The 64,911-nt window shown below is 43.1% G+C and overlaps 2 protein-coding genes and 1 pseudogene across 4 annotated transcripts; 2 read left to right on the forward strand and 1 right to left on the reverse strand.

The window, feature by feature from the left end:
• Positions 1–23,976: 23,976 nt before the first annotated feature.
• Positions 23,977–38,274, reverse strand: sdhaf3 (succinate dehydrogenase complex assembly factor 3). 3 transcript variants are annotated; one of them, XM_037535235.1, is made up of 3 exons: positions 35,824–36,000; positions 24,881–25,097; positions 23,977–24,746 (listed from the first exon to the last, which is right to left on the reverse strand). In XM_037535235.1, exons 1-2 carry the CDS (start codon positions 35,998–36,000, stop codon positions 24,903–24,905), a joined length of 372 nt encoding a protein of 123 aa, XP_037391132.1. In that variant the 3' UTR covers positions 23,977–24,746; positions 24,881–24,902. The 3 variants fall into 3 exon arrangements, with proteins under 3 accessions (XP_037391132.1, XP_017578816.1, XP_017578815.1); XM_017723327.2 differs by lacking the exon at positions 23,977–24,746 and adding an exon at positions 38,243–38,274 and having other exon boundaries at positions 24,903–25,097; positions 35,824–36,057; XM_017723326.2 differs by lacking the exon at positions 23,977–24,746 and adding an exon at positions 38,250–38,272 and having other exon boundaries at positions 24,903–25,097; positions 35,824–36,057.
• Positions 38,275–42,827: 4,553 nt separating this feature from the next.
• LOC119262559 lies at positions 42,828–45,667 on the forward strand (annotated as a pseudogene).
• Positions 45,668–49,173: 3,506 nt separating this feature from the next.
• Positions 49,174–57,211, forward strand: si:dkey-202e17.1 (uncharacterized protein LOC555344 homolog). Its single transcript, XM_017723334.2, has 4 exons — positions 49,174–49,269; positions 52,482–52,652; positions 55,178–55,836; positions 56,858–57,211. The coding sequence occupies exons 1-4, from the start codon at positions 49,263–49,265 to the stop codon at positions 57,008–57,010; spliced, it is 990 nt and encodes a 329-aa protein (XP_017578823.1). The 5' UTR covers positions 49,174–49,262; the 3' UTR covers positions 57,011–57,211.
• The last annotated feature ends 7,700 nt before the right edge of the window (positions 57,212–64,911 follow it).

The following is a 64,911-nucleotide window of genomic DNA, read 5'->3' on the forward strand; positions in this document are numbered from 1 at the left end:
CCAGCTTCTTTGTTTGATGTGTCCGTCTCCTTTTCTCAGTGAGGTTCTTCTTGAGCCGCTACACGTCCTTTCAGACCCACAGCGCTGAGTGGTCTTCTCACAGTGGAAGGATGGACAGAAACACCTGTGGATGTTTTCAGATCTGAAGCAGCTTGATCTTCTCCTCTCTCTCAGAGATCAAAGCTTTAAGTGCTGTTTATCTGATGGGGGCAGTTTTGGGGTCGACCAGGTCTTTCAGGTGGTTGTTAGCAGCCCCATTTTCTCTGGAGCTTAATCTGTTTTGAACTTTTCCTTTTTTTTACTTTCTAATTCTTTAAGCAAATGGATCATATAATTTGAGCTTTATCTGAAATATCTCCAGAGACATTAATGACATACTTAATGGGCTGTTTATCTGTTGGGAGCCGTCTTGGTCTACCGAGTGTTTCTAGTGGTTGTAAAGAGTCACATGTTCTCTGCAGATTTTAGTCTTTTTTGAATTCCAGTTTAGGATAAACTCCTTCCTTATGGAAGCAGATTATCTTACATCTTATCTGTTCAGAAACATCTGAAAAAAGTAGCACCTGCCCTTTCGGGCCGCCTTCACTGGAAATTAAATAAATAAATCGAGACTCTGACTTGCACAGCATTGCGTGTGCCTCTCTAATCTATTTACTGACACACCAGGGGCACCATGTTCTTGTGAAGATACTTTCAGGAAATGGACAGAATTCTCTTTCGGACCAAGATTATTCATCTCTCACTGGCAAAAAGCATACAAATAACCACAGTGCTGCAAACATCATAATTCAGGACCAAAATTCCTTCAGCATCAAAATTTATGCAGGTGATATTTCATAAAGCTGATAACAAAAGGAAGGACTGCCCAGAATCTATTGGACAGGCTTATACACTCACTGGCCACTTTATTAGGTACACCTTGCTAGTAAAAGGCTGGACCAGAGTAAGTGGACCTGATAAAGTGGACAGTGACCGCAGAAATGAGGAGGTGGTCAGAACGTTACGCCTGAGCACCAAAAAAGTACTGTGCAAAATGGTTGTGTAAAAATGAATTATGACTATTTTTGGTACAGAAAATCACAGGAACATCATAACTGGACCTTTAAACTAATCTGGCTGACTGAAAGTCCTGCTTTGAGAAATCTCTTACCCATGGCCACTGAATCTTCAAGTCCAGTGATCTCGATTGACGACTACTGAGCTGTGCAGTTGCATTCCTGTATGAAGGCCTGTATCCGTTTACTGCAGTCCCCTTCTCTGAATTCGGCCTGCAGCATGTTAGCCTGAATTGGTGCATCTGCTTACAGTATTGGCTGCTGACCGGCGAGCGTGTACGTGGGTGATGGGATTGGGATGTCACGGCCACTAAGTGGCGTGTCAGTCAAAGAAGCGACTCCATTCTCCACACTGCCTACTCGCATTAGGCTCCTGATTAGCGGAGCTCTGATTGATTCCCAGCTCCCCTCTCCAGGGGTGATCCTTCACTGACCCGAGGGGCTAAGCAGCCGCTGGTAGACCGGGAGAACAGCTCTCTAAGCAGAAGGTGTCATTAGCGTCACCGCAGACAACGCGGGCTAAAAACAGCCTGCATTTACAGCAGGATTTCCTTTCCACTCTGTGGCTTTCCAGTTAAAGGAACACCCAGCTACACTCGGCATTTTAAAGACGTTGTTTCAGGTTTATTACGTACACTGACGATCTAAGAATATATAGAATAATTCACAGGAAAGATAATCTGCTGTTCCTCTCATGAATAAAACATATTACACTGAGGCAGTTATGACCCAAGCAATAAAACGGAAAGACAGAATGTGTTAATGTGTTTCTTTATATGTTGATACATATTTTATGCATGTGGGATTAATGTACGCATTTCAATAAAGTAATTTCAAAGCACTTTTCTCAGTGTTTACATCAGTATATATATATTTATACACACACACACACACACACACGCACACGCATTAATATTCTATACACTTTGTTTATCCAAATAACACTTTTCTCAGCAAATAAACACAAACTGCACAAATAAACAGATTTTGAAAATGTGTCTTGGGTGGCTGAAACTTTCGCACAGTACTGTACACTCACTGGCCACTTTATTAGGTACCCCTTGCTAGTAAAAGGCTGGACCCCCTTTCGCCTTCAGAACTGCCTTAATTCTTCATGTCAGACTTTCAACAAGGTGTTGGAAACGTTCCTCAGAGATTCTGGTTGGTTATTTGAGTTCCTGCTGTCTTTCTATCATCTGGAACCAGTCTGCCCATTCTCCTCTGACCTCTCACATCAACAAGGCATTTTCGTCCACACAACTGACCGCTCACTGGATGTTTCCTCTTTTTTGGACCGTTCTCTGTGAACCCTAGAGATGGTTGTGTGTGAAAATCCCAGCAGATCAGCAGTTTCTGAAATACTCAGACCAGCCCGTCTGGCACCAACAACCATGCCACGTTCAAAGCCCCTTAAATCCCCTTTCTTCCCCGTTCTGATGCTCGGTCTGCACTTCAGCAGGTCGTCTTGACCACCTCTACAGGCCTAAATGCAGTGAGCTGCGGCCGTGTGATTGGCTGATCAGCTATTTGTGTTAACAAGCGACTGAACAGGTGTACCTTATTTTAGCCATGGAAGCAGGAAGAGCAGGAAGGGAGACTGCATCCCTGTCCCTCATGCCCACATGGTGGCCAGCGAACGCCAGTCGCTCCCGGAGCTTCCGTTTCATCTTCTTTAGATTGGTTGACCGTTGGGCTCATCACCCACAGTGCATTCAAGGTCACCATAAAAAGGGCCTGGTATTCTGGCACGGCCACTTCTTTGGTTCTTGTCCTCGATTCTTTACACCGTTCTCTGGAGCGGCAGCCTCGGCCTCCTCCGGCCACCTTCAGCCATTTCCTTCTAAACCTCTTCAGACACGGAGCAGCTGCGAGGTCTTTTCTAATTGTTGGTACAGAAACATCAGCCTAAATGTTTCTGAGTCTCAGCAGTGCAAAACTATGACGAAGGTCGAGTTGGACTGACTGCATGAATTCCAATCTGGCTGTTCAGACTGAGTCGCGTTGAAAAGCGTCTCACAGCGGAACGGAAAATGTCAGATTCAGTGTGTTTATCTGTTCACACTGACGCTCAGACACACATCTGTGTCTCACACAGAGAAAAAGATCAGACTTCGGCCTCGTTCACCTGCTGCGTAAACGTCGCCCAAGATCCTATTGTTCTGAAGTACGTGTGACCCAAAGTCTCTCTAAACGTTCTCTAAACGTTTTTGTGTTTCAATAAAAGTATTATGATTTCATGCGTGAACAGCTGTTCAAGGCTGTGTTTGCTGGTCATGTACTGGCTGCGTTTCTGAGTTCTGCTCAAAATGAGCTAAAATTCTCACAAAAAAATAGAACCTTGAATAAAATTAAAAATAATCATAATTAAGGCGTGAGGGTTTTAATCTCGATACGCAAAATCTTCAGATTCAAGTTCAGCAGTCGTGGGCTGGAGGTCAGGGAACTGGCCCTGTGACCAGAAGGTCGCCGGTTCGATCCCCAGAACTAACAGCACATGACTGAGGTGCCCTTGAGCAAGACACCCAACCCCCAACTGCTCCCTGGGCACTGCGGATTGGGCTGCCCACTGCTATGGTAAAGTCTGCTTACTGCCCCCTAGTGTGTATGTGGTGTATCACTGCATGGATGGGTTAAATGAGGAGGTGAAATTTCCCCATTGTGGGACTAATAAGGGTCATTTAATCTTAATACCGCTTTATTTCAGCCTCTGCATGTGCACAGCGTAGTCTCTCCTCTCTGCACTGACGGGATAAAATTTGTCTTACCTGAAAACTTAAATTTAGTTAACTTTTTGATTTATTTTCCTGGCTATAACCATAAGCCAATCATCAAAATGAATTTTAAGAGGCCTGGCTTTGTATTTAACAACAAGAGCAGCCTGGATGGAGACCACATTAGAGCAGTGCCTTTGAGAGCCACAGTTAAATAATTAAGTTTAAATTATTGATGCGTCAGACTTTATGAATGTCCTTTACTGTCAGGTGGATTCTTGGAGGGAGAGATGAGAGAAGTGAATGAACTTTGCCCAGAATATGCCGACTAATGTTGTGCGTCTAGGAAAAGAATGGAAGAGAATATGGAATATACTGTATGAATGCTGCAGTACAGAAGTAATAGAGCGGACAGGGTTTGGGCATTTGCTATGGCCTCAAAGCGCTTGTTGGTTATTGTATGTTGGAGAAAATAGAGGCGCCATAAGAGGCTCTGTTCAGTGATACTATAGAAGATATCTGCATGAACTTTTCGATGGATGTTTCTAAAGAAGCATCTTTGTAAATATGACATTCGAGAGAAGGATCTTTTTAAAGAGGCCTAAAATTAGCATTTCATTTTTTTTTTGTTATGCAGCGCCTGCATTGCATTTCTACGCCCCGTTAGTTTGATAGTTTGATGATTTTGTACCCTTTTCTTGTTTTCGTCCATCAAGGTTCTCTCACTACAATACCCAGCATGCATTGCGCAAATGTCACACAACTTCCAGCAAGAAAAAATAAATGTAAAAAATAACTGGACATGCAAAAATTCACCTCAGTAACACTGAGCTGCAGTGACACTGACGTGGTGTGTTAGTGTGTGTTGTGCTGGTCTGAGTGGATCAGACACAGCAGCGCAACCAAAAACATCCAGCTAACAGTGTCCTGTGACCACTGATGAAGGACTAGAGGATGACCAACACAAACTGTGCAGCAGCAGATGAGCCGTCATCTCTGACTTTACATCTACAAGGTGGACCGACAAGATAGGAGTGTCTAATAGAGTGGACAGTGAGTGGACACAGTGTTTAAAAACTCCAGCAGCACTGCTGTGTCTGATCCACTCGCACCAGCACAACACACACAAACACACCACCACCACGTTAGTGTTACTGCAGTGCTGAGAATGATCCACCACCCAAACAGTACCTGCTCTGTGAGGGTCCATGGGGGTCCTGACCACTGAAGAACAGGGTAACAGAGTATCAGAGAAACAGATGGACTACAGTCTGTAACTGTAGAACTACAGAGTGCAGCTATACGGTCAGTGGAGCTGATAGAGTGGACAGTGAGTGGAGAAACGAGGAGGTGGTCAGAACGTTACGCCTGATTGGTGTATCAAATCAGCTATAGCTCGCCTGGAGCTGGCTAATCACTAAACCAGTGGCCACCAAGTGAACTGGCAACTTAAAAGAAACACACGACTGGCAAAATGTTCAAACTCAGCTGTGGAACTACACAAGACTACTAATGTAACTTATAAGAAGCAGAGAGAAGAATGAACTTATCAAAGGCATAAACAGTTTTACTTTGATTGCTGAGAGCATCCGCAAACCAGTTTGTGTGAAGTTCTAGGTTTGGCAATAACGTAAAGGAGGAGCTCTGACTCGGCACACCCACACCTTCGGAACAGCCAATAGGAAAGCACTGCATTTTAGATGAACAATAACAACTACGAACACTCAAAAAAGACCTTTAACAATGATTTTCTTTTTTCATTGGATGGGCACGAGTCCTCTGGGTGGGCAAGGCTTATCTCAGCCCAGATGGAGACGTACAGGCTAAACAATTCCATCTTTAGTACCACAGGTTTGAACGAAAGTATTTAATATGATTCATGTAAAACAGCAATATGAAAGACTATAAGGTCATGTGAGCGGCTTATATGCTCCAAATGTCTGTGTTTCAGTCAGATCTGCATCAAAACCTCAATCGGCTCCTTATGAAATAGTGTGCAATGTAAGCTCTGAAATTGTAGCTTCTACAGCCAAGTAATGTGCTCTGCTGAGCTGCAGGATCCAGTATTAAACTCCTTCGTAGTGCATTATGTAGGGAGCAGGGAGCCGTTTGAGACTCAGCCCCAGGGTGAGAAGAGGGGTGTTGCTGTATTAGTGCTAAATAAGACTCGCGGTGGTAATTTGGCGACTAAAAACTGATAAAGGGAAGGTTTGATAAACAGATAAAGGGAAGGTTTGATAAACCGATAAAGGGAAGGTTTGATAAACCGATAAAGGGAAGGTTTGATAAACCGATAAAGGGAAGGTTTGATAACCTGATAAAGGGAAGGTTTGATAAACCGATAAAGGGAAGGTTTGATAAACCGATAAAGGGAAGGTTTGATAACCTGATAAAGGGAAGGTTTGATAAACCGATAAAGGGAAGGTTTGATAAACAGATAAAGGGAAGGTTTGATAACCTGATAAAGGGAAGGTTTGATAACCTGATAAAGGGAAGGTTTGATAAACCGATAAAGGGAAGGTTTGATAAACCGATAAAGGGAAGGTTTGATAACCTGATAAAGGGAAGGTTTGATAAACCGATAAAGGGAAGGTTTGATAACCTGATAAAGGGAAGGTTTGATAAACCGATAAAGGGAAGGTTTGATAAACCGATAAAGGGAAGGTTTGATAACCTGATAAAGGGAAGGTTTGATAAACCGATAAAGGGAAGGTTTGATAAACCGATAAAGGGAAGGTTTGATAAACTGATAAAGGGAAGGTTTGATAAACTGATAAAGCGCTGATCAGTGATAAAACTGATCAGTGCTGCATTATCAAATGTTCATTGCTGTATGACAGAAAGTTGAAAAGTTCATGAAATGTTGGCAATAGACTGATGGTTGATGGTTGTGTGGCAACAATACCACAAAGGGATTATTTGTAAGCGTAATAGATGATTGGATGGATGGATAGATGGAGGGATGGATGGATGGAGGGATGGATGGATAGATACTTTATTGATCCCAAAGGAAATTTAGTACATTTAGCTAAGAATACGTGTTTACGTTGATTATGTTTAATAATAGCAATTTATTTCCTTAATGTTTATTATATTTTGTGTCGTTTTATAGAAGCACTGAGTAACTCGGAGCCACGTGTCACTGCGATTTCATCCCAGGACAGGGGGTTTTGCTCCGGTTTGCGATGCGCTGAAGAACACCCTTCATCGTGATCAGATCACAGTAACGCACAGCCTCTCGTGGCTTACTGCAATATGTCTTCATGCTACTAATAACTATAACTATTATTAGTATAATTATTATTTTTATTAGTAGCTAGTTTATGGTGACAGAAGGCCCCCAGGTAATTTGAGGTCGAGACCCCTGCTCTAATGGCTATGTAAGAATGAAACTGGCAGCCATTTGGTTGTTTTATAAGTTGAAACTTAATTCTATTATTTAATTAATTAAATAATTATTGTAATATAAAATGTTGCTAGTAAAAGGCTGGACCCCCTTTTGCCTTCAGAACTACTTTAATTCTTCATGGCAGACTTTCAACAAGGTGTTGGAAACGTTCCTCAGAGATTCTGGTTGGTTATTTGAGTTCCTGCTGCCTTTCTATCATCTGGAACCAGTCTGCCCGTTCTCCTCTGACCTCTCACATCAACAAGGCGTTTTCGTCCACACAACTGACCGCTCACTGGATATTTCCTCTTTTTCTGACCGTTCTCTGTGAACCCTAGAGATGGTTGTGTGTGAAAATCCCAGCAGATCAGCAGTTTCTGAAATACTCAGTCCAGCCAGTGGCCAGTGAGTGCACGTTAAATATAAAGTTTTCAATTAGAAGCCGCCAAACTCTGTACTGGTGTGACGGTATGAGAGACGTTTCTCAGGGTCACATATAAATAGCTTCATGAGGGATGAGCTCATTAGCTATTTATAACTCTATAGTTACACATCTTTTTTCTTGTGGGTACATGTTCCAGTGTGTGATATATTTTATTCGTCATCTCCAGACGGTTCATCTAGACTGATATGGCTGGGTCACTGATTATTAACACACCAACTAAAGTAACCAGAGCAAACAAAGCACGCACATTTCACCTTCATAGCAGCTACTCGTGTTAATAAAGAATTTATGTGCACAGCGTGCTGGAAACGTGGGCTCGTCGTCGTGTTCGCTCAACAATGTGGAATGAGTCATCTCACCGTTTCGCCCTGGCTCATGCTCCAGAGAGTCCAACTCCACTGCAGTTCACCCTCCTTTTCAGGAAGCATGAGCTACTGCAGCTCTACTATTCAGAAAGTCTGAATAGAACTCAAGTACCTGGCAAATGGAAACGTGGCAGTTAGAAATGAAGATGCACTGATCATTTAGAAACATTTAAAAAATTACGAGTGAAACATTTTGTTGAAATGTCTTACTTGAACCTTTCTGAGGCCGTTTAGTTACATAAATACAGTAGTTAACTAAACTCTCTGCTTAAAGAGACACAAAATGAAAAGTGTAACCATCGCTACATGTGCTCGTATCTTAAAGCATCTGATGATGTGCACTATATTTCCAAAAGTCTTCAGTCACCCATCCAAATCACCGAATCCAGGTGTTCCAGTCACTTCCACGGCCACAGGTGTATAAAGCCGAGCCCCTCGGCCTGCAGACTGCTTCTACAGACATTAGTGAAAGAATGGGTCGCTCTCAGGAGCTCAGTGATTTCCAGCGTGGTGCCGTGATCGGACGCCAGCTGTGCAGCAAGTCCAGTCGTGAAATTTCCTCACTACTAAATATTCCACAGTCCACTGTCAGTGGGATTATAACAAAGTGGAAGCGATTGGGAACGACAGCAACTCAGCCACGAAGTGGTCGGACACGTAAAATGACAGAGCGGTCAGCGGATGCTGAGGGGCATAGTGCGCAGAGGTCACCGACTTTCTGCAGAGTCAATCACTACAGACCTCCAAACTTCATGTGGCCTTCAGATCAGCTCAAGAACAGCGTAGAGAGCTTCATGGAATGGGTTTCCATGGCCGAGCAGCTGCATCCAAGCCTTACATCACCAAGCGCAGTACAAAGCGTGGAATGCAGTGGAGTAAAGCGCCGCCACTGGACTCTAGAGCAGTGGAGACGTGTTCTCTGGAGTGACCAATCACGCTTCTCCATCTGGAAATCCGATGGACGAGTCTGGGTTTGACGGTTGCCAGGAGACGGTACTTGTCTGACTGCATTGGGCCGAGTGTAAAGTTTGGTGGAGGGGGGATCATGGTGTGGGGTTGTGTTTCAGGACTTGGGCTCGGCCCCTTAGTTCCAGTGAAAGGAACTCTTAAAGCTTCAACATAGCAAAAATCCCCAAAAAACTCACTCCTAAATCTTGTGGAAAGCCTTCACCGAAAGTTAGATGTTGTTATAGTTGTAAAGGGGGGGGCAACATCAAATGAAACCCTATGGATAAAGAATGGGATGTTACTAAAGTTAATATGCGTGTGAAGGCAGACGAGCGAATACTTTAGGTAATATCATGCTTCTTGAAGGTGGGAGTGAACTTTGAAAAAACTACAATTGCAAGTTAAAAAAAAAAGCGTCCTTTGCTCCATCAATGTATTATTGGAGTTCAATTAAATTACCATTTTAAGGCACCCTAACAGCTAACGTTCCCAAGGTAGAACAGTATATCTTACAGTGTGCGTTCTGTCTTCAAATCTGCATCACAAATGAAGAGAAAATATTACTCAACCAAAAGAAATGACTCATCATTTGAGCTGCACAAATAGCTAAAAGCTAAAAGTTGCTGACTATCTAAATGTCAGGGAACAGAACTGAACCATAATCCACTGAAATGATGTGTTCTAAGCTGGACTGACTCCACACACCCTGCCTCGCCTCGCCTCCAGGCTTTTACTCTACTGCTCTGTTTTAAAACATTCGGTTATGAAAAGGAACAAATACCAATTTTTCACCTGGAGGAACTGATTTAAGCTCCACAATCAGACCTTAGAACCACTGCTGGAGCTTTGAGGGAACATCTACATTGTTTGTACCTTGACGGATGAAAAACGTACCTGAATAGAACCTGTATTTATAACAGTGAAGGAGAAGCCTTACTTTGTTAGTGAACCCTTACATTATGCACATTAAAAAGGTTCCTCATATATCTTATTTACACACCACCTCTTTAAAGAACCATCTACTGTAAGGCTCTTTGGAGGACCAAAATAAGTTCTTAGCAGCGCTGGACGAAGTACACAAATTATATACTTGAGTTAAAGTCGAGACCCCCAAGGTAAAATATTCCTCCAGTAAAGTAGAAGTTCCTCCCTTTAGACCTCCACTTGAGTAAAAGTACTAAAGTATTTCCTTCAAATGTACTTAAGTATAAAGTAAAAGTACTAAAAGAGGAATTCTGGCTCTGATGTCCTGTTATCATTTTTATAACCAGACTGGCTTCATGAACTCATTTCAGGTGAAAGTCCTCCAGCGTCTCTCTTGGTAAACCAGTCTTTTAATAGAAGGTCATTAATTAGTGACGCTGACGTCTATTAAAATGATCAGAAGCACAAAACACTGAAGGTAAACAGTTTCCATCAGGGAGAACCGAGTGGCTCTGAAATCACTTTTTACACACAAGCAAAGTTTCAGTTTCAGATTTATTTACAACTTAGTTCCAAGTTTAAGTTGAATAAAAACTGGCTTTAAACTCAGGATCACAGATGAGCTCCTTTACTATGTTGATCTGTAGGCGTCTGTTCATAAACATAAACCAGCCCAAACTCATTTACTATAAAATGAAATGGTGTTTGTAGAAATTCAGAAAAAAGCCGCGTCAGTCTCGACTGCATATGTGGACATATTTCTATATTGAGCTCTATTTACACAAAGTTAGGTTAGTTCATCATTTATGTTGAACAGACTCTCCCAAAGTTTTACGCTGCTGCGCTGACGTTGAACCGCGTGCTGCACTGGGTCGGTATGACCAACAGGTCAAAACCAGCTCTAAACAAAGTGACCGCTGGGCCCTGATTGGTGCTCTGGCTTTGCGCTTCTTTCGTTTTGACATGTTACGTTTTTATACACACAGAAACCAAAAGGAACCACAGATTTCTCAAAATGTAGGAGGAAAAAGTCGGATATTAGACTCTGAAATGTAGTGGAGTGAAAGGAGAAAGTCGCCCAGAACGGAGAAACTTCAGTACAGATACACCAAAAATACTAAAGTACAGAAACCAATTACATTTACTCAGTTACTCAGTTACTCAGATACTCAGTTACTGTCCACCACTGGTTCTTAGCTAAGAGGAATCAATCTTGGCAGCTTGAAGTGTAGCTTCAAAACAATTCTTATTCATTAAAGAAAACCATACAAAATCTTTTTGAGTGCAACATATTCCCAAAAATAACCTCTGAGTTATTCAAAGAATCCAATCCACCTTTAATCACATTTGCATCGCTTTAAATGAGTTAAATCATCCTCTGTTGTGCCCAGGTGTTGGATGCAGGCTTGGTGTTCCTGAAGAAGACAATGAATACGCCTTATGAATAATGGAACAAGACGACAGAGGAAAATTGATTTGTCACTAGCGTACGCTCTTGTCCATCCTCAGCTCCGGGACGTTTTCTCTGATCCAGACAGCATTTCTCTGACATTCTTATAGTCGTTTGACTAAGGATATTTCGGGAAGACATAATTAATGCATCAAACTGATAGCTGTGTCAATCCACATCTATGTTAATTCAATAGACGTGTCTAAGTCAGTCATACAGCCTCACGTAGAGCAGCTGCTATTGTACTGCACAAAAAGGCATTTTGAAACGGCACATTTTTCATGCCAAAGGAAGAAAGTTACTTAATCTTGCTAGTAGAAAGCAGAAACCCTCATAAACTTTAAAGCACATACATATTTGTGTTGTCATAATAAATAAAATACACCACATGGCCAAAAGTATGTGGACACGTGACCATCACAACTATATAAGCTTGTTGGACATCCTAGTTCAAAACCATGGGCATTAAAATAGAGTGTCCTCCCTTTGTGGCTCTAACAGCCTCAACTCTTCTGAAATGGCTTTCCATAAGTATGTGTATACATTCAGTCAAAAGAGCCTTTGTGAGCTCAGGTACTGGTGTCGGATAAAGGTTTGTGCTCAGACCTACAGCCATGCAGCAACAACAAAGGGTCTTGCCCAAACTTCTGTCACAAAGTTGGAAGCACATAACTGTCTGCAATGTCTTTGGATGCTGGAGCATTATTATTATTCTTCACTGCAACAACTAAGGAGCCCAAACCCTGAAGAACAGCCCTGGATCATTATCCCTCCTCCACCAAACTGTACTGTTGGCACTATGCATTTAGTGTTACATCAATCGACAGCCATAGTGGCATAATGATCTTAAGCTGGTGTGCACCTGGCTCATTCCACAAAAATGTCCACTTTTCTATCAGTCCATAGGAGTCACTGGTGTTACCGATCCTCACTGGCTTTACACATAATAAAGGAAACACCAGAGACGATTTTAATGATCTATGCATTTTACAGAACATCAAACCACACGCTGTCCATCAGGGAACGTCCACTAAAATATGGAGTTTAATCCATTTGTGTTTCTGTTTTTTCACAGTGACCTCAGAATAAAGTCGGTCACACCAGTGACGTCAGCTAGAAGCTTCATATGAGATCATGAGCTGAATGAGAAGATCTCTGAGAACTGAGAGACGCAGTGGACTCACCATGAGCTTTTCTTCATAGATCCTCAGAAAACAGGTCAAAGGAGGTCGAGTGACGTCATCGGTGTGACGTATTTCAAAATAAGAGACTTTCTATTACTCAGTAACACCAGTGACACGACTCCTGGGGACGACAACTTTCAACATAAATTTGATCATATTTATTTGCCATTTGTTTTCTTTGTCATTTAATTTCTATATATATCATCATCATGTGTAGATTGTTTCTGTGTGGAGTTTGCATGTTCTCCCGGGCTCTGCCTGGGTTTCCTGCATGGGTTTAGACATGCAGTCAGGCCGTTTGGACGTGCTAAATTGCCCCTAGGTGTAAGTGAATGTCTGTGTCTGTCTGTCTGCCCTGTGATGGACTGACGACCTGTCCAGGGTGTATCCTGCCTTTTGCCCAATGACAGCTGGGATAGGCTCCAGCTCCCCTCGCGACCCAGAAGGAGGAGCGGCTTAGAAGATGTGCATGTGTGTGTAGATTGTTGTAGTTAAAATTGCAGAAAAACATGTTTTTTTCTCCAAAATATGGCCTCAGCCTTTACACATGACTGTGGGGACAAGCACATCTGTGGTGCTTGGAATTCTATATGATTGGCTTAAAAACCAGTATTGCAAAACGGAAGCTCAAGAAGGCGTTTGTAACTTGAAAGAATGAAGCAGACATCAAAAAACAAGGCAAAATGCATTCAGCTCCACTCTGAGTTTGTGTGGTCTATCACTTCGTGGTGGAGCTGTTGTTGCTCCTAGATGCTTCCATTTCACAATAATAGCATTAAATTATCTTAATAGTTGATGGGGCAGATCTAGCAGGGCAAAACTTTCACCAGCTGACTTTTGGCAGAGATGGCATCCTATGACAGTGCCACGTTTAAAGTGTCCAAGCTCTTCACTATGACCCATTCAACTGACAATGTTTGTTTATGGAGATTGTGTGGACATGTGCATGATTTTATACACCCATTAACAGTGAGTGAAACACCTGTATGCAATCGTTTAGAGGTGTGTCCACATACTTTTGGCCATGTTGTCTATGTTTTGTCCTTGGTTTTTTTTGTCTTTGTTCACTCTCCAGTGGTGGGTCTGTGCGTGGCGTATGTTGTGACGATGAGTGCTTTGCAGCCTCAAAATGTTTATTTACATTATGATAAAAAGCAACCTACAGAAAAACGTTACACTATCAAAGGGGAATTAAGCCGGTTTTTCAAAAGGTGCATAATCCCATTGCTAAGATGTAAACAAAGTCATTCAGATTGGTTTGCTGTGGTTTGGGACTGTTCTAGAGAAACTTACCAAGTCAGAGTTTTTTTTTTTTTTTTTTACAGTGGTGGTGATAGGAACCAGACATCTGAAGCGTTCAATTATTCTAAGTAAAGCTCCCTCACAGAAAGTTCTTACATGAAATGATTGAGTACACTGCCTGATCTCTGAGACAGTGTTTTATGATAGTTTGAGGAAGTGTTTTGGCCTATTTTTTTAAAATCCATTCCTGTTGAAAAGTTCGACAGCATTTTTTTAACAGGATTATTCTGCTGAGGACTTTTATTGTGAAGGTGGGGCTAGTTAAAAGTAAATGCTACAATGGGCCTTTTTAAACACACTTGGAGAGGTGGAGAGCTAAACGTAGGGCACCGTGAGGCAAAAATGTTACTATTACACCGCCATCAATATTACAGATAAAAACTCAGAGCAGGTTCAGTTTCTCTTTTTTTATAGTAATTAAAATGGTTATATTTGTTGTTTAGCAACCATGTGAAGAAATCGGAGTCCGTTTCTCTACAATGAGCCATTTCACACCAAACCAGTGGTGGAATTCCCTGCTAATATGTTGAGATTACTGCATAACATGTTTTTCAAATTAACACATATCCAGGCTCTACTCGCTCCTCAGCCTTCACCCCTGGTGAAGACCACCACTGGTTAATGGAACAAGAGAATATTTCTCTGTATTCTGCTCCACGAGCGAGGCACTGAACATCGTCTTCAACCATCGATTTTTGCCCTTTTCCCTCTTTGTTCCATTCTTCTTGGTTGTGAAGGCGGCAGCTGAAAGGTTACTACGCCTGGCCTGGTGTTTTATCTCTCCAGGGTCATGTCCTCAGACAGAAGAGTAGAGATTACTCCTGCTTCTCCTCTTATTCCCGGGGATAACAGCTCTTTTATCACCTCACAGAAAGAGACTTGCTGCTGCACACGCAGTCACTCTATCAGTTCTGTGTGTCTTTTTGAGTGAATCTTTTTTGAGGGAACCTACTGTACACTGTAAAAGTACATAGTAAAAATTAAAAAGTACATACACAGTAAATAATAGAGGTTCTGTGCAGGTACATTTTTCATTCACCAAGGTACAAACGATGTAAATATACCCTCAACGGTACAGCAGTGGCTTTAAGGTCCAATTGTGTACCGTAAATTTTTGTTTCCCCCGTGGAAAAGTACATATTTGTACCTTTTCATAACCGAATGTTTTAAAATAGAACAACAAAACAAAAAGCCTGGAGACGAGACGGGGTGTGTGGAGTCAATATGACATAGAAAATATCATTTCAGTGGATTATGGTTCAGTTATGTTTCCTAACTAAAGGTACTGAGATGGACCCTTGAGGGTTCCACCCCAATGACAAGAGGGGAACTGCCCCAGTGACAGTTTCCTACCTTTATCTCTAAGAATGTAGTAATGTCACGATCGGCCCCTCCCAGTCCTGTCCATGTGTTCGTGTTGTGTTTTGATCTTCCATGTGAATTTGTTTGTGTTTATCCTCACAGTTCGGCCCCCTTGTTTTCAGACCCCACCCCTGATTGTTCCCACCTGTGTTTCAACCTGTATCCTGTTTGCCCCTTGTGGTTGTTGGTCTTTGTGCTAGATGTATTATGTTCTACTCGAAGTTACGTGTTGGCTCTATGACCCTGGACTGTCTCAACCCTGATTCTGGGTTTGCCCTCAATAAATAGCGCCTCCTCATCGCTCCACGTTACAAGTAAAAATAGAAGCCAGTGATGATGAAACAGTCTATTGGCTTCTATTATAAATTTTAAATCAACATGTTTTCTGTTCTTTTTTAAAATACAGGGAATTTTCACATTCAAACAAAGGTGTTTCAGCTGACCTGCCAACTGTTTAGCATACGGTCAGTTAATGTGACCAATAATATCATCATATTTTCCTGTACTTAGGAAAGAAAAGACAAAGCTTCTATTATAACTTTTTAAAAATTCTTTCTGGGATACATCATTAGCCAACAAGGAGTCATAATGGATGGCCACAAAATAGATGCAGTGGTTCAGTGGCCCACACCAAAGTCAGTCAAAGAACTACAGAGATTTCTGGGCTTCGCTTTATCGTAGATTTATTCGAAATTTTAGCAGTATTAGCAGGGACGTTAGAGGGGCTGCAAAAGGAAAACCCAAAAGAATCACACAGACTGCACACAGGCTTTCCAAAGTCTCAGAGGCGCTCACAACTGTTCCCATTTTGAAACACCCCGATCCTGCACAGCTATTTTTTGTAGAGGTGGACACCTCAGAAACCGGAGTCAGAGAGGTACTTTCCCAGAAATGATACTCCATAGTATTTTAGTCACATAAATTACAATTTAAAATTATAGAAACTACAGTTTAGGGGATCGTGAATTACTGGCCGTCAAGTTAGCTATGGAGGAATGGCGACATTGGCTGCATGGAGCCAATCACCCTCTCTCAGTCCTCATAGATCATAAGAACCTGGAATATGTCCATACTGCTAAACGCCTAAATGCTCACCAAGCCAGATGGTCCCTATTCTTTTCATGCTTTTATTTCAACATCACATATACGCCTGGCTCTTGTATAGGCCTGACCGCTCTCTGACTGACGTTTCTGCAGTGGACAAGTGGATGACACGGAGTGAGCAAGTCTGGGAAGATACGCACCAGCGCATTGAAACTGCTCTTCAACGCCATAAGGAACAAGCAGACTGACATCGAGGTCAGACTCCAGGATATCAGCCTGGAGATAGTGTGGCTGGCCACAAGGGACTTCTGAAGTTCACGAGGGAAGTTGCAGAAAACTTCAGCCCAAATATATTGGGTCATTCCAGATAGTGAAACACAATGATGTAACCTATAGATTGATTTTACCCCCAAGTTTTCAAGTCTCATAATCCTTCCATGTATCTCTTCTTAAACCTGTTGTTGCAGGGCCCTTGGATGAGGCCACGCCGGACATCATGCCACCACCACCGGAGATGATAGATGGGGCCCCAGTCTACACTGTCCATAGGTTGCTGGACTCCAGGAGACATGGTGGGCTCCTTCAGTACCTGGTGGATTGGGATTGGTTTGGCCCAGAGGAACAATGCTGGGTGTCAGCTAAAGACGTGTTGGATCTTGCTCTTGTTGCGGATTTCCACAGCCGACACCCAGAGAAGCCAGCTCCTCGCCGCAGGGGTCGCCTACATAAGAGGCTACCAAGCTCTCTTCCTACCCGTCTGCGGAACTCTCAAGAGATGGATCCATTGGTCCAGCACCTCGGCAGCTCTGGTTCCACCCCTGTTCGGAGATTCAGTGATAAGTGTCGTGGTAGTCCCAAGGCCCTCCTAGATGCTTTGGGGGGTGGTGGGGGAATGTCACGCATTGGGATGTCTCCCTGCCACGATTGGCTCCTCCCAGTCCTGTCCATGTGCGTTTGTTTTGGTTTTGTAACTCCGCCCCTGATTGTTTGCACCTGTCCCTCGTTATCCCTGTGTTAAGCCCTGTGTTTGCCCTTTGTCTTCACTGGTCGTTGTTTGCTCGTCATGTTTGTGCTCTTTGTATCTTGGACCTTGGACTGTTTCGAGCATGACCCTGGATTTGCCAATAATAAAAGTTGTTTACTTCCGCACATGCGTCCGCTACCTCACTCCTTGTCACACCCTGAAAAAGACGCTGCTTGGATGGCAGCAGATGTTGCTCCAAAACCTGTATGTACCTTTCAGCATTAATGGGGCCTTCACAGATGTGCCAGTTACCCCTGCCATGGGCACTAACACCCCCCCACACCATCAGAGATGCTGGCATTTGAACTTTTTCGCTGATAACAATCCAGACAGTCCTTTTCCTCTTTGGCCCGGAGGACACGACGTCCATGGTTTCCAAAAACAATCTGAAGTGTGGACGCGTCAGACCACAGGACACTTTTCCACTCTGCGTCAGTCCATCTCAGATGAGCTCGGCCCAGAGAAGCCGGCAGCGTTTCTGGGTGGTGTTGATATGTGGCTTCGCTTTGCATGGCAGAGTTTTAACCTGCACTTGTAGATGGAGCGACGAACTGAGTTCACTGACAGTGGTTTTCCGAAGTGTTCCTGAGCCCATGTGGGAATATCCGTTACAGAATGATGTGGGTTTTTAATGCAGTGCCGCCTGAGGGGTCGAAGGTCACGAGCATTCAGTGCTGGTTTTCTGCCTTGCTGCTTACCTGCAGAGATTTCTCCAGATTCTCTGAATCTTCTGATGATATTATGGACTGTAGATGATGAAATCCCTAAATTCCTGCAGTTGCACGTTGAGAAACGTTGTTCTTAAACTGTTGGACTATTTGCTCACGCAGTTGTTCACTAAGTGGTGAACCTCGCCCGTCCTTGCTTGTGAACGACTGAGCCTTTCAGGGACGCTCCCTTTATACCCAATCATGACACTCACCTGTTTCCAATTAACCTGTTCACCTGTGGAACGTTCCAAACTGGTGTTTTTTGAGCATTCCTCAACTTTCCCAGTCGTTTGTTGCCCCTGTCCCAACTTCTCTGGAACGTGTTGCAGGCATCAAATTCAAAATGAGTGAATATTTGCAAAAAACAATAAAGTTTATCCGTTTGAACATTAAATATCTCGTCTTTGTAGTGGATTCAACTGAATGTAGGTTGAAAAGGATTTGCAAATCATCTTATTCTGATTTTATTTATGTTTTACACAACGTCCCAACTTCATCGGAATTGGGGTTGTATAAAGAGGGAAAACGTCCACCTGCATCTTAGAATAAGAACTGCTAAGCTATCTTGATATATTGCTACCAGCAGTGTTGTAATGCTATCATGATGTGAGTGAACATTCCTGCAGTGCTGGACAGTAACTGAGTATCTGAGTAACTGAGTAACTGAGTAACTGTAATTAGTTTCTGTACTTTAGTATTTTTGGTGTATCTGTACTGAAGTTTCTCCGTTCTGGGCGACTTTTTCCTTTCACTCCACTACATTTCAGAGTCTAATATCCGACTTTTTCCTCCTACATTTTGAGAAATCTGTGGTTCCTTTTGGTTTCTGTGTGTATAAAAACGTAACATGTCAAAACGAAAGAAGCGCAAAGCCAGAGCACCAATCAGGGCCCAGCGGTCACTTTGTTTAGAGCTGGTTTTGACCTGTCGGTCATACCGACCCAGTGCAGCACGCGGTTCAACGTCAGCGCAGCAGCGTAAAACTTTGGGAGAGTCTGTTCAACATAAATGATGAACTAACCTAACTTTGTGTAAATAGAGCTCAATATAGAAATATGTCCACATATGCAGTCGAGACTGACGCGGCTTTTTTCTGAATTTCTACAAACACCATTTCATTTTATAGTAAATGAGTTTGGGCTGGTTTGTGTTTATGAACAGACGCCTACAGATCAACATAGTAAAGGAGCTCATCTGTGATCCTGAGTTTAAAGCCAGTTTTTATTCAACTTAAACTTGGAACTAAGTTGTAAATAAATCTGAAACTGAAACTTTGCTTGTGTGTAAAAAGTGATTTCAGAGCCACTCGGTTCTCCCTGATGGAAACTGTTTACCTTCAGTGTTTTGTGCTTCTGATCATTTTAATAGACGTCAGCGTCACTAATTAATGACGTTCTATTAAAAGACTGGTTTACCAAGAGAGACGCTGGAGGACTTTCACCTGAAATGAGTTCATGAAGCCAGTCTGGTTATAAAAATGATAACAGGACATCAGAGCCAGAATTACTCTTTTAGTACTTTTACTTTATACTTAAGTACATTTGAAGGGAAATACTTTTGTCTGTTAGAAATAATAAAATCCTTATTGAGAGGCACCAATAAATTACCAAGTAATCTATATATCGAGCAGCACTGAGTAGCTGGAGTGTTCCTTTATAGTGCGTTCCGTGAGGTGAAACGGTGAACAGGTGTTTGGTTGCTTATATGGCAGTGAATGCTCTCTCACCTACACATATTATTAGTTTAGAGGAGATGCTAAGAGGCGAACAGAACTGTGAACACTGAAGTGCTATCAACAAAATCAACCAACTCCTCGCTCAAGGGCATCTATTCAACATAATGACATAATTCTGCTGCAGCAGATTGGGTGTGCTGTTTAAAGTGGAGCTATTATATGCGTGGTGCCTCGGTCACATCGCTTATAACAGTGTCTGAATCACATTGAGCAATGGAGTGCATGCTGAATCTTCTGTACGTGGCCCCCCAATACAGACCCCAACCCGTTCATTTTGGCATTAAAAGAGCTAAATTGTTTTGCTTGCTTGAGTAAAGCTCACATTTACCAGCTCAGTGGAAGGGAAACGCTTCCCCTCCTGAGGCCTGATCCTGGCTGACAGGACTAACAGTGTGAAGCTCTGATAGCTGCGCATGAGTATGTATATAAGCAAAAACGCTCCACGTCTAACAAGGTTTTCCCTTTCAGGCACTCTAATAATTTGGTTAAAGTGAAAGAGGCATTATTGATTCGAGCTTTTATTTTTTCGCCTCCTTGGATAGTGCTGAGTGCCTCTGGAGATTAGGGCCGACTATGAGCCAGTCTGCAAACTTTTCCATGAAGGTAATAAGGCTGAATGTAAAGCCTTTCCATTTCTTTAAATGCCTGAAATGCAGAAAAGGGCTGAATCAGAGTAACAGCAACATTCTCCTCCTCCTCCTCCTCCTCCTCCTCATGATCATCATCATCATGATCATAACAAATGAATGTGAATGAGTTATTCCAGATTATACAACATCTAGTTCCGGTCACGCAAGGTTGAGAAGCGCTCTAACTGTGCTGTTATTTCGCCATAACATTGCAGATTTATCCCTCCGCTGAGACGCTGTTGCTAAGCAACGACTCCGACAGCTGTAGGAGACGCTCGAGCCATTTGAACGTTTTTACTTTGCCACAAACAGAAAACGGACGCTGTTAAGACCGTTTGGTCCGACTCTGAAGACGAGACGACACTAAATTCCCAAACTGTCGTCACCACTGAGCAGCTTTTCAGTCGGCAGCTGTGACAGAAGAACAGCTGAACAACCTGGAATCAGCCAGAAATGAACCCAACACCATTCGCCAGACGTGTCTGATCTTCAGAGTCGGACCGAATCAGACTGAGCCGTAAAACTGACCCAATAAAAACAAAAGCTGCTCAGTGGTGACGACAGTTTGAGAATTTAGTGTTAGGAGCTGGAGAACGAACTGCCGGCTGAGCAGCGAGTGGGCGGAGCTCGTTACTCTGACGTAGCAACGAGCTGCTCGTTAAGGAGCATATTAAACTGGTATAAACATAAACATCATCGCCTATTTGTTCATATAAAGCAATTAAAGCAGCACAGTTGTGGCTTTTGGATTAACAGTAGATCCTATTTACGATCTATCCCATTCCCGTTCCTGCAGTCCTGAATGTTTTAAACAGAAGTGTTGTAAGAACACAAGCGAATTTGAATAGCAGGATGATGTGGTTTAATGTGTGAGGCCAGACGCGGTCATTTACACTTGTGTCGAGAACGTTTCGGGCCTTAACGTTGCCTTCTGCGTTTTGTCTTATTTGTGAACTGATGTCTTTGTATTTTGTAAATATAGTATGTGTAATTAAGTGTTTATGTTCCGTGTGTAAAGCGTTTGCTTGTCCATGTGAGTCGCCGCCTCTTACTGAGTCACAGACTGACTGACTGGCCCCATTTCAATACTTTTTTTAGCATGCCCTTGCCAACTTCAGTCAGATGTACATGGGTCATCCTATTAAAATGTCCACTTTTCTATTTCTCCATAGGTACCAATCCTCATTGCAAGCAAGCAAAGTTTATTTCTGTAGCGTTTTACAACGAGTGTTGTCACAAAGCAGCTTTACAGAAAAATCCAGGTCCGAGGCCCCATGAGTGCCGCCAGTGGAACCAAGACTCAAAAAGCGGGAGAGCAGCGGGACGACGGCACCAACACTCCCAGTTTACCATAATACTCTACACCAATCCTCACTGGCGTTCCACATAATAAAGAAAACAGAGACGTTTTTAATGATCAATGCACTTTACAGAACATCAAACCACACGCTGTCCATCAGGGAACGTCCACTAAAATATGTCATTTAATCCATTTGTGTTTCTATTTTTTTCACAGTGACCTCAGAATAAAGTCGGTCACACCAGTGACGTCAGCTAGAAGCTTCATATGAGATCATGAGCTGAATGAGAAGATCTCTGAGAACTGAGAGACACAGTGGACTCACCATGAGCTTTTCTCCATAGATCCTCAGACAACAGGTCAAAGGAGGTCGAGTGACGTCATCGGCGTGACTTTTATTTCAAAATAAGAGACGCAGTAACACCAGAGACACGACTCCTGAGGACCACAGCTTTCATTATAAATGTTATATTTATCTGCCGTTTGTTTTCTTTGTGATTTAAATCATATTTCATAGTCGTGTATAGATTATTTTAGTTAAAATTGCTGAAAAACGTTTTTTCCCCCCAAAACATGGCCTCAGCCTTCACACATGACCGAGGACAAGCTCTTCCGTGGTGATTGGAATTCTATATTCATTGATTTAAAAACCAGTGTTGCTGAATTGAGGCTCAAGAAGGTGTAATTACTAAAATAACATTGCTTTTTGCTAAAATATGAACTAATTGTAACTCTAACATGTTTTTCTAGTGTGATATCTATCTCTAAAAGCACTAGGGACACAAAAATGGACATTTCTGTAGAATGACCCACATCACATTTATATAGTGCCTATTTGAAGCACGAAGGGGAATGGGCACAGAGATCAGTGGATTTTGAGTAGATTGCACTTGCCAGACTGACAAACAGTTTAGTCTTGGCCTTGCGATGGACTGGCGACCTGTCCAGGGCACATCCTGCCTTCCGCCCAATGACCGCCGGGATAGGCTTCAGCACCCTCCGTGACCCTGAGGGAGAAGCGGCTTAGAAAGTATATATGTGTGTGTGTGTGTGTGTGTGTGTGTGTGTGTGTGTGTGTGTGTGTGTGTGTGTGTGTGTGTGTGTGTCTTGCTATAAACACTGATGTAGAACAGCCGTGTATTGCCTTTCTTTTCGTTGTTACCCCAGTAACCTAGTATGAAATTGTGGCATCAGTCATGAGTGGAGGAGTCGGCCACCCGCCAACAGTTTTGAAATATTAAGTATTTTAAAGAATTTTATTGCTCTGGCTTATGAGCAGCTCTGTCTCTAGTGAAGTCATGATTTCTGGACAAGTTCTACTGCTGCAGTCGACACTTTCGTTCATGCGATCCCTCACCTCTGAGGGCTCCTACCTAAACTTCACCTGAGCTACTACAGTCATGAATGTGTGTCGATCGCTATGTTTAGAAATGTGACGAGTTTGCATGTGTAAGGTTATCTAGCTCAGCAAGTATAATGCTGGTGCTCTTCTTCTTCTTCTTCTTCTTCTGGCTGCTCCCTTTAGGGGTCACCACAGCGGATCATCTGCCTCCATCTTGCCCTATCCACTGCCTCCTCTACTTTCACACCAACCATCTCCATGTCCACATTCACTACATCCATAAACCTTCTCTAAGGTCTACCTCTTCTCCTTCTACCTGGCAGCTCCATCTCCAACATTCTTTGCTCTTAGCCTGATAATGAGTGCTTTTCTCAAGAGACACTGTGTGAGGAGAAATCATCATCATCATCATCATCATCATCATCATCATCATCAGATAGTGTTATTCGTGTTATTATACTTATAACAGTCCTAAAATCTGGTCTTGAGCCAATTTAGATATCACAGAGCTATCTACATCTGCTTCATGGACATTGTTGATAAGAGCAGTAAGTACAGCAGGTCACAATTGAATTACCAAATACATTCACCAAGAAATTCCATGTTTTTGCCAACAGCATATAAGCTGATATCATCGTGAATAATTTCAGGTAATACTGAGGAGCCAATTCCAAAAGAGTCGAATCTTTGACTCCAACACATCAGGGTTGGCCGATGATTCATCGATATGAAATGCTTGGAGTCGACTCGAGTCACAAACACGCTTTCAATACACTTTACCGCACCACTCTGCACCCAAAGTCCGCTCACGGAAAATCACTAGTCTTTCTGATTAAGGTCGCAACGGACAAGGATCAGAAACGGTGGAGGGAATGAAAACTAAAAATTAACAATCCTTTTCATGGAAAATTGTGGAAAAGAGAATGAAATCGGCTTCTTATCCATCAGCTTGGTACGGTTACGTCCTGCCACCTGCCCGCAGCTGCAATCTTAAAGGTGATACACAAAATTAAAAAAAAAAGGAGAACATCTAAAAGCTCTGGAGCGAAAACTTTAAGTCATGTTAACTGTTTAATAATGACTTCTAGAATTATGACCTCAGACATAACCTTCTCACAGCTCTTAAACACCTTCTCAGGGAATTTGGTAAACTAGGTTTAGGTTGGTTTGATCTCCGCTGTAGCCCTTTGTCGTTGACTCTGGCGTTGCCTCGGTTACAGTGGATTCATGCATCACTACTTTCAGGCCTTATAGTTTATAGTTTACTGTTTACTTACAATTTTTAAATTTAAATTAGTTAAAATTCTTAAATTTTATACTTCTTTTGCAGGCAAGTGCAGCCTAAGAATATTGCAATTTTTTGGTTTAATATTCTGTACCAGACACTCGCAGGTCAAATGCCACGCAGCCGACAGCGGTCCAGCAAAGTTAAGCTTTCCTGGTCTTGTTCAGCTGCTGTTGCATTCAAGATTTCTCCTGGGGGATCAATAAAGAACATCTATTGATAATCGATAATATCAGTGATAATAGTAATAATCATTCATTTTATGGCACTTTCAATAACTCAGACATGATCGTTAAGGACACAAACGAAACAAAACAAGGACAGCAACTGATCAGCAGGAAAAAAGACAAGAAAATCCACAGAGGCTTGAACTTGACCTCAGCGCATGTCAGAACACTAATATAACTACACCTCCTTAACAGCAGCTGGTGTAGGGAAGAGCACAGGATTCAAGTCCCGATGTGTCCCAGTGGGCCAACTTCACTTAAAGACACGAAGCCCAGTCTCTGCACTCCTTTCCTCCTGCTTTCCTGCCTCTGCGCACTGAAAAACAGTGCGGCATTGAACATACTCAATTCAGACATGCTCATTTCCACATGAACAAAATATTTTACATCAACACAATTATTGCCAAAGGGAAATGAGCTGAAAGACGAAACCGTGTTGATGTAATATACTTTTTTTCAGGGTAGCAGTGTCTCATTTTGGCGGGTGGTCTTCCTGGAGGTGGAACTGCCGGCTGGGTTTGGTAGACTCCAGCATCAACTCGTACAGCTGCCCGATCTGGTCATCCTGAAAGTCTTGGAGCTTCTGTTCGGACAGGTCAGATCCAAACAAAAGCTTCTTATTTCCTGCTGCCTCCAGCATCTGAGCCTGGAGAGTGTCCTTGTAGTCCTGCAGGAACAGAAGGACAGCAGATCAGATCAGAGTAAGGATGGACATGGTCTTTTTAGAGGGTTTGTGAATTGAACAAACAAAATGCACCTGCCAAACCGCAGTATGACTCCCTACACTCCCAGATTTAATACAGCCCAAGGCTTATTTTACAGTAATTACATGGAAATCAATGCAACCGGACTGGATTACTCTACAGAAGTGAGGAATGGGAATCACAAAAAAAAAAAATAAAAATCTGCAAATCAGACAACATAGTGTCAGAACAATGTACTGACCACCTCAGAGTCCAGGCCTCAACATCCATCTGTTTCTCTGATACTCTGTTACCCTGTTCTTCAGTGGTCAGGACCCTCATGGACCCTCACAGAGCAGGTACTGTTTGGGTGGTGGGTGATTCTCAGCACTGCAGTGACACGTGATTGTGGTGTGTTAGTGTGTTGCGCTGGTACGAGTGGATCAGACAGCAGTGCTGCTGGGGTTTTTATACACTGCGTCCACTCACTGTCCACTCTATTAGACACTCCTACCTTGTCGGTCCACCTTGTAGATGTAGAGTCAGAGACGACAGCTCATCTGCTGCTGCACAGTTTGTGTTGGTCATCCTCTAGTCCTTCATCAGTGGTCACAGGACCCTGCCCACAGGACACTGCCCACAGGACGCTGCTGGCTGGATATTTTTGGTTGGTGGACTATTCTCAGTCCAGCAGAGACACTCAGGTGTTTAAAAACTCCAGCAGCACTGCTGTGCCTGATCCACTCAGACCAGCACAACACACACTAATACACACTAAAGTATCAGAGAAACAGATGGACTACAGTCTGTAACTGTAGAACTAGAGTGTGTGTGTGTGTATATATATATATATATATAAAAATGTATATATGTGTGTGTGTGCGCGTAACATTTTACTGCCAAAATGTATAACCAAGGATGAGCCTAGTATCAGCTGTAAAATCTAGTGAAATGGAGGAAAGTCAGTATCGCTCCGTGCTCCTCTGAGAGTCTCGCTCTCCTCAGCCACCAGATATTCCTGCTGCAGAGAAGCAGCTGTGGTGAAGCTGAGGGGAAACTTCTCTATAAAAATAGTTCAATTTGAATGATTTTGTGTAAACACTTCATTTCAACCGTAACCCTCTGTCCAGCCGCCCTGTGTGCCCACTGAGAACTACCTCCTTGAACTGTGAGGGGTGGCAAACGTTCACGGAGAACAGAAGCCTGTTTGGAAACGATCTCCTGTGTTCGCTGAAATGAAACGCACCGGTGGCCTCGGCGTTAATGATGCGTCTTAAAACTGTAAACGTTATTTAGAAAGTAAACAGGGTCTCCTCTGTTCCAGCTCCATTAACAATTCCAGAGAACGTGCACTTCGAAATGAAGTAGGACGGCTTTTAACTTTAACACTAGCCCACTAGTTCGCTACCACAACTATCGCCGCGTCCCAAACCACAGACCACCTTCATCCGGTAAGTTGGCAAGGTTCCCTTTCAGATGCGCCATCATGTAGAACGTGCTCCAGCGCCAGTTAAGGTCGGCTTTACAAGCAGCACAACTCAGCCTTATTTCTGAGTTTAGCTCCCGCACTTTTAGGGATTTTACGGAATACGGAGGCTGTTACTAAGTGAGCGCAAGAAAGACGTGTAATGACGTCACCAACTAATCGAGGACTAAATTAGTTGCCAACTAATTTGGTGGTCGATTTTAGTCGACCAAGTCGATTAACCGTTGTACCCCACATACAGAAAAGCAGCATCACAATAACAGTGAGATATCGCCAAACTGGCCTCTCCGAGATCAGAGCCCACCTCAAAATAGGAGGCAGTTTATCCAGCGCTCCGGTTTAATGGTGCAGTAGAGCTGCTTTCAGGATGAATTAGAAGAAAGTGTGCTGGACGGTCATCAATTACGGCTGCTCCTCGAGTACCACTGCTGGACACGCACTTGTGCGAACATGTCACGGACGAATTGATTTACCATAAAAGACTCCTGCGGCATTCATTTATTTATTTATTTATTTAATGCTAAAAGATTTCACCGCCTGCCACGAACTGCCGTGGCACGGTGCGGGTCCTGAAGGTCGTGTAGAGATGGTGTAGGGCCGTGGGGTTCACTAAAAGGTATAATGGAGGTCAGAACCCAAGTGACCCACTCCTCTCATGTCTCATGCTGAGCCTGTTCCTTCAATACAGCAATTACTGCCTGCCAGCCCCCACATCTGCGCAGTCCTTTACAGAGCAAAGACATCTGCAGCATGTATTAGAGACCGCAGAACACAGGCAAGGTTGAACTGGGAGAAAACCAAGGTTTGCTTTTTTTCTCCAAACACAGCCTAAAATTGCCAAGGAGTTTTTTTTGTTTGTTTTTAATAATGTAGACTTCGAGAAAAAAAGTCAGAATATTTCAAGAATGTAGTTGTGATATTTTGAGAAAACAAGCCGCAATATTTCGAGGAAAAAAACAGAATTACGACATTAAAGTGGCGTTAATACCAGGAAAGGTCACAATATTGTAGCCAAAGGCTTTGTGAAGTGAAGCAGCGCCTCCTGGTGTTAAATGAGGGGCGCTGAGTTGGTGGAGCTGCACTTTCATATCGATTCCCCCATAAAGAAACACTCAGCCTCCCCGTCTCTCCCGCTCATCAGCACCAGCCTGGTACTGGTATAAGAACCAGCTGAGCAAGAAACAGTGTTTATCTAGAATAAAGAGCCGGGCGGACTCGGAGGAAACCTCGTCTGTGGTGTTGAAGGAGAACCTCAGGCAGGGTGGTCTACACGGCTTCATCTCCCCCGATTCAAAGAGGGCATGAAGTTTCACAGATGGTGAGGATGAAGATCAAAATGATCCACAGAGAGACGGGAGTGAGTGGAGCTCCGGCGCCAGGACAGCAACCGAGACCCCAACACGTTATAGCAGCCCCTCTACAGTTAGACCCTCTACAGTTAGACCCCTTTAACCTCCAAATATTATGACTTTATTCCACTATTAAGAGACTAAGTGATCCGTATTAACCCCACATACACGGAAATTCCTCCTCCTTGTGATTTTCTCACAAGTTTAACCTTCTATCAGGGCTCTCCGACCTTAAATGAAATAATCTTTGATCTATTTAACATTATTTTCTTTAAATATAGATGACAACATTTCTGCACTGCAAAAAATATCCTGTCGAGCGAAATCAAGTCAATAAACCGAATATTTCCCCTGTTGAGATTGTTGGAAGCTTATTTTAAGATGAACTTATTTCTAAACATTTTTACTTGTTTTAAGGAGGTTTTATTAATTACTTATGTCAAAGTACTTGACATAATAAATCGTACTCAATAAATTGACTTAAAACAGGTAATAAATGTCTAAAAATAAGAAACAAGTGCACAACCATCATTTAAGAAATATTACATATATTCATGAATTAAGACAATTTCACTTGATAAGATACTATTTTTTGAAGTGTGTGGAGAGCAGGAATGTTTGTTGGGATCCGTCTGGAAAAAGAAGCAAAATCTGCCTCTTTGAACTAGAGCTGGCCAATATGGCAAAATCTAATACTGGGATACTTCAAAGAATTCTCAATAGGCCACAGTATTTACTGTTACTACATCTGATCAGTTGGAAAAGAGACACAGTAGCACTACATTTTAAAAAATACTGTCAAGAACAGTGAAAACTGCCATTTTTATTCAATATTTGGCACTAAATCCAGTTAAACTGGGCTAATTTTACTGTCTATAATGAAACGGGCAGCTGGTCAGCGCCTACAAGTACTAACGATACTAACGATTTTCTTTATAAAGAACATCTAAGATGTTTGGCTTTTAGCTGTAAACTGTAAGCATATAGTGATGTGTGATCATAAAACACATTTACTGTTAATTTGAGGGAAATTTAAGGGAAAAACCCCAAATATTCACATGTATTTCGTGCAGTTACTGAATGATTTGCCTTAAGACTTGAGTATGCAAATTCAGATGGAAAAACCGAGAACATAAGACGTTTAACACGTCGCTGAATTGGTTCATTAGAGGAATATTAAATATATATTATATATATTTTGTAAATATGAAACTAAAAACCTAGATTAGACTTGCACACCGTCACCCAAATCACATGGCTGTATTATCTATGAAAACAAACACTGAGATACTAGGATCAAATCAGGACATCCTTAAGTTTAAGATTTCCTAAGCAGGTGCAATGATTTCTCCAACACTCTACACTGTAAATGAAGAAATGAAGGTTCTGCTCAGGTACATATTTTGTTCATGAAGGTACAAACAGTGTAGATGTTCCCTCAGAGGTTCTACAGTGGTTCTAAGGTCTGATTGTGGAGCTTAAATCAGGTCCTCCAGGTGAAAAGTTGGTATTTGCTTATTTTCATAACCGAATGTTTTAAAACAGAGCAGTAGAGTAAAAGCCTGGAGGCAAGGCGAGGCGGGGTGTGTGGAGTCAGTCCAGCTTAGAACAGATCATTTCAGTGGATTATGGTTCAGTTATGTTCCCTGACTGAAGGCGCTGAGATGGAGCCTTGAGGGAACCACCCCAGAGGCGAGAGGGGTCGCGCCAGCACCAGTGACAGTCTAGCAGCTTCATTTCTGAGAGTGTAGTGAAATGCCCGAGTCATACTGCCTCCTCATCCCACGCTCAACATGCCAGCCTGGGCTTCTTCCTCAAAACTTTACCAGACAGTCCATCATTCCTACCGATAAATCAAAACCACGCAGGATTTATAGGTAACGTACGATGAGCTCATTCATAAAAATGCATAGAGAATGGAAACCTTGAAAGCGTCCGTCCAGTCATTCATTGAGCATTTTCGAATTTGGATGCAATTCAATTTCAGAAGCAACAAGCCATTTGTCTGAGAGGCTTCCTCCCCTACATAATGTAATTACGCTGAACATTCGCCAAGCAGCTATATTTTAAGAATCGAAGGGATTGTTCAAAGACGGGCTCTTTGGTGGAGTTCATGAACTGAATATAAAGGATCTGCATCCGTAGTGATGTAATCAAACAGCCCATTTTGTTCTTGTCTGGAGTACACTGGCTTTCCCAAGGGCAAAGTACTTAAACAGCTCTTTCAAGTCCACACCCTCCACTGAGCACAAACAACTACACCGAAGGACCATCTACTGAAGAGACTGCGCTGTTTTGGTAACGTTCAACATGGCGTTGGAGATCATTGTTCTCAGGACAGTTCGTCGTTTTCAGTTCTCAGAAAGTCCATCCATCCATCCATCCATCCATTTTCTAAGCTGCTTCTCCGTCAGGGTCGCGGGGGGTGCTGGAGCCTATCCCAGCAGTCTTCGGGCGGAAGGCAGGATACACCCTGGATGGGCCGCCAGTCCATCGCAGGGCAGACAGACAGACACAGACAGTCACTCACACCCAGGGGCAATTTAGCACGTCCAATCGGCCTGACTGCATGTCTTTGGACTGTGGGAGTAAACCGGAGAACCCGGAGGAAACCCACACAGACACGGAGAGAACATGCAAACTCCACACAGAGAGGACCCCGGTCGCCCGGCCGGGGAATCGAACCCAGGCCCTCTTGCTGTGAGGCGACAGCGCCACCCACCACGTCACCGTGCCGCCCGTTCTCAGAAAGTCGTGACACCAAAATGTTACGTTTCTCTGTTTACTAGTTTTTCTCAGAGAACTTCAGAAGCAGCTTCTTCGCTCAGGTAATGAAAGACCACAGCGAAAGGGTACGAGAGGTTTTCCCTCTACACCCACACAGTTTCCTGAGAAGCAGGTTTAGACCAATCCTTAACCAGCTGTGCACGCTGGACAGTCTGAATACTCAGTACTTTGCAAGAGTCCAAGGCCCTTCAGCACATGGTTTAAAACCATTTACCTTGGCAGTAAATTTGTTTTTGCCTGTACAGTCACAATATCTCATTAGAACAGATGCAAATAAGAATAAGTTGGTAAATAATTATGGTAAAGTTATGCTTCATCAGACCCACTGCATTTAACCCATGTGTGCAGTGAAACACCACATACACACTAGGGGGCAGTGGGCACACTTGCCCAGAGCAATGGGCAGCCCTATCCACAGCGCCCGGGAAGTGGTTGGGGGTTAGGTGTCTTGCTCAAGAGCACTTCAGTCACATACCGACAGCTCAGGGGATCTAACCAGTGAGCTTCCGGTCACAAGGCTGGTTCCCTGACCTCCAGCCAAACATAGAATAGAAAATGTGCCATTAACATTGGCACTGGCCACTTATATATATATATATAAATAAATAAAATGAGCCATTTAATTCCAAACTGCTGCATATGTACATCCAATTGTAACAAGACGACATTTGAAGAGAACAGCTGACATTCAGTTCAATGTTCTGACAAAATGTGCATTTTTATTTCTCTAATAAAAGGTGGTGTTAATCAATCATAATACAGGATTTGTGTTTCTTGTATGGGTAAAGGCCACTCCCCAAAACATAGATCATGAAAAAAGGCATGACCGTGCCATTTTATGCGCTTTGGAATGAAATACTTTGATTACAATTAGAAAAGCAAATATTTGGCACTTTCAAACTGAAGCTCACTCCTTGCCACACACCTCTCACTAAACCTGCTCATAAACACCGGTGTCACTTTAAAACCTATACATCCTTCACAGATTAATATATTCATATTAAACAAGGGATAAAGTGTTTTTCTTATAGTCCCTCCTGTCTCTTTATTTTGCGTATGTTTAATATATTTATAAAATAAGGCGAAACATACTTAATATATTTCACCTTATTAACGCATGGGAACAAGATCATAATGCGTGGCCATGACTTAGTAAGCCGTGGAAACGAGATCACGGCTTACTAAGTCATGGCCACGCATCAGGATCTCGTTCCCACACTTTCCTAAGTCGCCGCCACGTGATTTTATTTGTGAACAGCTGTTCAAGTACTTTACTGGTCAATGACTGGTCAACTAGTTTACTGGTCAACTACTGGCTGGTGTGTTTGAGTTCCTCTCTAAATGAGCTAAAATTGTCACAACTGGAAGTCACTCCCAGAAGTCTCTAGTGTTTGTTGGTTGTTTTGTCCATAACAAAAAACTGTTCAGTGATTTGTCTTAATAAAATAAACAGAATTATGGTTTAGGGTCACAGCTCTGACTGAATCAGGGCAACAGAATGATCGATAAATATATGACTGCTTAGTGTGGAATACGGTTGGTCCTCCACCAGGATTTTCTGAAGAACCGTCGGAGCTCCAGGTCTTCGCTGCAGTCGCTCAGAGTCCATTTAGAGCGCCCAATCAGCTAATGCTCCTTTCGACTGTCTGAAGCCGTAATGTAGTCAGTCACCCTGCTCCATTTCACATGACCCCACCCAAACGTCTGCATTAGTGGCCAACCAGCCGATCCTGCCTTTCTCCTTACCTCTCTTCCTCCTCGCTTCTCTATTCTGACCATCTCTCTCTCTCTCTCGTTCCTTTTCCCTCCCAAGGGAAAGCTTGTCCGTTGCAATGTGGCCGATTTATTAGGCGAGGAGAAGTCCCGTGGGCCCTCTGCAGTAACTGGATTAGAGCGAACACTCAGTGCTCCTAATCACATTTCAAGACTCGCTCTGCGTCTGTTGCTGGCTCCACCGCCCTTCCGTACTCTTTTCTCTTTTCCTTTTTTTTTTTGTTTGGAGTGCTTTGGAAGCTGAGATGGAGTGGTGATTCACCCACTTCTTAATGAACGAATAGGAGGGGTCCTGAGTGGCCACTGCGCCAGGCCCTCACTAGAATTATTCTCAGCAGTGATTCTCTTCCAGTGACCACCTACAGAGGTTCGCAGCTCTGGGCTGCATGCCAGTGCCGAGGTACTTTCAGACCCATTATTAAATTAAAAAAACAAATGAATAAATAAATAATGTGGGTAGGGGTCTTTTAGAAGTATGTTGCCTTGAGGCAACATTATGTGAAAAAAAGAAATGATAGAGGGCCGTACTCCCTGACGGGGTGGGATCTGGCTTGTGACGGGCTAAATCCATCCCACTGTCACAAATGTTGCTTCTAGGCAACAAACATATTTCAGCAAATTCTCATATTGAAATTGATACTGAGTTTTAAAAAAAAAGTGTCCACTGAGAGATGGTATGACCAAGCATGTACCTTTAACTGACTTAGACTTTCCTTTATTGTTAACCCTTTCATTGTTAAATCTGCACAATGTTATTGTAAAATGAGGAAAATGAGTTTGTTGCCCTGAGGCAACATTGTGCAATAGAAGGTTAAGATATTATTTAAAAAAAGCTAAATTCTTATGTACTGTGCCTACAGTATCTCTGAAAATCCAACTAGAGTGAGAATGAAACTGCTGTGCCATCCTTGAACAATGCCTGTGCTGTCTAGCCCTGAACAATGACTGTCTCGCAGATTGTCACAAGTGGCTATTTATGCGCCCAACTGTGAAACTAATGGATGAAATTGAGTGGAAAACTGAAAAGTTCCTCCCCTGCTGTCTCTTCCCCATTTCTAGCGACAGAAACCATAATGGCCAAAAGGTCCATGGCTTTTCTTTTAATCAAACACCCTAATTAAAGTAATTAAGAACAGGTGGGCAATTTCTATCTTCTGCCCCTTACACTGCAATGCCAAGGTCGTTGGGTATTACTGGACCATTCAGAAAGCCAGCCCACAACAGCTGATTCGGTCACTGACTGGCCGATTTCCTTGGCTGAAAGATGCACGCACAAGTGCCGCCTGAGAATAAAAGGCTGACACTATGATATTAAACGTCACCCTTATACCCTGTCAAGACTACCAATGGCTGTGTTTACATGCAAAGATTACTGCCAATCAGATTACAGATTAAGACGGAGGTGTTTATTCTCACTCTGCTCAACAATCTGATGGAAAAATCTCCGTTTACATGCTCACAACAAGTGATCAGATCCCAGACTACACACATGTATAGAGAACCACTTAGTGCAGACGTTACCATGACAACCAGCATCACGTGAGTCCAGTCAGAGTGAGATGAGCAGCAGTGAGCAGTGATTGTGTTTTTAACTGCTTTAAAATGACGTCAGACTCAGGAAAACGTCCTTCACACGTCCTTATTAAAGAAGGCCGAGAGGAAGACGTCGTGCTCTGAGACGCATAAGCTGGACGTCCGTCCCACCGCCGTCTTTTAAAGATCAGAGCATGAACTTCGTCTCCTCTGCAGACCAGTTTCTGCTCCGCCGTGTTGAACGGTATAAACTCTCACTGTGACGCGACGCACAGGCAGAACGGACTGAAACTTTCCGATAGGGAATGTAATCGGATACAGGAGTTTACACGGATATTATTCTTCTATTTAACTGGTTATTTACAGGATTATCCACCTCGATCAATCGGATAGAAACTGTATTCCGAATGGCCCATAGTGCGGGTACTAGACTGGCCTGCCTGCAGTCCAGACCGTCTCCCATTGAAAATGTGTGGCACATTATGAAGCTCAAAATACGACAGCGGAGACCCCCGGACTGCTGAGCAGCTGAAGCTGGACATCAAGCAGGAATGGGAAAGAATTCCACCTACAAAGCTTCAACAATCAGTGTCCTCAGTTCCCAAACGCTTACTGAGTGTTAAAGGAAAGGTGATGTAACTCAGTGGGAAACACGCCCCTGTCCCAACTTCTCTGGAACGTGCTGCAGGCATCAAATTCAAAATGAGTGAATATTTGAAAAAAACAATAAAGTTTATCCGTTTGAACATTAAATATCTCGTCTTTGTAGTGGATTCAGTTGAATATCGGTTAAAAAGGATTTGCAAATCATCGTATTGTGTTTTTATTTATGTTTTACACAACGTCCCAACTTCATTGGAATTGGGGTTGTATATAGAACCATTACCTTGACTAAAGAACCCTCGAAGCACCGTCTTTTTCAGGAGTTTAAGGCTTATTCTTCAGTAACTACAGTACTAACTGGCCAAGTTCGGGCTCACCGACGGGCCCTGGCCATTTAAGGTGGTTAACACCCAGTACAGGTGTACAGTCATGTCCCATAAACACTAGCATGACGAATGTCGTAGCAGTCCAGCAAAACTAGGCTTGCCTAATCTCACATACATGCACGGTGATGGATTCAATGCAGTCCATAACTAGTTCTCGCATGGCTGGGTTGCATTTTCTGCCTGATTTTTTCTTCAGAAAGTCCAACATAAGATTGCTTTTATCCAGCGTCAGATTTTGCAAACACAGTGGTGCTGAGATGAGATAAAACCTGTTCCGGTTGGATTTGGTCGTCAACATGAACATCATGAATGTAAATCTTTATGTACTTTGAATTTAAATCGCTGCTCATGTCACATATTGTGATGTCCAGACTTTCTCCAAGTTTCTGTGGTACCTTTGAGGCTGAAGACCGGCTTCCTCAAATTGCGCAGCAGTTAAACTGCGGTGCCTGTCGGCCCCAGAACATAACGTCTGCACCTTTTAAGGCGAAATGAGAATTAATATAAGCAAACCGGCAAATAAAGAACTGCAGCCTCATACCTCCTTGTTCATGCAAGTAATAACCAAAGAACGCAGCAAGTGCATCAGTGCTTCTGTTGAAAGGGTCATCATCTTGTGGTGCATGGCGCCACCGTGTGGCTGGACGCTGCTTGAAAGCTAGAATATTGAATGTTCGTCACTTAAATGATCCCTTCTGCATGGGAAAGGGTCAACGAGTGTGCATTTCATCTGAAATTAGACCGGTTGTGTGTTCGGTGTTTGGGTGGAGACGCATCGTCGTCTCAGCCTTACCTCCCATTCCTTCATGAAGAGCTTGACCTCTTCTGGGGACGCAGATTTGTGCCTGCGAAACTCATCCTTCACGTACTGATCACCAAGGGCTCTCAGGTCAATGGGCATAAAGCGATGCAGCATCAGAATTCTCTTATAGAGCGACCGGACCCGCGATATATGGGCTGAACTGGCCATCGCACTGGAAGAAATATCCTCCCACGTTACCTGCGGCTGTAGAAGTCTAGCAATGACCTGTTAAGACATGAACAAATTAAAAAGGTTAAAACGAGCAAAAGTTGAGAAGTTCTGACAGCTTCAAGCACTCTTATGGTTTTTTACAATACATGATGGGTCATAATGTTTATTTTTTCTGACATCTGTTATGTACAGTGGTGTGAAAAAGTGTTTGCCCCCTTCCTCATTTCCTGTTTTTTTGCATGTTTGTCACACTGAAGTGTTTCGGAACATCAAACCAATTTAAACAATAGTCAAGGACAACACAAGTAAACACAAAATGCAATTTGTAAATGAAGGTGTTTATTATTAAAGGAGAAAAAAATCCAAACCATCATGGCCCTGTGTGAAAAAGTGATTGCCCCCCTCGTTAAAACATACTATAACTGTGGTTTTTAACACCTGAGTTCAATTTCTCCAGCCACACCCAGGCCTGATTATTGCCACACCTGTTCTCAATCAAGACATCACTTAAATAGGAGCTGCCTGACACAGTAAAGTCCACCAAAAGATCCTTAAAAGCTACACATCATGCCGAGATCCAAAGAAATTCAGGAACAATTGAGAAAGAAAGTAATTGAGATCTATCAGTCTGGAAAAGGTTATAAAGCCATTTCCAAAGCTTTGGGAATCCAGCGAACCACAGTGAGAGCCATTATCCACAAATGGCGAAGACATGGAACAGTGGTGAACCTTCCCAGGAGTGGCCGGCCACCCAAAATTACCCCAAGAGCGCAGCGACGACTCATCCAAGAGGTCGCAAAAGACCCCACAACAACGTCCAAAGAACTGCAGGCCTCACTTGCCTCAGTTAAGGTCAGCGTTCATGCCTCCACCATCAGAAAAAGACTGGGCAAAAATGGCCTGCATGGCAGAGTTCCAAGAAGAAAACCACTGCTGAGCAAAAAGAACATTAAAGCTCGTCTCAATTTTTCCAAAACACATCTTGATGATCCCCAACACTTTTGGGAAAACATTCTGTGGACCGATGAGACAAAAGTGGAACTCTTTGGAAGGTGTGTGTCCCATTACATCTGGCGTAAAAGGAACACTGCATTTCAGAAAAAGAACATTATACCAACAGTAAAATATGGTGGTGGTAGTGTGATGGTCTGGGGCTGTTTTGCTGCATCAGGACCTGGAAGACTTGCTGTGATAAATGGATCTATGAATTCTGCTGTCTACCAAAAGATCCTGAAGGAGAATGTCCGACCATCTGTTCGTGAACTCAAGCTGAAACGAACTTGGGTTCTGCAGCAGGACAATGATCCTAAACACACCAGCCAGTCCACCACTGAATGGCTGAAGAAAAACAAAATGAAGACTTTGGAGTGGCCTAGCCAAAGTCCTGACCTGAATCCTATTGAGATGTTGTGGTATGACCTTAAAAAGGCCGTTCATGCTCGAAAACCCTCTATTGTAACTGAATTAGAACAATTCTGCAAAGATGAGTGGCCAAAATTCCTCCAGAACGCTGTAAAAGACTCATTGCAAGTTATCGCAAACGCTTGGTTGCAGTTGTTGCTGCTAAAGGTGGCCCAACCAGTTATTAGGTTTAGGGGGCAATCACTTTTTCACACAGGGCCATGATGGTTTGGATTTTTTTTCTCCTTTAATAATAAACACCTTCATTTACAAATTGCATTTTGTGTTTACTTGTGTTGTCCTTGACTATTGTTTAAATTGGTTTGATGTTCCGAAACACTTCAGTGTGACAAACATGCAAAAAAAACAGGAAATGAGGAAGGGGGCAAACACTTTTTCACACCACTGTATAACACAAAATAAGGGCATATTTCCACAATACTACCAAAAGCTTTGAGCTCAATTAGTTGTATTCAACGTTTAACACACTTTTCTGGCCTAAATCCAGTTTAAAAAGGACTAATTATGCCCCGTTTTTAATATATTGCCCAGCTCTACTTGATGTACAACGTAAACAAGCCGAAGTGTATTATAACCGAGTTATAACCGAGTTATAACTGTTATATAGCTAGCTAGCTGGTAGCAACAGAACAAGTTAGCTTAGCAACAGCTTACAGAGCCCTTTATGAGCACTCAGCTTTTTAAAAAACACCGTCATAGTCAAGCACAGCTCCTTAAAACCCGCGTTATCGATAAAAATATAATCTGGCTCCTTGTAAAACGCGACATATTGCAGACTAGGGCTTTGATTATAACGTTAATTCGTGTCCTTGCTCACCGCTTACCAGCCATTTCCCTCCCCACCCGTATTCCGTAAACTCCCGCCCCCCTTGCGCTAGGATAGGCCAGTAACGTCCAACCTCCTGCACGGTGATTGGCTAGTTCGTACACACTCAGGCAGGCAGCCAATTGGAAAGTGAGGACTTAAAACGAGTGACGCGTCATCGTGTTCCGCGGTTGCTGTGGCAACGCGGGCACCTTCGCAACCGTCTGATTCGATGGAGCGGGTTAAAGATTGAGAAACTAACCAATCACGACGCAGAAGGAGGCACAGAACTAGCCAATCAGTGAGACGGGGCGGGAGCTGCAGGAATACGGGTGGAATAAGAAACGCTCGCTTCCACGCTGGTCTTCGGTGCTCGGGACTCGTTTGGGCGTGAGTGCCCTCCTGTGTCCAGCGCCTCCGTGGATGGAGCTCCACAATAACAGACCGTTTCGGACTATTGAACATCTTAACGCTGCGAGGTGTTGAGCCACTTCAGATAAAGGACCTTAATGTATTTTAAAACGCTTTAACTAACCAGGTGCTCAGTTTCTTAAACCTGCTCTCAAGCCTGCACTGACTTTTCTACATGCAGTCAAGAAGCGCAGCAGTCATCCATGCATTAGCGCTTTAATGACCACTGAACCTGCTCTTATTAAAGGGAAACTCGACCCAGGTTTCAAAACTTCTATAGAAGTCAACTATTGAGACATAAACAAGGTCATTCAGAGTGGTTTGGTGTGAAGCGGTTCATTGTAGAGATGCTTGCAGAGTCAGATGTCTTTACAGTGGCGGTGATAGGAACCGAGCGTCACCATGTCTACATCACAAATATAGCCATTTTATTTACTATCCAAAACCTCCATCATTGCACACCCCAAGCTTCAGCGGCCGTGTTTGTGAAGGACTTTATTAGAATCCGTTCTCTCTTTACACACACACACACACACACACACACACACACACGAGGAAAGGTGGCAAAGCCAGTCGTGCACCTTAGACGACATTTGTGACTTAACTTAAAAACCGTAGCTAAACAACGCACCGATTAAAGGGGCCCCTGGTGTCAGGATACCTGGGTGAGCCATCGATCTAGTGCCATCTAGTGGTTACTATGTGATGTGCACTAACTGTAGTAAGTACTATGAGGCCATGCCTACATTAATTTCTTTATTTAATAAGAACATTTATAAGTCTAGATTTGTTACACTTAAAATATGTTAACTACTAAAGACTAAATGAGATTAGTTTTACCATAATCAAATAAAATTGGTCTAATTATGAGGACAAACTGATACTGTCATCTCTGTTGATGACCACAGTTGATGAGCAGAGTTATTTTAAGAAGAGATTTACAATGAACTCTTGGATATTGCCGTCCACAAATACTGCAGTTTGTAGGTTAGAGAAATTTGTTTATGGTATTGATGGTATTGCAACATGAGGCGACCAGAATAAACATTGTTCAATGCAATGTGGTCACTCTAGATATGAGGCTGGCTGTTTTTATCCATTGAACAGGTCACACTAGCCATCATTGAAACCATTGTAAGCGTAGTAAACATATTTAAGATTTAAAAGATGAAGTGGAGCAGGAGCTTTAGAGACCTGCAGCGATTGAGTGTGAAGCGTTACGTGATCAGAAAAGATGTGGTTTTGATGGCAGCATATGGCTCTCGAAAATCACAACACATGCTATCGATCAGTGTTACCTTCACAAATATTACACTGCCAAAAGTATTCGGTCGTCTGGCTTCACACGCATATGAACTTGAGTGACATCCCATTCTTAATCCATAGGGTTTAATATGATGTCGGCTCACCCTTTGCAGCTATAACAGCTTCAGCTCTTCTGGGAAGGCTTTCTACAAGGGTTAGGAGTGTTTATGGGAATTTCTGACGGTTCTTCCAGAAGCACATTTGTGAGCTCAGACGCTGATGTTGGACAAGAAGGCCTGGCTCACAGTCTCCACTCTAATTCATCCCAAAGGTGTTCTATGGGGTTGAGGTCAGGACTCTGTACAGGCCAGTCAAGTTCTTCCACACCAAACTGGCTCATCCACGTCTTTATGGACCTGCTTTGTGCACTGGTGTGCAGTCATGTTGGAGCTGGAAGGGGCCGTCCCCAAACTGTTCCCACAAAGTTGGGAGCATGAAATTGTCCAGAATCTCTTGGTGCTGAAGCTTTAAGAGTTCCTTTCACTGGAACTAAGGGGCCGAGCCCAACTCCTGAAAAACAACCCCACACACCATGATCCCCCCTCCACCAAACTTTACACTCGGCACAATGCAGTCAGACAAGTACCGTCTCCTGGCAACCGCCAAACCCAGACTCGTCCATCGGATTCCCAGATGGAGAAGCATGATTGGTCACTCCAGAGAACACGTCTCCACTGCTCTAGAGTCCAGTGGTGGCTTTTTACACCACTGCATTCCACGCTTTGCACTTGGTGATGTAAGGCTTGGATGCAGCTGCTCGGCCATGGAAACCCATTCCATGAAGATCTCTACGCTGTTCTTGAGCTGATCTGAAGGCCACATGAAGTTTGGAGGTCTGTAGTGATTGACTCTGCAGAAAGTCGGTGACCTCTGCGCACTATGCCCCTCAGCATCCGCTGACCGCGCTGTCATTTTACGTGGCCGACCACTTCGTGGCTGAGCTGCTGTCGTTCCCAATCGCTTCCCCTTTGTTATAATCCCACTGACAGTTGACTGGAATATTTAGTAGTGAGGAAATTTCCCGACTGGACTTGCTGCACAGGTGGCGTCCGATCACGGTACCACGCTGGAATTCACTGAGCTCCTGAGAGCGACCCATTCTTTCACTAATGTCTGTAGAAGCAGTCTGCAGGCCTAGGGGCTCGGCTTTATACACCTGTGGCCATGGAAGTGACTGGAACACCTGAATTCAGTAATTTGGATGGGGGAGTGAATACTTTTGGAAATGTAGTGCAGGGGTGGCCAACCCGCGGCTCGCGAGCCGCATGCGGATCTTTGCCTGCACATGTTTGGCTCATTAAGATATATATTTGTTTTTGTTGCACACTTGTAGCATACGTTGTGTATTTGAGTCATTGCTTGAATATTTTACACGCTGCAAGAAGCCAAAAGTCTGTTGCCATGGTGATTCTACACCATGGAGAACATTGCAGTAGAATCATACGCTGCACCAGGCTACTAGCTATCCAACCGCTGAAACACGGCAGTGAGAGGGAAACGTAAAGCTAAACAAAAATAAGATGAACACAGAACCTTCTTACCAGAGTGGGAGGATGTGTTCTTTTTAGTGAGCGGAAAGGGAAGCCATATCTAACACACACACACACACACACACACACACACACACACACACACACACACACACACACACACACACACACCTCTTTTAAGCCACTTCTCCCTCAGGGTCACGGGGGGTGCTGGAGCCAATCCCAGCGGTCATCGGAAGGCAGGATACACCCTGGACAGTTTGCCAGTCCATCACAGGGCAGGCAGGCAGGCAGGCAGGCAGGCAGACAGACACACAGGCAATTTAGCATGACCAGTCGGCCTGACTGTGGGAGGAAACCAGAGAACCCAGAGGAACCCCACGCAGACACAGGGAGAACTCCACATAGAGTGGATGCCGGTCACCTGGCTGGGTAATCAAACCCAGGCCCTCAATGCTGTGAGGCGACAGCGCTACCCACCGTGCCAGTGCTGCCGGTATGCCAGACGTCATTATCCAATTTTAAAGCTTCCAGTCTTCAGCGCCACTTTACCCCACTGCATGGCAACGTGGACCAGGAGATTCCCCAAAAGGTAACGAACTGCACAAGCTGAACACAATGTGAGGGGGAATTTGTGAAGTTGTCTCAGCGACACCATTTCAATCTTATCTCCAGAAACCACTCATTTCAAATGCTTGTCATCAGAGCTCCAGTTGTCCCGACACAAACACAGAATATCAGACAATAACAGTGCAACTGAGACAGTTACACTCTGATCGAGAAATGCCAGTATTAGTGTTGCTCTGGATGAGTTGTGACATACAAGAGAAGACCCAGCTGGCAATTTTCATACGGTCAGTAACAGGACTGCCCAATAAAAGAGCTGCTTGATATTGTGCCACTAAAGAGAGGACTCGTGGAATCGAGCTGAAAAGGCCACAAATTACAGTCCTTGTTAACTCTTCTGCTGCTGATTCAGACTGTTTGAAAGCCCCATTGGTGACAGATGAAGCTACATCTCCAATGGAGATGATTGAACTTTTTGAAGACGACCGACTCGGGTCTGCTTGTCTTCTGATTGAATACTGTCTTTCTGCTGGTAAAGGGAGGCTCTGAGTTAAGATTTTCTCTAGCTTAGACTTAGTTACAAGGCTGTCTTGTTGTACCTAGTGCTTAATTGTAATTACTAGTTTCAGGTGGTTTCGGGTTAGTGAAAGGTGTGAACTGTAGGGGCCGGACCGTCAGTCACAAGGCTGATAAATTGAGGTGTTCTGCTACAGACAAGTCTGTAGCAGCTCTAAGTCATCAACTGAGATGAGTCTCCTTAACTTGGCTAAGTATTGCTTTACTATCTTTCATTACCTTTTAATGTCCCAATTACTGCTTCCATCATGTGCTTCACAATACCTGTTTACTCATCCCACAGATCATGTAGAACTACTCATTACAGGACCCGTAATTCCAGTAACCTCATCTATCCCTCACGTTCGTCAGACTCTCAGACCAGGGTTGCAGGTGCGCTCTGGCATTGCCAATCCTCTGTGCAGAAGACAGACTTCATTTCAGCCCTCGCATCCTTCCATTCGCTGCACATCCTGGCACTAAGAGACCTAGATCACCCCCATGAACTCAGCAACTCCAACAGCCCTGTCCTCTGCCTTTCACTGCTCCCATTCCCCACAGCAGTCTGGCAGGGGTGGTGGCACAGGTTTGCTCTGGTCTCCAAAATGGCGTTTCACTCCACTGGCTTTTTCTCATCTTTCAATACCATGCAGTCACTATCTTTCCCCACTAAACTTCACATCATTGTTCTTTAACATCCTCCCTCTCCTCTAGGCTACTTCATTGATGAGTTAGACACTCTTCTGAGTCTCTTCTCCATCGATGAAACCCTGCTCATACTCTTGGGCAACTTCAACCTGCCATTAGACAAGCTGCAGTCATCCTGCCTGTTACCACTGCTATCATCCTTCAACCTCATTCTCAATGAGACTCCTCCGACGCACAGAGCAGGCAATGCTTTGGACCTGATATTCACCAGACCCATCTCCACACTGGATGTGACAGTAACTCCCATGCATCGCTCTGATCACCACTTCCCATCTCCCTCACTCTCCCTCCCGGTTACTCCTGTCCATTCCACCCCTTTGTGCTCCTCTTCTCAGCACAACTTGCACTCCACTGATTCCTCATCTTTCACCTCAACTATCCTGACCACCCTTCCCCATCCTGACTCATCTTCCTCTCTCTCACTCACTGAACAAGGCTACGGATGCTTTCCTTTCTTCACTCTCATCTGCAATTAACTCTCTCTATGTCTGCTGTCCTCCAGGCCAGCAAGATCTTCCTCACCTGCCTCCTGGCTGTTGGGTGTTCTGCACAGCAACCGACAAGATCTAAGGAAGGCTGAGAGAAGGTGGAGGAAATCCCAGCTCGATTCGGATCTTCACTCGTACCAACCTCTCCTTTCCAAGTTCTCACTCGAAGTTACTGCTGCAAAGTCATCTGTCTACAGAGGGAAACTGGAAGCATCAGCATCTGATCCCCGCAAGCTCTTCAACATTTTCTCCTCTCTTCTCAACCCTCCTCCCCCTGCACCCTCTTCTCTCACCCCTGAGGATTTTGTCACCTTCTTTGAGGAGAAGGTTGGTAGAATCCAGTCTTTTCTCTCTGTCCCCCCTCCTTCCACTAGACCGCCTCCTCTCATTCTCAATCCCTTAAACTGTTTTTTTTTCCCCTCTTTCCACGGATGCTGTCCTTCAACTGATCAAATCCAGTAACCCAGCCACCTGCCCACTGGATCCCATCCATCGGCATTGTTTCAGTCAATCTCTGAGGACCTGGTGCCCTTCATCACTTTTCTCATCAAGTCCTTGGCATCAGGTGAAGTTCCATCAACTTAAGACTGCAAGAATACTTCCCATCTTGAAGAAACCCATGCTTGACAGCTCTGATGACCGGTATCGCTCTCTTTCCTTTCAAAAGTTCTTAAAGTTGATTATAGACTGCACGTTCCTTTCTTTCTCACACAGAACCAGCTCCAAGACCCCAACCAGTCTGGCTTCAAACCAGCACACTCTACAGAAACTGCCCTCATCGCAGTGACAGAGAACCTCCAATCTGCAAGATCAGCCAAATTGTCATCTGTCCTGATCCTTCTTGATCTCTCAGCAGCTTTTGACACAGTCAATCATACAATCCTTCTGGACATCCTCACCAACCTCGGAATCACTGGTTATGCGTGGATGTGGTTCAAGTCCTGTCTGGAGGATCGCTCTTATCAGGTAACATGGAGAGGGTTCACATCCTCTCCATGCAGGCTCTCCACTGGTGTTCCCCAAGGCTCGGGCCTGGGTCCCCTTCTCTTTACACTAGGTCTCTTGGTGATGTAATATCTTCTCATGGCTTCTCTTGTCACTGTTATGCTGATGACACTCAACTAACGTTTTCTTGGTTAACGTTCTCTCCCTCTGACACACAGGTTTCCAGTCGCATCTCGGCATGCCTGTCTGACATCTCTACATGGATGGCAGCCCACCACCTGAAGCTCAATCCCAGCAAGACTGAGCTGATATTCATATCTTCAACTACAGGTCCTCATCATGATCTCACTGTCTCATTCGAGAACTCCTGATTGTTCCAGCTGTAGAGGCGCGAAGTCTTGGTGTGACTCTGGATGACCAGTTATCGTTCTCGGCTCACATCGCGAACCTGACTCTGTCATGCAGGCATCTCCTGTACGACATCCGAAGGATCCGACCCTTCCTCACCCGAGAGGCCACCCAGGTGCTCGTGCAGTCTCTTGTCATCTCAAGGCTTGACTACTGCAACTCACTCTTGGCTGGTCTTCCCATGCAGACCATCAAGCCTCTGCAGCTCATCCTGAATGCGGCAGCATGGCTCGTCTTCAATCTACCCAAGTTCAGCCACGTCACCCCACTGCTGCGCTCCCTTCACTGGCTTCCTGTAGCTGCATCAGATTTAAACCCTAATGCTGGCCTACAAAGCCAGAAATGGACCAGCCCCTACCGACTTGATGGCAGTGGTGAAATCTCGAACTGTACCATGAGCCCTTCGAGCTTCAAGTACAGCTCGGCTTGACCCGCCATCCTTCAAGGTGCGTGGAAGACAAGCGTGGAGAATGTTCTCTGTACTGGAGCCCAGGTGGGGGAATGAACTCCCACTGGCTGTCCGAACAGCAGAGTCTCTCACGGTCTTCAAACACAGACTGAAGACCGTCTCTTTACACAGCACTTAAATCAGCCCTGAGTTATAAGCTGCACTTATTGTATTGTAGTGTATTGTATTTCATTGAATGGCACAGAGTTCTGCATTCAACTCTTTCTCGGTGTCTGCAGTGACATTTTGTTTCTAGCAGTATCTGAGCTCAGGACGGTTTTTCTCCAAGCTGTTGGTAACTAGCAAAGATACTTTCTCTAGATTGACAAAGCACTTCTTGTAAGTCGCTCTGGCTATGAGCGTCTGCTAAATGCTGTAAATGTAAAAAAATGTTCTGAGTGAGGGAACCCTGGAATTTTGGAAAATCGTGTCTGTGGAGAAATATCCCAAAGCGTCGCTCTGTTCTTACTGATCCACATGTGAAAGAACCGCTTCGAGTAGAAACAACTGAACACAAGCCAGATTTGAAACAGATTGTGGAGAACAAAGAATGCCAGAAGTCCCACTAAACTCATCTACATGACATGCAGGAAAATGGGTTTAAAAGCTATAAATGTTTGTGTAAATATATCCTGTGGCTCCTAGTAGTAATGAGCATTTTGTTCTGGCTCTTGGTGTCTGAAAGGTTGGCCACCCCTGATAGTGTGCTTCCACATAACATCCTTCATAATGGCTTTTGTACCTTTGACTGAAAAGTCTGGATGGCCTCAACACCCATTTGTTCCTAAAAACAAGCAGAGAGGTAGACTGATCTGAAAGCAGCACACATTTCCACTAAGAATTGAGACCGGTCCGGCCCACAGAACTCTGCGGTGTTTCTGGGAGTTGATGTACTGCTTTCTACTTGTGTAACAGAGTTTCAGGTTGCATTTCTTGATGTGTTCTAAGTGACAAATGGTTTTCCAAAGTACTCCAGAAGCACAGTAGCATGATGGTTTCTCATGCAGTGCCATGTAAGGGCAGTGGTATCTGCTCTTGCCCTACACGGACTGAGATTTCTCTGCATTCCCTGAATCTTTACACAACATTATGTATGATAGAAGGTGAAAGCGTTACGGGACAGCAGGGAGACGGACCCAAGTGCAGAAAGGAAATCCATGAGAAAGGGTCTTAAATGAATGTATTGAGGTGATGGAGTAGAAGTTGAGTGCTTGTGCACGTTGGGGTTGAGGTGGCTCAGAGCCAGGCTCGAGCTGCCAAATGTACTTCTTGGGAAATGGGAATTACCCCTCTATGAATGGGAATAAGAAAAAGGTATGAAAAGGCAAACAAAGGGGATGCTGAAAGCAGAGTGCTCAAAACAAAAGGCTGATGTAGAAAAAGTGAAATAAAAGATCAGAAAACACTTCCTCTCTGATTATGAGAGGAAGGCCGGCTTTCTGTTTCACCTGTTTGTTCTTTGTGGAGCAAACACTTGTATGGCTTGGAGTCGTTCTTTGTTTTGGCCCTCTTTTTGGGCTTTTAAGTAGTTTTGGTGCAATTTCTCCCTTTTGTTTCCTTCCAGCCCTCTACTTTTTTTTTTTTAAAGACCCACCTGGGAGTAAATCAATCTCCCCGTTACAAAGGGCTTTTGCCCTGGACACACCCCCCACCCCCCTAGGGCCTGGCCTTCATGTCTTTGGACTGTGAGAGGAAACCAGAGTACCCAGAGGAAACCAACACAGACATGGGGAGAACCTGCGAACTCCACACAGAGGAGAGGACCGTGGTCGCCCGGCAGAGGAATTGAACAAGGCCCTTCTTGCTGAGAGACGACAGCGCTACCCACTGTGCCACCGTGCCGCCCTTGGGCTCTTACAGAAAGGTACAAATTCTTTGCAGTCTTGTGTTGGGAAACATTATTGGATCATTTGACAGTTGTCTTAAAAGGTTTAGCACAAAGTGGCGAGTCATGACCCATACCCACTTTCAAAGACTGAGCCGTTGACCGCTGCTCCTTTTATACCCATTCACGATCCCCTCACCACTTTACCCGTTTGTTGTGGAATGGCTCAAAATGGTACAACTTGAATATTTTAAAAGCTTTGCACTCTTAATTCAACAGTGTCCCAACTCTTTTTGCATATGATGCAGGCATAAAACTAAATTTGTTTAGATTTACAAAAAAGTCAAGTTGGTCAGTCAAAACTTTGAGTGCATTTACATGCACTTAATGATCTGATAGCTGCAGAAAGTCAGATTTAGCCGGTAGTCTGATCATGTTAACATGCAATTTGGTGATCAGATAAGGTAAAAATTCTGGGTCTATATGAAATCAGACAGTAATCAGATTTCTGCTTTGCAGCCAGCCAATAAACTCACAGAAGATGTAACAAATGTAATGTAAAACTCAAACTTTGTGCCTCTGCTTCTTTTTTTTTTTTTTTTAAACCAAAAACTCCCTGTACGTCAGTTAAAAATAAATAAAATTTTAAAATTCAAAGAGAATGAACAAAGTCAGATTTCTATTGTGTTTCCAAAAGGTCCCAGTTTTTGTGGAAATAGAGTTTGTATATCGTTTCCGTTTTGCTTTTTGGCTCATTATGAAATGAAAAATGACATGAGACTCTGAAACTGTTCAGCAGCTGAAATCCTGAAACAAACACCACCAGAAAACATCTCACTGTCAGAGCTACAGCAGCGGCTCCTCAGTTCCCAAACTCTGACAGAGCTGTTAAAGAAGAGGTGATGAAACTCAGCGGTAAACAGACCCCGTCCCAACTTTACTGGAACACACCTGATAGCATCAAATTTAAAACTGGCAAATATTTTTCAAAGAAAAAAAAAAAAAAAAAAAAAAAAAAAAAAGTCTGTTTGAAATGTCTGTAGTATTTCTCTAAAAACATGGTTTACATGATTTGAACATCATTGCATTCTATTATTGTTTATATTCTGGACAGTGTCCCAGCTTTTTTGGAAATGGGGTTGTATATATATAAATTACACAAACATATACAGAGACAGGTCCCCTATGTAAGAGAACTCTCCTATGTACAAGTATATTGAACAGGGGATAATCAGAGCAACATACATTTTGAAGTGACGATGTTGAAGCAGTGATATGAAATAATAATACTGGCAAAGTGACAGAGTGAAATAGTAACTGAGGAAGGACCCACAGCATGACGGCTGGATCAGAAGCCTGACAGCCTGAGGGTTGAAACCGTCCACGATCCTGGATGCTGCGGTATCTCCTGCGCGATGGCAGTGTGGTGAACAGGCTACGTGCTTTAGGCTTTCCTCAGGCAGCAGGACTGATGTCCTGTAAGGCTGGTAGTGTGTTGCCTGTTCTGCCGTCCCCACTGCTCCCTACATACATGGGGGTAGACACAGGTGAGGAGAATCAGGAGATAGTCCAAGCTGATCTATGATAGGCTGGTGCCTGAGTGACGTGATCCTCCTTTGAAATTCTGGCAGTTGGAGTTCAGGAGCATTGGTCTCTTGAAGACGTGACGCTAGTTTTAGGCTGTTTATTCAGTAAATATGTCAGCCATTATAGTCCTTAGGGGTGTCAAATATTTACACAATGCCTTCAGGACTGAAAACCCTTCAGACTTCCTCCTGTGTGCCATACAAGGTTTGGCTGTGTCAGCACTGTAAATCAAAATAACCCGTTAAACCTTTAGGATCCTGCTTACTGGATACACACCCATCTTCCACACCCGTGAATGCCTGGTAGGTTTACTTCTAACTTGCTTTAAAATTTACTTTAACTTTTCATTTAAACAGCTCAGACTGTATGAGAGTCTAGTTGACCGAGTCTTTGTAAGTGTTATAGCCTTCTATGCTTTGTATGCATTTCACCAGGTGAGTCAGCTCATCTCAGCAAAAGTAACCATGTATGACCAAGTTGTACAAATGCACCAGTTTTTTTTTTTGTTGGTTTTTTTTAAAAAAAGAGGAAAAAAGGCTGATTTCTCATTTAAACTGTCAAATATGACATCAGGACCCATCAGTTCAGGAAGGAATGAAACCAGATGTATATCACTGCTGTCAGAAACAAAAGCTCCCATCTCCAGAATGGTGACTTTACAGGAGAAGGAAAAAAAAAGTTCACTTTTAATGCAAGGCAGTGGAGCCAAGTGTCTTTCCAAGTCATTTTGGTCCATTCATCATTAAATTCACACAATATAAAAGGCCAAAACAGGGATTTCAAAGTATGTAAAAACTGGGGGGAAAAAGGTAAAAGGTTTTGTTCTGAAAGCAGCGATATGTGAAGTACATACATGCTAGAAATGATGCAATCCAGTAGAATATCTGGCTCCTTCATCCAAAAATAGTAATGTAAACCCCTAAAATGCCCCAAAAGTGTTTAGTAATGAAAATGAATGCCCTGTTTTAAGAGGCAGAGATGCAAACAGTAAAATAAGTCAAATAAGTTAATGAAAAATAACTGGACATCTAATTGATACGTAAGATCAGATGAAGTTGTAAAGCAACATCTGTTTAAGAACTGTTGAGCCAGTTTAGCCATACAGGGTGAGAATTGACCTGGGAACATCAAAGATGTAACTGATCTGTGAACATAATAGAAGAATTTAAAGCTTTGATCTCTGAGAGAGGAGAAGATCAAGCTGCTTCAGATCTGAAAACATCCACAGGTGTTTCTGTCCATCCTTCCACTGTGAGAAGACCACTCAGCACCGTGGGTCTGAAAGGATGTGTAGCTGATCAAGAAGAACCTCACTGAGAAAAGGAGACGGACACATCAAACAAAGAAGCTGGACGATGGACTGACCGCCCCAGCACCACTGAATGCATCATTTAGATGCTGAGACCAGCTTCGCAGACTGAACTTGTCTTCAGCTTTTCAAAGAAATCTGCACTTTCTTTGAAAGTTAGTCTCCTGAAAAGAAGGGAAGCTGTAATACATGGTCAAACCAGTCAATACATGGACAACCAAATCAAAACATAAGTGGGGAAAAAAAAAATTAACCTATTAAAAATCAATGTAAATATTATTAGAGGCGAATAAATTCAGAAGTCCTCAGTCTGATGCAACACAGCCGCAGGCTCGCGGTGCAGACAGCGAACCAGAGATGGAGAGGGTTCTCAGGGTGCTCTGTTTGATGAGGACTTCTCACACCTTTCTTTAGTTTGCAACTCCACTGGAGTCTGCAACAAACAGCTGAACCGGTCCAGCAGAAACCTGCAGGTCTTTAATCCAAACCCTGTTCAGTTCACTGCTGATGGAAACGTTCTCTGATCAAACGAGAGTTAATAAAAAAATCCTCAAAACTGAAGAGAAGTTGTTACAGGACAGCGAGGAGGCAGACCCAAGGGCAGAACTGAAAGCCAGTGGGAAAGAGGGAAGTAAAGAGATTTATTGGGGCAATAGACCATGTTTCTCTGGGGTAACCCATAGCCAGGTTCAAACCGCTGCTGTGGCGATCAGCGGTCCGTGGCGTTGCCGCTGCACCGCCGGGATGCCCAGGAGACCCCAGACGAGGCCCTTCAAAGAAGGAAAAGATAAAAGGCGGGAACGTTAAACAAAGGAAAGCTATAACCAGCACTCAAACAAAGGCTGAGCTAGAAAGCTGAAATGAAAGACACGGCGACCGCAACTACGATGGGAAGACCAACTTCGTTTCCCTTCACTTGTTTGCTCTTGGAGTGAACAGCTTTTGTATGGCTTGGATTCTTTTCTCTTCTTTTTTCCTTTTGTGAGTAATTTGGGGGCAAGTACTCAGTTGTTTTTCCCAGCCCTCTTCTTATTGTCTTTTATTTATTTATTTGGGGGGCGGGGGGGGGTCATTTTCTTTTCTCAGCCCTCTTTTCTCTCTTTTTGATTTTGAGGCAGTTTTCTTTCATTTCTTTCCACTAAGTACCGTACCGGTCACCCCTCTACAAAGGTGTGATAAACACTGCTGTTTGCCACAGCCTTAAGTAGGGGAGCCCACAGGTGTATCTGGTGAGCCTAATTAGTCCATGGCTCCTCACCACCATCGCCCTCTGCTGGCAACAGGCAGCGAAGGCTGGGCAACAGACGGTGCAGGCTGGGCACTTTGCTGCCGTCGCCCTCTGATGGCAACAGACGGTGCAGCTCCAAATCACAGTCCACAAGTACCTCTACATTTCTCGCCCCCTTACACCCCCTTTACATCATTCCAACCATGGTTTTTGTTTGTTTGTTAACAGGTTTTATGTTTTTTATAACATAACTACAAATTTTGCAAACCTACTGACAACTAGACTTTTTCTGATTTTCAGTGTCAGCGTTTAAGAAAAGAAAAATAAAGCTGTATTTTAAAAAGTTGGTTGTAGTTCTCCTGAGGGCCGCTGTGCTTTGTACTTATACACAGGTGGAAAAGTTTGAGAACCCCTGCTGTAATAAAGATAAAGAGAGAGTGGACACTCAGTGGACACTGAAATAACTCATCTTCTATTCAGTTGTTGATGGTCCTTTGTTATTTTTTACTAAAGCAAGTTTTGTGATTTTTTTTTTTCCTCCTGTTTTATGAAAAATGCATAATTCGAATAAATGAAGGTGGTCTTACACCCAGTACTGTACTATTTAGTGGAAAAGTATAAAATGGTGAAAATCATTCTGTGATGAGCATTAATATTGAAAATGTGGTACAATTAAGGCCCATAAAAAGCCTAGTACCTCCCATATCCACTAGCTCCATGTCCAGATATTCTACTAATGACTACTAAGCCTAAAATGAGAACAATTGTGTATAAATGACAGTAAAGGTCATTTGAAAATGAAATCCAATTAAAATAGAAGCGTTCCACTAACTGAAACTATAATAGCTGGTTATACTCATAAGCTTTCATTTCTCTTTGAATTACTGAGATATTGTTGAGATGAAACTCTGATCATTAGTGCATTTCAGTGTTTGGTGTCAAATCCTAAGAGTTTTTATTTTTCCTTTTTTTTTAAGTTTTAGTTTCCGGTGCAATAGCAATGAAACATTTGCTCCCTGGCATCTTCTTCTCAAGCGGAACTATAATGGGATACTTCATACTAAACATTTTAATTACTTTTAAAACGAGCGTAAACTTGGCCCCACTCCAAAACCCAACCAGGACGACTCCTATGATGCAGGAGATCGGTAAGTGTGCATATTTGCTATCTTTAACAGAAGAAAGTGAACACATTAAAAACAGTGTTGAGCACTACAGGAATGAGAAAGTACAGAAAAATATGAAATGTAAATATGAAATGAGAGAATCTAACAGTCTACATTATAAGCCACTAATAGGCGGACCGCGGTCCGAGTCCGGACCCAGATACTGTCCTATATGGACCTGGACCTGTAACCAATAATCTATGGAGAATTATTTAATTTCAACATGGTGGTCCTATTTGAATCTGCATAACCTTTCCAGCCTTTACAGTACCGGTTTAGCGGTCCAGGAGACTCGTAGACCAATGCGTTGCAAAAATCACGTGACGCTACTCAGCCAATCAGATCTGTGCATTACAGTGAGCACTAAGACTCGAGTCAGTGACGCCACACAGGGGAGGGACAAGGAGAGAAACAGCAGTCAGAGAAGAAAGTGAGTCAGAGGGAAGTTATTCCACATGACGTGATCTAAAAAGAGGAAACTGACAGTAAATGTTGGTGAAATCTGACCGAACTGGACTTTATTTGATCTGATGTTCAGTAAATGTTGTTGAAATCTGACCGAACTGGACTTTATTTGATCTGATGTTCAGTAAATGGTGTTGAAATCTGACCGAACTGGACTTTATTTGATCTGATGTTCAGTAAATGTTGTTGAAATCTGACCGAACTGGACTTTATTTGATCTGATGGTCAGTAAATGGTGTTGAAATCTGACCGAACTGGACTTTATTTGATCTGATGGTCAGTAAATGGTGTTGAAATCTGACCGAACTGGACTTTATTTGATCTGATGTTCAGTAAATGTTGGTGAAATCTGACCGAACTGGACTTTATTTGATCTGATGTTCAGTAAATGTTGGTGAAATCTGACCGAACTGGACTTTATTTGATCTGATGTTCAGTAAATGTTGGTGAAATCTGACCGAACTGGACTTTATTTGATCCGATGTTCAGTAAATGTTGTTGAAATCTGACCGAACTGGACTTTATTTGATCCGATGTTCAGTAAATGTTGTTGAAATCTGACCGAACTGGACTTTATTTGATCTGATGTTCAGTAAATGTTGTTGAAATCTGACCGAACTGGACTTTATTTGATCTGATGTTCAGCAAATGTTGGTGAAATCTGACCGAACTGGACTTTATTTGATCTGATGTTCAGTAAATGTTGGTGAAATCTGAACTGCACTCCAGCAGCACTGCTGTGTCTCATCCACTCGTACCAGCACAACACACACTAACACACCACCACCATGTCAGTGTTACTGCAGTGCTGAGAATGACCCACCACCCAAATAGTACCTGCTCTGTGAGGGTCCATGGGGGTCCTGACCACTGAAGAACAGGGTAACAGAGTATCAGAGAAACAGATGGTCATAATGTTATGCCTGATAGGTGTATACACACAAGCTTCTGCCACCTGTTGGCATTTCATGTTCAGATTATCTGTCTCTAAACCTCATTTTTCATACTGCTAATATAAAAACAAACACATTCACATTCAAGTCTGTATATTACAAACGTAGTGTTACAGATTAAATGATTTACCAGATATTTTAAATAAGCCAGATGATGAAGCTAAACGTGGATGGGAGTCGATTATTTCAGGGAGTGGGACGATCTCAGAGACACTTTCAGTTTTAAGAAGTTGGAATAAAGTGCTTAAAGTATCTTTAAAGATAAGTTGGTGCACAGTCAGCTTAAAGATATTGGCTGGAGAAATCTCTGTATGTAAGGGAAAAGGCCAAAAACCAGTATTTGCTGGTTGCGATGTTTGGGCCCTCAGGTGGCCCTGCATTAAAAACAGACATGATTCTGTAGTGGAAAAGTTTGTCGCTGCATCCAGAAAGGCAACATAAAGCTCTAAAACACAAAGAAGAAACCAGATATATAAAAACATGATTCCAGAAACGCTGCCGCCTTCTCTGGGCCCGAGTTCATTTAAAACATACAGAAGTGGAGAAGTGTCCTGTGATCCCACAGTGGTGAACATGCCCCTGTCCCAGCTTTTTTGGAACGTGTTGTTGGGATCAAATTCAAAATGGGCAAATATTTTTCAAAGAACAATAAAAACGGTTCACAAATGATTCATTGGCAAATCATTGCATCCGATTTAAATTTACATTATGCACAGCGTCCCAACTTTTTAAAAATGGGGTTGTAAATCAAAATGTGATTGGCTGTTTCTGCTCTCACTACCTAATAATAATTCAGTTCAGCTCCTGAAGTTTTAGAGCTCGCTTGACTGTATCTTCCAACGTTTCACAGAGAGCAAAATCCTGATAACTGTCAGATGTTTCAAGATCATAACTGTTTTGTTTCCTACCAAAACTAAACAATGAGATTGCAGTCTGCAGGTATTGTACTAATACTTCTAACACATGCAGGATGATAATATCAAATAAAATAAAGTTAAATTATAGACGAAGGCCCTGAGGAAGCCTCACTACTTATTTCAAAAGTATTACATTATTTGTAAAATCTCTTTTTCTACTTTTCCTGCGCAGACAGAAGTGTTGCGGCAGAACTGACCCAGCAAGTGAGGCTGCTATGCTGGGTACTAACAGGACCCCAGTTCCTGGAATCTAGAGCCAAGCATGTCCACGCCACCTGGGGTAAACACTGCAACAAGGTGCTCTACATGAGCTCTGAGGAATCAGACTTTCCAACCGTGAAGCTCAACGTGACGGAGGGACGGGATCAACTCTACTGGAAAACCATCCGGGCCTTCCAGTTCATCTACGAACACCATCTGGACGATGCGGACTGGTTCCTCAAAGCAGACGACGACACCTTTGTTGTTCCTGAAAACCTGCGCCGTTTGCTCTCTCAACTCAACACAGAGGACCCGCTCTATTTGGGCCGCAGGTTCAGGCCGTTCATTGCTCAAGGTTACATGAGCGGTGGAGCAGGTTACGTCCTGAGCAAAGAGGCACTTCGGAGGTTTGTGAAGGGACACGATGATGGAAGCTGTACACACTTCTCAGACGTCGAGGACATGGCTCTGGGCAGGTGCATGGAGACCATGAAGGTTACAGCTGTGGATACCAGAGATGAGAGAAGAAGGCAGACTTTTCATGCTTTTCCTCCAGACAAGTACTTGCTTAAGCAGCTGACTAAATCACAGCCCAGCCACCTTCTGTATGAGTTCTACGAACGTGTTCAGGTAAATATATAAACAAATGCATTCCCAGTATAAAACAGATTTAGGTTCTTTGGCTTCCTCCTAGTCAAAACCAACCAAGTTAATATTCTGTCAGCTTTCTATTGAACATTTGAGGTGCATTTCTTGGTCAGGAGAACAAAAGGGCTGAGCTAAGCCTAGTACATTAACCAGCTCTGAGTCAAAGCTGGTTTTCTCAGCTTTGTGCAATAAATGAGTGGCATTTTGGAAAATTCCAACCTTTAAGACACCATTCATTTGTGTCACAGAGCCCCTGATATCAGCATAACAATGATTACAGAAAGACACACCGCTGTTGAGGACTATGGGCCAAATCCTGCTACTCTAAAAGCACAAGTGTTGTGGGACCAGGCGCGATCTTGTAATGAATACACGACCCCCAAATTCCTCTAGTCTGCTCATTTAGCATGCAAATGAATCAAGAACAGAGGCAAAACAAGCCAGCAAGCGAAACACTTAGAATTAGCTGAAATTTGGATTTTATCATTTGTTAAGCACTTTAAAATGACCATGGATGAAAAAATACACTTGCATGACCTGAGGAGACAAGTACCTGAAATTTAAGGCAAACAAACAATGTATGTTTTGATGCATGTGTTTACCTTGAAGGCGGGTTAAGGAACTAGCCTTGCGACCGGAAGGTTGCAGGTTCAATCCCCTGAGCCCACAGCCTGTGACTGAGGTGCCTTTGAGCAAGACACTTAACCCCCAACTGCTCCCCGGGCTCTGTGGATAGTCCTGCCCACTGCTCCGGGCAAGTGTGCTCACTGCCCCCTAGTGTGTGTGTTCACTAGTGTGTATGTGGTGTTCCAGTGCACGGATGGTTAAATGTGGAGGTGAAATTTCCCGTTGCGGGACTAATAAGGGTCAATTAATCTTAATCTTAATCTAATCTTAATCTAATTGTTATTGGCTCACTGCAGGAAATACAAGAGACTTGCACTCATCACATACTTTACTTAACACACTGCTTTTTGTTTGCTTTGGTTTTGTTTCTTAACAGGGACCCGGGTGCTGCTCAGATTTAACAATATCCTTTCATTACATACGTCCAGTGGAAATGTACATGTTGGAGTACTTCACCTACCATCTCCGTCCGTATGGATACAAGTACAGGTTTAATCCAGAGGCTGCCTTACATAAAGGAACTGTATGAACCTACATGTCTTCTGCAAGGTGTCTCTTCACCACGGACTATGATCTGAATACCCTAAAGCTTTTTCTTCGCTTTTTTTGATCTGTAATTTGATCATTTTAGTAATTTATTTTATTTCCTTAACTTGAAATATATACATGATTCAAAATGCCAGTAAACATATTAAATGGTTTGTGATCTATATTTCCCTGCAGCACACAATAAAACACATTTTACAAAGATGAGGAACAGAACTGGAGTATTTGGGACAGCTATTCATCGTATGAGTTAATGTGGGTCATATTCCACTGTGTGTCATGGATAGTTTTAAAGGCAAGGCCTGATATGTTACTGTTTCTGTTTAAACCCATCAGACAGCCATTTAGATCATTATTAAGATGTTGTGTAACTATGGCATTTGTCAATTGGACGCCTGAGTCTTTGGCCTGAGAATTGCAAAAAAAGACATTAAAACTAATGTGACACTGATGCAGCATGGGATTATCACTAATTAAGCCTAGACCTAACGTTATCAATAAAGGATTCCTCATTAAAAAAGTCCTCTCTTCGTCAAAGATAATGTAAAGGGGAGCTAATATGCTGATTTTCAATGTTTCAATGCATATTTTAATGTCTGACACCTACTAGTATAGAGTCGCACACTTCAATGTAAAATATTAATTTTCTCATAAGGTACATTTAAGATGAAGACAACCTTATTAGTCCCACAACGGGGAAATTTCACCTCCACATTTAACCCATTGGTGCAGTGAAACACCACTTACACACTGGTGAAGGCACACACTAGGGGGCAGTGTGCACACTTGCCCAGAGCAGGGGCAGCCCTATCCGCAGCGTCTGTGGAGCAGATGGGGGTCAGGTGTCTTTCTCAAGGGCACTTCAGTCACGTATTTGTCAGCTCAGGGGATCGAACCAGTGACAGTCCAGTCACAAGGCTGGTTCCCGAACTTCCAGCCCACGACTGCTGCATCTCTATTCACCCTCTGTCTGAAATGCTCTGTCTTTAAGAACCCCCACCCAACGAGCCCTGATTGATCAGCTGACTGGCGGTTGACCAATCAGGACAGCTACACCAGCCTCCTGTAGTCACTGTGTGTTTTGTGAGGGCATGCTGAGCTTGCCAGTGGGCAGGCAATGAGGACTGTTATGAGATGACATCAACTCGTAACAAAGGAAGACGGCTGGAGTTCCAGTGAGGCGTTTCAGGCAGATGAGAAAGCAGCTGTGTGTCTGTGGGACAGTTTCTCCGTCTGGCTTATTATTTGAGCTTTATCACTTTGCAGGCTGTTTACATGCACACAAACAGCTGCATAGCACACTAGAGGAAAGTATAATTGTCCAGTTGAAGTTTATTTATGTAGCACTTTTTACAACATGTGTTGTTACAAAGCAGCTTTACAGAAAAATCGGAGCCTCCATGAGCGTCGCCGATGGTGACAGTGGAAAGGAAAAACTCCCTAAAAGAGGAAGAAACCTTGAGAGGAACCAAGACTCAGAAGGGGAGCCCATCGTCCTTTGGTCAACACCGGACAGCAAACAGCATGACAGGTCCCCTATCATCTGTGTCTCACCTCCAGAAAGGCAGCAATGTTATTTTTATGGGAAAATATTATACATAGATAGTTCTCTATACAACTTTGCCATGTCGGTTTACTAGAGAAAGCCTGAATCGTTCAAATGCTCGAGAATTTCACTGCTGTATTTTCAAACCAGAAAAACTGCAGCCCAAACCCACAATGCATTTCATCAGTCAAGGCCTTTAGCCACTTATTGTTAGTATATTGGCTCAGAGAGAAATCATACATGTTAGAGCACTTTACGTTATCTGACGATAAGAGAAACAATCAGAGCAATATGTTCAAGTCTTATGAATCATCTCAAACAGCGGCATAGCAGCAACCAACTGTTGGGCAGGCCAGTGTGGTGGATATCATTTCCAAATGTGCTGATCTCCCAGCACTGGCTGTGTTTACATGCAAAGGTTTTTGCCAATCTGATTGAATACATTCCGATTATAGATTAAGACTGAGGTGTTTATATTCTCACTCTACTCGACAATCTGAGGACAGCCTATTCTGATTGAGCTATAAGTCAGAATATATTAATTAGGCAGCATGTAAACGTGGCTAATGTCTTTACATCAGGCTATGGCCTATTCCTGACAGCCGTACCAGCATCACCCAAACTCTTTCACCCTACAATGACAGAAAACAACAGCAATCACCCCGAATTCAGGATTCACATTGTTATGCCTTGTGTTTTTGTTCTGCCAAGCCTGCTTGTTTTGACTGTGATTTAGCCTGACCGTAATAACTGCATATGGGTCATTCCACTAGAATGGTTCAAATTGGACTTTGACATTTTCAAATTTTTTGCTTAAATGTATCATTGATCTGTAAACCTCACAGTCAAACATGTAACGGGGTTGAGTGTGACGGGGTTGAGTGTAACGGGGTTGAGTGTGACGGGGTTGAGTGTAACGGGGTCGAGTGTGACGGGGTCGAGTGTGACGGGGTCGAGTGTGACGGGGTCGAGTGTGACGGGGTCGAGTGTGACGGGGTTGTGATTTTTGCACAAAATGGCCGCTGCTCTACATACTGTATACCAGAGAGAGCACATGGCATGCATGAGATTCAGAATTAGCATATAGTTTTGAAATAAAAAAACTTTTTTATAAGTAATAGTTTTCTATCTTTTTTTCATGTGACGGTGTTGAGTCACTGAGTTTGGCGACCACAATATCACAAGATAAATGACCAAAATTAAATAAAAGAAGGAAGCCACTTGCCTGTCTTTGCTGTCCTGTTGTCCAAAAGACTTGAGTGATGTCACTTCTTGATGTATATGGATCAAATGGATCATACCATTGTTTTTGTGGGGGAGATTCATTTGTGTTACGGGGTTGAGGGGTTACTTAGGTACAGAACTAAATAATGTGATTTTAATAAATAATTATCAATTAATTTTGAAAAATAATATCACAAACAATTAAACACAGACAGTTGTTTAGGTTGACATCAAAATATATGGACTTTTTTATAGTTGTATTTGGTATATTCTAAGTATACTTTCATTGAAGGCCATGAGGGACATGACAAAATAGGTGGTGTCAGCAAAAATAAATAAATAAACAAAGTTCTCATAAAAAGATCAAATAAAAAAAAAATACACTGTATTAAAGGAGATATTTCAATGTATGTGTAAAGCTGTTAAAATATAGATTTTTGTGACCCAGTAGATAAAATACACCTAAAGAGGAGATGAGGACTCAAAATGTGCCATTTCCATGGAATGACCCATATATCTTGTATATATTTATAAACAGTCTATGTGAACCAGCTGTAGGGAGTGTTTGGGAACAGGTTTTGTCTGTGTGTATGGGTAGTAAGGGAGGAAGGTTAGAACTGTGTCTTTTATTTATTTTTGTTTGTATGTAGGGAAGGTGGACTGAGTTATAAAGTTAGTGTGGGTTTGTTTGTTGTTTTGGCCTGGGCCATTCCTGAGATTATTGCCGGTGTGTCAATCTACTGTTTGTATTCGTCTTAGTCACATAATACAGTCTTGAACTTAATAGCTGCGTTTGGTGTTTCGTCTCCTCACCCACATCACCACTTCTCACTCTGTCCATATTGTTGCGGCCTGATCTAGACCGGGTCGTGACAACATAAACACAACCAACACTGAAACACTTCAAAGCATGCGTCTCCTCACCACAGCTGTTTGTACACAATGCAGACGACATAACCATAAATGGTGGTTGGTTAGTGTAGTGGGTAACACCTCTGCCTTCTATGCTGTAGACTGGGGGTTCAATCCCCCACCTGGGCAAACACCCACACTATACCAATAAGAGTCCTTGGGCAAGACTCCTAACACCGCCTTGGCCTGCCTGTGTAAAAATGATCAAATTGTAAGTCGGTCTGGATAAGAGCGTCAGCCTAATGCCATGAATGTAACCAGACAGCTGGGATGTACAAAGACACAGCAAACTTAAAAACCTAACACTAATTGTCATTAGTTAAAGCATATGACCATTTTAGAGCATGAACCTGGGATGACTGGTTGCACTGAAGTGATTTAAAACGTTTGCTGTGGCATTTTCACAAAGCGCATTTCAGCCTTTGTCATAAAAGAGCATTGTAAGTATCAAATTTCCAGAAAACTTATGACTTTGTAAATTTCCTTTTAGCTTTGGATGGGTAGAAAATGGCCCATTCTACGGCGCAGAATATCACTTTTAAACGTTCCGTCTTTTAACAGTTTACATCTTTTGACCGCAACTGGAGCTTCAAATTCACTGATAACTAGCCGAAGGCTTGGGGCAGTGGCAGAGGTGGATAGCAACAGCTGCTAAGCAGTGAGTGGAGGGTTGAGAAAAGGCAGAACCTCTTGATTTTATTGGTCATAATACAAAGACAGCACTCACTGAAAAAAAAATCTAATTCCTTTATCTCAAAACTAAAAACTCGGCTTAATAAATAGTCTGTCCTGATTTGATTAGGAAGGCCTGTGATCAATCTGGGTAGGCTGTCTCTACGTCCCTGATCTCAGATATGTACCAGTGTTACTTTTCTCTATAGAACTATAATGAGGGTAATACTGAACACCAGTGTGCTACACAGATGGATCTGGTGCAGTGGTAAAATTCACTGTAGTACAGTGCCTGGGGACGTGCTGAACCTGTAATAGACTGTATCTGAATCATCCTCAACCCTTAACTCCACCCTCTGTAAGCTGGGCTATGAGCGAGTTCAACACGTTCCAGAACACGTTCATCTCCTCGTCTTTAACAGCTCTGCCAGGGTTTGGGAACTGAGGAGACGCTGCTGTAGCTCTGAAAGTGAAATGTTCTCCTGTTATTGTTTGATACAGGATTTCAGCTGCTCAGCAGTTCAGAGTCTCCTTTATTGTATTTTTCATTTCATGTGCCAAATGTTTTCAATGTCAACAAACTGTTTTCAGACAGTGGTTTTCAGAAGTGTTTCTGAGCCCATGCAGTGATTTCCACTACAGGATCATGTCTGTTCTTAATGCAGTGCCGTCTGATGGACCAAAGACCATGGTCAGCAAATCATGTCCATTTTAGGCTAATATTTTGGAGATATGTACTTGTTTTTCATTGGACAGCGACAAAACACTGGTTTTTGGCCTCGTCCCTAACATATAGACCAGATTCTCCAGAATCTTTTAATGTTGTTATGTACCGTAACTGATGAAAGGGCAGGTGTGGGCTGGAGGTTAGGGACCCAGCCCTGTGACCGGAAGGTTGCTGGGTCAATCCCCTTGGCTGACAGAGCATGACTGAAGCACCCTTGAGAAAGGCACCTAACCCCTAATTGTGCTGTGGATAGGGCTGCCCACCGCTCCGGGCAAGTGTGCTCACTGCCCCTTAGTGTGTGTTCACTAGTGTGTATGTGGGTGTTTCACTGCACGGATGGGTTAAATGTGGAGGTCTGATTCCACAGTGTGTGAACACAGTTGGCTGATGGTTCTCAATTCAAGCAAAGGTTCTTCGCTGTTTTATGTTGAGGAACGTTCTTCTTGAGTTGTTGCTCTATTTGATGGTGCAGTCTTTCACAGAGTGGTGACCCCTCCTCATCTTTACCTCTGAAAGACTCCGCCTCTCTGAGATGATCTTTATACCCAGTCATGTTAGTGACCTGCTGCCAATCAAACACCAGGTGTTTTTTTTTTTTTTTAGCGTTACACAACTTTACCACCCTTTTGTTGCTCCCGTCCCAACTTTTTTGGAACATGTTGCTGCCATCAAATTCAAACTGGGCAAATATTCCTCAAACAATCTGATATGTTGTCATTTTTCACAGCATCCCAACTTTTTTGGAAACACCTACAAGCTATAAGCTCTTACTTCATGGTTAACAAGTGATGAGTAGCTCAGGAATTCAGCAGTTCTTTATCAGTTATGTACCTACTATAATAAAAATCCATATGTTAGTAGCATATTTGCAAACGTTAAAGTTCTTTAGCCAAAAAAACCTTTCAAAATAAAACATCTATAAACTTCTACTTTATGATCTACTAATCATGAGCTAATCAGGTATTTCAGAGTTGTTCTTCATCGTTTTCTACGTTGATGGCAGTGGTGGCATTTGAGGAATTCGGTCTTTATAAGACATCAGGGTTTTATAATGGCCCATATATAATAACATGCAGAGCTGTCATCACACCTCCCTGGAGAACTCCTTACTCTCTGTCTGCGTATGGATGAAGACCCGGTGTCTTACAAGCTAAAGTCTAAAGTAGATTAGGAGCTGCAACATGTTTTAGAAATGCTGGCCAATTAATGTATAAACGACTTAACAAAAGGACTTTAGCTTGTAAAGGATTTTATATTTTTCATTTTTCAATATTTATAAATACGGAATAGTTCCCACTTTAGATTAGGGGCTGCAGAAATGTTGTAAATACTTTAAATGTAATGAACAGGTCATTTATAACACACGAGTCAGGAGGTCACTCCTGTTTGTTAATGTTGAACAAATTGTTTGTGGGCCCAAACATTTTTAATGAATCTTGCTGTGGTTCACAAAAGGCACGCTGAATTAGCAGCTTCGGTTTGTGATTTTATTTCTCAATTTAATGTTTTTTGTTAGTTAGTTAGTTTGTTTGTAAATGCATTTGCAGTCCGGTCGCTAAAAGTGAATAATATCCTGATTTGTCCATCAGTGGTTATGAAATAGTAGCTTACTGCATACAGTAAAAGCACTTATGGAGAGAAAAGTGCTTTCTTGTCCACTCAGAAAACATTTCCCTACTACTGCCAATAGGCTGGAGTCTAAAGATGGCCTTGGGCCAAGATCCTACCAGAAACAAAAGCCAGTGTTGACTCTTAGTTCTAGAGACACAGTACAGGGGTGAGGTTCTGCAGAAGCTCTAGGTTACAGTTCATTTCAATGCTTCACAGAGAGATGGACCTTCAGTCGCCGTTCGAAGACGGTGAGGAATCCTGCTGTCCAGTGGAAGTTTGTTCCACGTGTGGATCAGGCACAGCCGTGCTGCTGGAGTTTTTAAACACCTGAGTGTCGGTGCTGGACTGAGAATAGTCCACCAACCAAAAATATCCAGCCAACAGCGTCCTGTGGGCAGCGTCCTGTGGGCAGCGTCCTGTGGGCAGCGTCCTGTGGGCAGCGTCCTGTGACCACTGATGAAGGCCTAGAGGATGACCAACACAAACTGTGCAGCAGCAGATGAGCTGTCGTCTCTGACATCTACAAGGTGGACCGACAAGGTAGGAGTGTCTAATAGAGTGGACAGTGAGTGGACACAGTGTTTAAAAACTCCAGCAGCACTGCTGCGTCTGATCCACTCAAACCAGCACAACACACACTACCACACAACCACCACGACGTCAGTGTTACTGCAGTGGTGAGAATGACCCCCCACCCAAACAGTACCTGCTCTGTGAGGGTCCATGGGGGTCCTGACCACTGAAGAACAGGGTAACAGAGTATCAGAGAAACAGATGGACTACAGTCTGTAACTGTAGAACTACAGAGTGCAGCTATACGGTCAGTGGAGCTGATAAAGTGGACAGTGAGCGTAGAAACGAGGAGGTGGTCAGAATGTTCTGCCTGACCGGTGAACATCTTCTTATAGGTTGACTCACTGCAGCTCATGGACAAGTTGTAGCGTGTTTTTACTTTACAGGTTTATTAGTTTTGTTAGTCAAAGACTGTTTGTTAACATTTGAAGACACAAAATTTGCTCACTTTTACCAAAAAACGCTGCCTGATTTTGACATTTTTAAAAAGAACAAATTCAGCTCAATTTGTAAGCAAATAAGTTCAATTTGCATGAAATTCAATTAATTTTCCTTCAAAGCAAATGAGTATGTCTAAGTCAGAGTAGCAAACACGCGACACTCAAATGCGCCTTATTTA

This window comes from Pygocentrus nattereri, chromosome 27, assembly GCF_015220715.1.
Source record: "Pygocentrus nattereri isolate fPygNat1 chromosome 27, fPygNat1.pri, whole genome shotgun sequence".
NCBI lineage: Eukaryota > Metazoa > Chordata > Actinopteri > Characiformes > Serrasalmidae > Pygocentrus > Pygocentrus nattereri.

Excerpts from the sequence above, each read along its gene's own strand:
- sdhaf3 (XM_037535235.1), bottom strand. The coding sequence starts at position 36,000 with ATGGCCAGTTCAGCCCATATATCGCGGGTCCGGTCGCTCTATAAGAGA. Across the intron at positions 25,098-35,823 it reads TCTTCATGAAGGAATGGGAG|GACTACAAGGACACTCTCCA; the intron begins GTAAGGCTGAGA and ends CTGTTCCTGCAG.
- si:dkey-202e17.1 (XM_017723334.2), top strand. Across the intron at positions 52,653-55,177 it reads TCCTATGATGCAGGAGATCG|ACAGAAGTGTTGCGGCAGAA; the intron begins GTAAGTGTGCAT and ends TTTCCTGCGCAG. Across the intron at positions 55,837-56,857 it reads AGTTCTACGAACGTGTTCAG|GGACCCGGGTGCTGCTCAGA; the intron begins GTAAATATATAA and ends GTTTCTTAACAG.